This window comes from Bos indicus, chromosome 20, assembly GCF_029378745.1.
Source record: "Bos indicus isolate NIAB-ARS_2022 breed Sahiwal x Tharparkar chromosome 20, NIAB-ARS_B.indTharparkar_mat_pri_1.0, whole genome shotgun sequence".
NCBI lineage: Eukaryota > Metazoa > Chordata > Mammalia > Artiodactyla > Bovidae > Bos > Bos indicus.
The window spans coordinates 11,109,772-11,181,860 of record NC_091779.1 but is presented as its reverse complement, the minus strand read 5'-3'; the positions used below and the strand labels follow the sequence as shown (position 1 = coordinate 11,181,860).

At 42.7% G+C, this 72,089-nt stretch overlaps 1 long non-coding RNA gene across 2 annotated transcripts; it reads right to left on the bottom strand.

Annotated features, from left to right (window-relative positions):
- Positions 1-16,062: 16,062 nt before the first annotated feature.
- Positions 16,063-48,669, bottom strand: LOC139177992 (uncharacterized). Of its 2 annotated transcripts, XR_011562411.1 has the most exons (4): positions 48,404-48,669; positions 47,037-47,153; positions 42,818-42,903; positions 16,063-29,877 (listed from the first exon to the last, which is right to left on the bottom strand). It is a non-coding gene; the product is annotated as an uncharacterized lncRNA (long non-coding RNA). The 2 variants fall into 2 exon arrangements; XR_011562412.1 differs by lacking the exon at positions 42,818-42,903.
- Positions 48,670-72,089: the final 23,420 nt, after the last annotated feature.

Here is a 72,089-nt window from a genome sequence, read left to right as displayed (position 1 = left end):
ACCCTTGCCCCAGCACAACTTGAAAGTCCTAGAGGGCAAGAATCACTGCACCTCTTCTATTTCCTACATCTCTACCTGGCTCATGGGAAACAGTGAATTCTCAACCCTACAAATGTCAATGACTTTGTTACCAGTTTCCATAAACTAGAGGAGGAGACTGCAGAAAGAGTTACAGTTGCATCTCTAAACCCACAAAAGATTATTACTGTTAAGCCTATGGCAAACAGTTCTCCAACTCTGCAGAAGCCAGGAAACAAAACAAAACAAAGTAGCAGAGGAAGTGAAGGTTGCTGGTTTGCCAGACAGGTCGATAAAGACATCAACAGAACTTTTTTCCCCTGCTGCTGCTAAGTTGCTTCAGTCGTGTCCAACTCTGTGCGACCCCATAGACGGCAGCCCACCAGGCTCCGCCGTCCCTGGGATTCTCCAGGCAAGAACACTGGAGTGGGTTGGCATTTCCTTCTCCAATGCATGAAAGTGAAAAGTGAAAGTCAAGTCGCTCAGTCGTGCCTGACTCTTAGCGACCCCATGGACTGCAGCCTACCAGGCTCCTCCATCCATGGGATTTTCCAGAACAGGTTGATAAAGACATCAACAGAACTTTTTTCCAGAGACACTTAAAACAGAAAAGATTCTCAAGGGCCTAACAAAGTTTGGTGATGGAGGTTTCTAAAAAACAGACAGTGGTAATAATTGCTTATGTCAATTCTAATTTGTGATAACAATCTAAAAAGCATGAGGCTAGCACTGGAGAGTTGAGTTCACAGTTGGAGATTTAAGGATTGAGTCCCTGCTCCCAAAAGGATCTTTGCCAATGGGGAAGGCACAAGGTCTCTCTGGGAGATAGAGCCATGGCATATTATAAACTCAACACTTGAGCCAGATGATTCAGTGGATTGAGTGGGCTGTGATCAAGTATGGAGCCTCTGAAGCTTTAACTGGCCACTGTAGGATGGCAACCATAACAGGAGACTAAAGTGCTCAAGATCAGTCCTGGAAGAAATCTTCACCTTTGAAGAAGAATGTTCAAAAGAATGTGGTCGTGATCCATCATTGCTCTAGCAAAGTAGGCAACAGCCACAGTGTGTCAACTTAAACAAGGAGATGAGTGCTCCCTAGACAGGGAGGATTTCCACCCACTGTTTTTGTGGGTTGTGATGGCATAAGACTTGATCACACAAGGCTTCAAATGATGCCAAGAGCCAAGGTAGAACTCCTTGGTCAAAGGCATGGTAGTCAAGAATTGGTCTTCCCCCTCTCCTCTCACACCTGCTGTCCTCCGTGTCCTACTAAACACATACGCACGCTCAGATGAACAGTAGAGTCCTTGAGACTCTGATGTTTCTTTGTTCAGTACATTTAGGCAGGTTTTCTGACCACTATGACTTCCTGATATCCATTTGTATCACACTTCAAAACAGCAAGTCTGTCCAAAACGATCTCATCTTTAAAACTGTCAGATTTATCTTTGACCTTACAATTTTTTTTTGTGGCAGAAAGTCTTCTTTTCTGAAGACTGCAAACTTCCTACAGCAGGGTGTATAATCCAAAAGAAATCTGCTATAAGAAGCACATCACAGTTTTGACTGATGACTTTGCTTGGATTCCAAGTATAGAGAGTACTTCTAAAAGTCTCTCTTCTGAGTGTCTGATGTGTCATGTCTTTCGCGTCATCAGAAGAGGGAATTGGAGCACAAGACTTTCAGAATTCAATAGGCAGTGTTCTTCCTTCCATATCATAGTGTTTTGAAAATTAGCAACATTCTCCTGACATATCTTGCTAAACCAAAGTGCATTTCTTAATCACTTCTTTATGACTCTAACTTTCTCCTTCACCTACAATTTTTTTTTTTCAATCTTATATTCTCAAGCCACCTCTGCCTTCAACCTCCAAGTCCTAGCATCCCATGGATTTGGCTTCCAAAGGACCTTCCTTGTGCTATTCTTCCAGACCAGGAACAACTATTTCTCTGGACCTTTCTGTTTGTAAAGTCATGAACCATATGGACTGGCAAGGCCCTGAGACATCACCTTCTCAAATGCCCACATTTTACAGGAGGTAGAAATTGAGTGTAAGGGAGCCCTCAGTCATACTGGGTTCATGACTCACAACCTACATCCTTTCTACTTTATTAGGCCATCCTTAACAAGCTCAGCATCAACTCAGAACTGTCCAGAGCACTTTCTCCAGGCCCCTTATTCTCTGCAGGTTATGACAGAACTAAAGTACTCAGAGAAAAATTCTAATTGGTGTGCTTTCTCAGCAATAGATTGCCATTCTGAGGTATTAGTGTCTTAACTCCGTAAACTGTGCTATTTGACAGATGACCATGTTGTGATCTGAAACAAATGGTAGGGATTTGAGGCTTTGAGGCAGAAGGGAGAGAGACTATAGATTGACTAGTTTTGTCAGACTCATGGAGCACCCCTTTAGAACTTGTAGGATGTTGAAAGAGGGCCCCTAAACCAGAGGTCCCCATGCTATTTCTTTCTAAATGTAGATAAAGCCTGATACCCTGAGAAATGGCAATTAGTCAAGGAACCAAGGAGCCAGCTTCTCCTTCACTGCACATTTTCTGTGAATTTTAGATATATTTAAATCTATCTATTTGGGACTAGTTTCCTGGACTAGTTAATCCTAGGGACACCCCCAATTTAAGAATTCCATGGACCCTGAGGAGCCTGGTGGGCTACAGTCCATAGTGTCGCAAAGAATCAGACACAACTAAAGTGACTGAGCGTGCATGCATGTCCCCAGTTTAAAATGTTATGCTTTATGGTAACAGTGAAGTAACCTCTAGTTTAGGATTTGCAAACTCAGATATCTAGTGGGGCAGGAAGTTCACATAAGGAAGTAGGATGTTTGTATATTAAGCATTTTATTTGCTACTAATTGTGAACGTCATGCTGGGCATCTCTCTTGGAGATTTAGAATGTATAACATTATATTCAAGGATTTGAGATGTACTATAGTACTACCAGGGGCTTCCCTGGTGGCTCAGACAGTAAAGCGTCTGCCTGCAGTGACGGAGACCCTGGGTTCGATCCCTGGGTTGGGAAGATCCCTTGGAGAAGGAAATGGCAACCCCCTCCAGTACTCTTGCCTGGAAAATTCCATGGACTGAGGAGTCTGGTAGGCTACAGTCCATGGGATCGCAAAGAATCAGACACGACTGAGAGACTTCAGTTTCAGTTTCAGTATAGTACCTGATGCTGCTGCTAAGTCGCTTCAGTCGTGTCCGACTCTGTGCGACCCCATAGACGGCAGCCCACCAGGCTCCCCTGTCCCTGGGATTCTCCAGGCAAGAACACTGGAGTGGGTTGCCATTTCCTTCTCCAATGCATGAAAGTGAAAAGTGAAAGTGAAGTCGCTCAGTCGTGTCCGACTCTTCGAGACCCCATGGACTGCAGCCCACCAGGCTCCTCCATCCATGGGATTTTCCAGGCAAGAGTACTGGAGTGGGGTGCCATGGCCTTCTCCAAGTATAGTACCTAAAGTCATTTAATTGTTTAACATAGAACCCTGTTTCCTAGCACTCTTCGAAACCTGCAGGGGAACAGTGTTTCATGAATGTCAGTTTGGTAAAGGGTTTATTTAACAAGTTTTATACATTGTTTGGAAATACTTAATTTAGAATGACAAGTTTACTCTATGAAAAAACAAAAATAAAAAAAACTTGTAAGGGCAACTATTCTGTCTACAATGAACTATGATGGTCCAGTGTTGCTAGAGTCTCTGAGTTTTATCAAGGAAAGCCCCAAATCCAAACTTACATGCGAAGCCTTGATTTTTCAATGCTGGCAATTCAAATTTGAACAATGGAATTTCTAAGAGCACAAAGCAACTCCCATCCTCAGGCTGTAGGAAGCACTGATTGGCCCCCCAGGAGATCACAACGTAACCAGGGCAGCCTGGAGTCCTATGTCCAAGGGATGCTGACTGGTACTTGGAAGTGTTATAAAGAAAGTCTACTGCACCTTGGAAGTGCATTTCTGTGCAGGAACAAAGAATTACTATGCCTCGATTCCTCCTGCAGAGGCTGGGCACTCACAGGAGGGCTCAGAGATGTGGAGTTCCCTACCTGGGTGGTCCAAAGAGCTCAGACCAGTTGGGCTCTGCTGTGTGCCCCCAGGCTCTTAGCCTTCACAGTTCAAGGGGCACTTACTGTTAGATTACAGCTCTGCTTTGAGGAATGTGAAGGTGCCTAGAGGTTACCACTTAACAACCCAGAGAAGGGAAGAGGATGCCATTCCCTCACTGTTTTGTGGGGGAGAAGCTGGCCAGGGTCCAATCATGAAACCAGGGCATAGAGAGAAGGCTATTTCGAGAGGCAGAAAGATATTGATGGGGTGAGACCCACAGATGATTAAGTCACCAAGGACCACGCTCGATAATAACGATACTAATCACAATTACTACGTAGTGACCTCTGGCTCTAAGTGAGAAGCACTTTATAAGCAAGATTGCATTTAATTTCTACAACAACACGACAAAGATTAAGTCAGTTACCCAAGGTCACCCAGGAAGTGGGAGAGTCCGGATGCAAAAATCAAGCTCAGGCAAAATTTCTGAGTTGGGTTTTAACTCACAGAACAAAACTTCTGCTTAGAAGGTTCGAGAGAAATTTAATGCGGTTTATTGTTCCTTAACACATTTGCCCTGACCTTCTTGGAACTACTGGGCTTCCCAGGTGGCGCTAATGGTAAAGAACCCACCTGCCAATGCAAGAGACATAGAGACGTGGGTTCAGTCCCTGGGTTGGGAAGATCACCTGGAGGAGGACATGGTAACCCACTCCAGTATTCTTGCCGGGAGGATCCCATGGACAGAAGAGCCTGGCGAGCTATAGTCCACAGGGTCACAAAGAGTCAGGCATGACTGAAGCTACTTTGCATGCATGCTTGGAACTGTTTTTGATTTTCTTTCTGGGTGTCATCAACTTCTCCATGGTTTTACCAGAAGTTGTCTTTGCAATTTGTCATATTTAATTCAAATTCTGTTCTCTGTATTTTAAAGGAATAGGATGTTTGTAAATAAAGGCATGGTTTTTATCTTGTCCAAAGCCAAAAAAGCTCAGGTAAAAAGCTGGTGGCCAGTGTGATCTTAAGCGACAGTGATGGGTCATGGTCAATGACTGGTCTCTCAATGAGGGGAGCAGGCCATGTATGTTCCCATGAGAAAATTAATTTTCCATTTTTTCCACAGAGGAGACCCCTATAGCTTCAACTTCCTGCCTGGCCAAGCTAAAGCTGCTCTCTTCCTAAAGCTCCCCCATTTCTGTTGTCTCAAGAAAGTATACTTTAATGAAAAATTTTAAAACCCAACTTACTTGTCACCTCCCCAGATCTACAAGGTGGTCTCTTCTTATGGATGTAGCTTGTCACATGATTCCACTCATAATAAAAGAACCATGGACCATAGAATGACCTGGTTTTTCTGAAAAGTTTTTGCTGATACAGTAACTAATTTTATTTTCCTATTAACAATTAAACTAGAAGGCTCTTTTTAGCAGCTTGCTGCATTGACAACCACCACCTCAGTCCCACTCAACAGCCGTATCATTCAGAGGAAACAGCACCAATAAGGACTACAAATGAACCCCGTGGACAGGTCTGGCATATTACATTATTTGACATTCTTGAGGTCACTGCTGTCTGCCAAGTAACCAATCTTACTTTTAATCAGAAAAGGCATAAAGGGTCACAAGTTCATTTGAGACAATGGTTAAGAGGGCAAAGGAAGAGATGGGTCGGATGATTTATCGTAATGTGCATCTATTTGATGGACATTTCCATTTATCTTATTATCCATCTGCAGAGTAGACAGAGGGAGGGGAGACTTTGAAGGGGGGAAAAGGGAATGAAGTGAGCAGGGACTCATCTGGGAGTGATGGCTTTGCCATGGAGGGCAATGAAATAACACAGTGAACTCAGGAACATCAATCATCAATCTCCCAGTTAATCTCCAGGGTTTGGGCTTTGGTTACTTATATATGGACCCTGGGATTCTAGTAGAACTTATCCACAATCAGGGCACCTTAATCTTGAGTTTGGATGGGCCTGTGCTGAGAGTCTTTGACTTGGCTGATTCATTGGAAGGAACATCCTCACCATAGTCAATGCTGCGAAAACTAAGTCAGCACTAAGTCAGTGCTTAGTGATCACTTAGGATGAGTCTAGGCTCTGCTTGGCACAAGAGTTAGAGGCAGAGAAATTACCAAAGCATTATATCTGATCCCTGCCCTCAAGGGGTTTATACTCGGAGAAGAAATAGTGATACACAGAGCATCTGGAGAGACCTGAGGATATGGACCAAAGAAGAGTATTTAAACAGAAAATGCTGCCAGGAGAGGAAGAAGAATGAGATGGGTGTGGGCCTGATTAGCCTTACAGTACTATCAGTTCAAGAACTTAACGTTTAATAAAAGGTTCCTAATTCCAATGTTCTTGTTTATTTCCTCCAGCCTACAATTAGCCATTATAGTATGTGCAGTGGTAGCTCAGCTAGTAAAGAATCTGCCTGCAATGCGGGAGAGCTGAGTTCGATCCTTGGGTTGGGAAGATCCCCTGGAGGAGGGCATGGCAGCCCAGTCCAGGATTCTTGCCTGGGGAATCCCCATGGACAGAGGAGCCTGGCAGGCTACAGTCCCTGGGCTCACAAAGAGTCGGTCATGACTGAGCAACTAAGCACAGCACAGGAGAAGCTTAAAACAGAAAAGGCCATTGTGAATTAAGAAGCCAGGAGTTAGTTATCTGTTGCTGCTTGTACTCTCACTTACTACTTGCAGAAAAGAACAAAAATGTGGGATCCAGACAATACATGATTATTTGGGTCGTCTACCTACCATCACTCTAAAAAGACTTTATTAAATTGACACAGCCACTATGGAGAACAGTATGGAGGTTTCTTAAAAACTTAAAGTTACCATATGATCCTGCAATCCTACTCCTGGGTATATACCAAAAAAAAAAAACCAAAAAAAACATAATTCAAAAAGATGCATGCACCCTACTGTTCATTGTAACACTATTTATGATACCCAAGACATGGATGCAACCTAAATGTCTATCTACAGGTGAATGGATAAAGAAAATGTGGTGTATAAATATACATATATGTACATACGCACACATAATGGAACTCAGTCACAAAAAATAATAAAATAATGCCGTTTGCAGCAACGTGGATAGACCTAGAGAGTGTCATACTAGGTGAAGTAAATCAAAGACAAATAGCACATGATACCACTTATATGTGGAATTTTTACAAAATGATAGAAAGTAAGTTATACACAAAACAGAAATAGACCCACAGACACAGAAAACAAGCTATGGTTACCAAAGGGGAAGGAGGGCAAGGGATAAATTAAGAACGTGGGATTAACATAAACATACTGCTATATAAAAGATAACCAACAAGGACCTACTCTATAGCACAGGGAACCATACTCCATATTGATAACCCATAAGGGGAAAAGAATTTGAGGGAAAAAAATATATATATATATACACATATGAAAAAAGTGGAAGTGTTAGTCACTCACCCACCCAACTTTTTGCAACCCCATGGACTATAGTCCACTAGTCTCCTCTGTCCAAGAAATTGTCCAGGTAAGAACACTGGAGTGGGTAGACTTTCCCTTCTCCAGGGGATCTTCCTGACCCAGGGATCAAACCATGGCCTCCTGCATTGCAGGCAGATTCTTTACTGTCTGAGCCACCAGGGAAGCAAAATAATTCAGATATACTTTGCTGTACACCTGAAACTAACACAACATTATAAATCACCTATATTCAGTTTAAAAAATTAAAAAGTCTTCAAATGTAAGTTCTGCTTCATCAGACAAGAGTTTGACATCACTCTTTATATAGAACATATAACTCAGGAGTTGTGCATCTAGGAGTCAGTTAATGTGAGTGAGTCACGGGGTAGAGGCAAGTAGAACAGGTGGGAATTCGGGGGCCCTGGAGGGGAAGGCAGACTCTATCAAAGCAGTATTACCCGGCAATACCTCTGCTGCCGTGTGCAGACATGGTCCTGTATAGCCCACGTATGCAGTTTTCCAGGAGAAGATAAAGTGGTAGTTTGCGGCCCAGTCCAGTATTCCTGTCTGGAGAATCTCATGGACAGTGGAGCCTGGTGGGCTGCAGTTCATGGGGTAGCAGAGTCAGATACGACTGAGCGACTAAGCACACATGTGAAATTTAGTCACGTCTAAGTCACTATTTAACCCACAGCAAAACAAAACTCACATGTGGATCTGCTCCATGGATTTCTGATTTATAATGCCTGATTTAGAGCAATCTGTTCATTTTACAGATGAAGAAATAAGATCCATAAAAAAGCAAGATGAGTTTCTCAAGGTCATACAACTAACTCAAGAGCCAAAGCTCAAGATTCAGTTTTCCTGAATCTTAAATCTCAGTTGCTTTCATTATATCATATTGTCTTATAAGAAATCAGCCTCAGAGATTATAGAAAGATTCAAACTATAGAACACCTGAGAAGGACTTTCATTCTTCCTTACCCCTCCATCCTCAGTTTTCAGGATTAACCACAGTCATTGTGAAAGGTCTGAGACTTCCAAGTAGCTCCATCTCAAGCCCTTCTCAGCTGAGTGTTCCTTTAAGATTTGTCTCAACAACGGGAAAATGGGAGTGATGGAGCCATCTACAAAGGCAAAAAGCACTGGACCTTGACTGCTCACTGGGGAGTCTCAAAGGAGAATTCTCCAGAGCTTAGGTTTGCAGAATGCGATAGGCTGTGTTTCAGCACCCGTAGCCCAGGACCAGCGAACTCTTCTCGGTTTATAATTTGGAGTGAGAATCAGCAATGGACAACAACTCCTAGTTTCATTTCCTACCAGGAATACACAAAGCCTCCCCAAGAAAATCATCCCTCCATGGCTGATAAAAATAGAACTGCAATGTATGCTTCCATCTACTCCCTCTGTCTTCAGGCTCTTAAGGCGTACTTCCCTTTGTAATGGCTGATTTAGATGGATTCCCGGGGTACTGCATCACTGCTGATGACATTAATGGTCTTGGGCTCCCTGAATTTTGATTGATTGGTGTAATCTGCAAAACTATTTCAGGACATAGATTTATTATTATTAAGCCTATAAAATGGTGTCAGGGTCAAAGCAAGCGGATGATGTGTGTTGTGATGAAAACACGGCCAAGGGGCAGAAGCTACCATTTAATAGACGTGAGTGGCAGGAGCAGACCACGCTTCATCCTCTGCTCGTGACCTGCCTCTAGGCCTTCTCCCAAAGGCACAGTGGATTTAGGCCTCGGTTGTACTGGGTGAAGGGTTGGGGGTGGGGAAGAAGGAAGATAAAGTGTATACCACTAATTACCCTGCTAAATTGCTTAATTCCTTACAGAGGCTTTGGAGATTTTTCTTTTCAGCTCATTTGGAAGGGATTAAAGATTTCCTCCAATTTTTTGTCTTGCAAATATTTTCTAGCTCAAACCTGTTGTTTTTGGAATCAAAGAAATACTGATGCTATCTCATTTAACCTCTATGAAGGCAAGAAGATAAGACTAAGACTAAACAAGGAATTATACAACTAGCCCTTTTATCCTTCCTTCCCTCCTTCAGAAAGCTTAGCTCCAGTACCAAGAGCAAAGAAATGGACCTCATGTTCATTATGGAACCTTATGGGTTCCAGAAAGATATTCTCAAGAATGCCTTTGCAAATTCCTTTTTGGAAAGGATGGGATAGTCCATAAAATAATAACCTATACTTTCCATTTATATATGGGATGCAGAAAGGTGAAAAGAGCTTCACTCTCACTCTTACAACAGCAAAACCTGGACTTGTGTATTCACAACTTTCCATAAATTTATCAAAGAGCTGAGGTTACTAGGCAACCAACTAGCTAACCAACCAAAACTAATTCGAAAGAAGACAAGATGATTGAAAGCAGAGATGGGATGTGAGTACTTTTTTTCCTTGGACTGATGCAGCTGGACATCCAGAATGAGAGGGATTCAGTTAAAATTATGAATGAATTGATTGGCAGTGGTCGAGTGTGGGCTAATGAGACAGTATAGAATCCTGGGAGCCATGGATATAATGGAATTCATGCTGATTCTTCTCCACTGGCTTCAGAGGGCTCTCACAGAAAAGACTGGTGAGAGTCCTGGGAAAAAATCCCTGCAGGTACACACTGGCAGAGAAGAAGAGCAGCCACCACAAGAAAGGTGTGACACTTTTCCTAGATTCTCCCCTGTGCTCCTCTCTACAGAACAAAAGTGTTAACCTACTGTGGAGAAAGGGCAACGGCCCACTGCAACTGGGCTGAGAAGAAAATCCTCTGACCCCTGGATAAAGAAGAATACTGCATGCTGATAAAGGGGTTAGTTATCCAAAAGACAAAAGATGGAATTTCAGTTGAGCTATTTCAAATCCCGAAAGATGATGCTGTTAAAATGCTGCACTCAATATGACAGCAAATTGGGAAAACTCAGCAGTGGCCACAGGACTGGAAAAGGTCAGCTTTCATTCCAATCCCAAAGAAAGGCAATGCCAAAGAATGTTCAAACTACCCCACAATTGCACTCATCTCACACGCTAGCAAAGTAATGCTCAAAATTCTCCAAGCCAGGCTTCAACAGTACATGAACTGTGAACTTCCAGATTTTGAAGCTGGATTGAGAAAAGGGAGAGGAAGCAAAGATCAAATTGCCAACATCCACTGGATCATCAAAACAGCAAGAGAGTTCCAGAAAAGCATCTAATTCTGTTTTATTGACTATGCCAAAGCCTTTGACTGTGTGGATCACAATAAACTGTGGGAAATTCTGAAAGAGATGGGAATATCAGACCACCTGACCTGTCTCTTGAGAAATCTGTATACAGGTCAAGAAGCAACAGTTAGAACTGGACATGGAACAATGGACTGGTTCCAAATCAGGAAAGGAGTATGTCAAGGCTGTATATTGTCACCCTGCTTATTTAACTTAAATGCAGAGCCCATCATGTGAAGTGCCAGGCTGGATGAAGCACAAGCTGGAATCAAGATTGCCTGGAGAAATATCAAGAACCTCAGATATGCAGATGACACCATCCTAATGGCAGAAAGCAAAGAGAAACTAAAGAGCCTCTTGATGGAGGTGAAAGAGGAGAGTGAAAAGGCTGGCCTAAAACTCAACATTCAGATAACTAAGATCAAAGCATCTGGTCCCATCAATTCATGGCAAATAGACGGGGAAACAATGGAAACAGTGTCAGACTTTACTTTTCTGGGCTCCAAAATCATTGCAGATGGTGATTGCAGCCAAGAAATTAAAAGACGGTTGCTTCTTGGAAGAAAAGCTATGGCCAACCTAGACAGTATATTAAAAAGCAGAGATGTTATTTTGCCAACAAAGGTCCATCTAGTCAAAACTATGGTTTTTCCAGTAGTCATATATGGATGTGAGAGTTGGACTGTGAAGAAAGCTGAGCGCTGAAGAATTGATGCTTTTGAACTGTGGTGTTGGAGAAGACTCTTGAGAGTCCCTTGGACTGCAAGGAGATCCAACCAGTCCATCCTAAAGGAAATCAGTCCTGAGTATTCATTGGAAGGACTGAAGCTGAAGCTAAAACTCTAATACTTGGGCCACCTGATGAGAAGAAGTGACTCATTGGAAAAGACCCTGATGCTGGAAAAGATTGAAGGCAAGACAAGAAAGGGACGACAGAGGATGAGATGGTTGGATGGCATCATCAACTCGATGGACATGAGTTAGAGCAAACTCCAGGAGTTGGTGATGGACAGGGAAGCCTGGCATGCTGCAGCCCATGGGGTTGCAAAGAGTCGGACATGACTGAGTAACTGAACTGAACTATCCAAAAGACAACATCCCAAATGCACCTAACACCACAGCATTAAGATACTTGAATCAGAAATTGGCAGAAATGAAAGGAGAAATTGCTCATCAAACCTAAAGGCTTCAACATTCTTCTCTCTGTTACTAATACAAAAATAGGCAGAAAATCAGTAAGAGCAAAGAGTATGTTAAATGACCTAATTGAAATCTATAGAATATTGTATTTAACAATGGCAGAATATACATTTTTTACAAGCACAGAAGGACGTTTCATGAAGAAAGGCCATATTCTGGGCATAAACTAAATCTTAATAAATTAAAAACACTGGAAAATCATACCAGAAAAACAGTCTCTGACTGTAAGAGAATTAAACTAGGAATAACAGAGAGATATCTTTAAATATTTAGAATTTAAGCTATGGATTTCTAAATTGCCCAGGGCTCCAAGAGACATTCTCAAGGGAAGCTAAAATGACTTTAATAAAATAGAAATAAAAGTAAGCCATATCAAAATGTATGGGATACAGTTAAGGCAGTAGTTAAAGGAAAATGTATAGCACCAATTGCTTATATTATAAAAGGGGAACGTTTTCAAATTGGTTATCAAAGTTCCTTCTTTAAGAAACTAACAAAGACAGAGCAAGTTAAACCCAAACCAAGACAATGTCAAGAAATAATAAAGAGTAGAAATCAGTGAAATTTGAACCTGAGAAAACAACAGAAGAGGGCTACCCTTCTTTATTTTTTTGGTACTTATTGGACTCTATTATCCTAACATACTTTGAAGAATTCAAAGCTATCATTTCCTTAAGAGTGACTAGTAGGTTCCTATAAGCCTGATCTTCCCCAGAAATCAGCCAGGAAAGAAGCGTGTGGAGGTCACTGGGTTTGACACCGTCCTCTGATAGCCGGCAGTGCAGGACAGCTGCAGAGGACTGCTGTGATGCTGATGGACACTTGCATAAAAACATACACTCACCGGTAAACAAAGACTTTATACATCACCACTAAAATTCAGTACAAAAGATACCCCCAAACCCTGAAAAATATGTTTCTAGGCACTATAAATGTAACAAACAGCTCCTAAGACACTGAGTTCAGGTGTCTGTATGGGGCATAGTTATATTTAGACTGAAGTCTTGTTAAAAGCATTCTGCAGAAATCAAATAGTCAGGTTTTTAATAACCCCATGAAAGTAGAAATTCTGTAAGTGTGTGTGTGTGTGTGTGTGTGTGTGTCTGGAAAGTCTTCCATGGAAAAGCTTCTCCAAGCAGATGGTATGCGTGCGTGCGTGCGTGTGCTCAGCAGTGTCCCATTCTTTGCCCAACCCTGCAAGCTCCTCTGTTCATAGAATTTTCCCAGCAAGAATACTGGAATGGGTCGGCATTTCCTACTCCAGGATATCTTCTCCACCCAGGGATTGAAGCTGCATCTCCTGGGTCTCCTGCATCGGCATGTAGATTCCTTACTGCTGAACCAACGGGGAATCCCCCAGGCAAATGGTTTCCTACCAGTTAAAATGAGGGGCAGTGATGGGAGGTGACACTCAGAGAGACCACAAACCCATCTGGGGCTGGAACAGGCATTTGTTGTGTCTCAGGAAAAGCCAAGAACCGAAACTGTGAAAGGCAAGGAGTTCATGGAAGGGAGAGAAGAGTTAGAGCTGAATGAAGGTTGGAGCCCAGGCTCTCCTTCCCAAAAGGAATTTAAATGCCTTCTGGAATGTCACCTACTCCATATCCATTAAACCAACATATTTTAGAAGCTTAGATTTTTGTCTTAAATAAGCTTAGTTTTGCCTCTGGTGAGAACCTAGCCCTTTTCCTGAGGCCTCTCAGGGGCCCAGCCAAGCCCCAGACTTGCTTGCCTAGAGAGACCAAGTAGAGAACTCAAACAAGGAGTCTAACCTGATGGGTGACCATGGGGGTGTGGTTTCCCGAGGAGTCTAGGGCACTGTTTCAATTCTCAGCTCTGTCTATAAAGCACCATCTCCCAATCTGGTTATATTCTTTCCAATGGTAGGGACCAGACACCTTATTTTTTTGTTGTTTTAAACTTCCATGATTTTGTTCTGCAGTTCCATGAGAACCATTGTATTAGATGGGAATTTCTCCAAGGGCAAAGGCTGTATTTTTCTCTATTTATTCAAACAATATTTGTTGAACATCTACAATGGGCCAGGAACTGTAGGGGCTGGCCACAGGATAATGGAGAGGAGGGGCCGTGTCCCTGATCTCATGGGACTTTCACTGGGGGAGTTAGACACTAAACAAATAATTATAGTTAATTAAATATTTACAACTGATTTAAGAACTACAAAAGAATGACAAATTTCTATATCCCAGGCACTTGGCCTACCTAGCGCAGTACATATGCATAACAAATATTTGTCGAATGTCTGCCTCTGTGGTTATCTGCATGGACATTAAATGCCCAAGTATATTCTGGTAAGAGCTACTAGGCAAGAAAAACTCTCAGAAAATTTTGGGAAGCCTGCTATAGACAAACCTCAAACAGGTTTCCTTCGTGCAGGATTTTCCCTAGACTTTAACCTGCTGATGTGTACTGGAACGCTAAAGGAGCCCCCGGTGTGCATGGGGCATCACAGGGGCTTGTACTCTGCAGTGACCCAAAAAGCCTAATCATCAGGGGAATCTCTCTTGGAAACACTGTATGTTTTCAGGAGGAACATCAGTGCTCCCTGCCATGGTCAGCAGTTGAGCCTTGGAGAGTCTGGTGAAGATCTGGATTTTTTTCTGGTAAAACAATCCTGCCCCTTGTTCAGGGAACACACTCTATGGCACACAGATACCAGGGGAATATTGCTCCTACTTAGGGTTGCTTGAGACACACTTATACTAAAAAATTTTATTTGTGTTTATCTAAAATTCAGGGCTTCCCAAGTGGTGCAGTGGTGAAGAATCCACCTGCCAATGCAGGAGATACAAGAGACACGGGTTTGACCCCTGGCTCAGGAAGATCCCCTGGAGTAGGAACTGGCATCCATTCCAGTATTCTTGCCTGGAAAGATCCCACGGACAGAGGAGTCTGGGGGACTACAGTCCACGGGGTCACAAAGAGTCAGACAAAACTGAGAGACCGAGCATATCTGAAATTCAAATTTAGGTGGGCATCCTATATTTTTTAAAAAATAGGTGGGCCCTACTTTTGCACCTGATCTGCTGGCTACCACAAAGTCTGCCCATGGAGAGCTAGGCTTTGAATCCAAGGGGCTGAGGAGGCCACCCTGCAGGTGCCATCCCGGCCAAGCCCGCAGAAGCCAAGTCAGCTGTTGTGCAGATGTGCAGGACAGACCTTGCTGGGAGGCGCTCCCGCGCTGCCCTACTTGGCCCGGGTCCATTGCTGGGGAGCGGGTTAATTTCACACTTCTCATTTCAAAACCAGGAAAAAGATGACTTCTGTCATCAAATTTCTGTGGTGCGGAATAGACTGAAGTGGTAATTCTTAACCAGGGGCAATTTGGCAAAGTCTGAAAATAGTTTGGTTATCACAACTGGGAGTAGGGGGGCAGTGTTACCGGCATCTAGTGGACCCAGGCCAGGATAAACACCCTACAATGCACAGAGAAGCCCTTGCATCCAAGCATGACCCCATCCAAGACACAAACAATGCTGAGGCTCAGAAACCCTGGGCAAGAGAAAGCATGACCGTATTTCAGAAGCAAGACCAACCCTAAGCAAATGTGCGAAGAGGAGAAAGTTTTAGTTCTCTATTCCCTGACCTTTGTCCAACAATCCCCACTCTGCAAAGAGTCCCTAGGTTGCTTTTGCTTCCTTTGAGAAAAACAATATCTGTGTACTGCACCCCAATTTTTATGATGGTATCAATGACACAACGTGCTAATTTTAAAAAAACATGTTCCTGTTCAAAAGATGGTGTGGCAGATCTTGCTCATTCCTTACTTTGGAGCCAATCTTCTCTTTTTTCTTACTAGGAGGACATTCAGCTTTGTCCAAGGAAGCAAGGTACTCTGTTGAAAATATGGACCTCCTCAAACTTCGACTCAGCTAGAGGTGGATATGAGATAGGACAGGAAGTCTGCTGGGTGGAGGTTTCAGGAGGAGACTGTCACTAAATGTGGTCAGACTTAACTGGCACCTGGACTGAGGATGTGATTTGAGACAGAAAAGTAGCTTCCATCTTGTAAGTGTGAAGAAAAGAGCCACACCCAGAAGGTGCTTCAGCAAGAGGCTGGAAGAGAGCTCAAGTCCTGTGGGGGAGTGGGGGGGGGGGGGGGAGCCCTGTGGTTTCCTTCAGCTGGGGTTCCATCCTGCACCAGGTAGCTCAAGTCTCCTCTTTACGAAAGAAAGATAAACAATTTGGTTCCAACGCTCAAGATGGGTTTCTGGTCCATGCAACTCAACTCAGTTTTAATGGAGACACAGGCCTGGAGAGGAAAATGCTTAACGTGAGCCTAGAACCCAGTAGTAAGATCCTGGGAGCTGTGGAGCTCCTCAGAAATAATGAAGTTCTTAGGGACGGGGACCCTCCCATCTCTTCATCATTCACACAACGTGAGCTCCTCTGCACATAGGTAGCTGCCCCAGGTCTGACCCAAGGAGCAGATTAGATAAGCACTTGACTATTAATGGTGCTGGTCATTGCTACAAAGGGTGGTGACAACTGCAAGGAGATAAATGATTATAGGAAAGGCACACGGGAGTTCCCCAGGGGGCCCAGTACAAATAATAATTGACTGGCCTTCATTAGGACCCTATCCTGTGAGGACTCACAGGACCAGGAAGATGCTTTGGATGGCACTGACTTTTGAGAGAACAAGATCAGCATGGATCCAAAAAGAGAGGGTCTGGGAATCCTCCTTAAAATTGACACACAGTATCCGCTCTCTTTTCATATCCACTTTAGGTGTATAGGAGGGTGGGGTGGAATATGATAAAGAAAAGGCCATCCTTGGAAATTCCCTGGTGGTCCACTGATTAAGACTCTGTGCTTCCACTGCAGGGGGCACAGGTTCAGTTCCTGGTTGGGGAACTAAGATCCTGCATGCTACTCGGCCTGGCCAAAAAAAAAAAAAAAAAAGCCATTCTCAATATTAAAGGCCTGTTTGCAGAGATCAGCAGCCACCCTTCCCTTAGCGGAATTCACCCAGGTGTCTAGCCTCATGGGAACAGAGCCTGTGATGAGGTATCACATCGTTCTGATATTATGGACCTAATCAGAGGAAGGGCTCCCTACCCCCAGTTCACACCCCTTTTTGTCCTCCGCCCTGTCCAGACCCTCATCTGTGTGTCCCAAACAGGGCTAGGCTGGGCCAAGAAGAATGGCTAGGTCAGAAGCTGCTTCTTATCAGGATGTGGCCTTGGGCTCCTGTCCCCATCTCTCTGTTACTTGACGCTTCCTCATCTGCATGAATGGTGTCAATCACACCTCCTAGGGTCCTTGTGAGGAGTAACAGGAATAATTCTCAAAAGGGTCAGACAGACACACGACCGTGAACGCTGGGTTGCCTTATTTAAGGATCCGATTGCTTTACTCGGTGATCTGAGAGAACACAGAGTAGTCCAGCCGAGTTCTCAGAGAGGAAGAAAGTCACCCAGCGGGCACTGAAGCGGGTACTTCTTTGGGGGGTGGAAGGGGTGCTGCTCTGCCCTGTCAGGCCCGAGGTGCCCACTGCCCCACCTCTCAGGCCTCGTGATGCTGGCTGGACCCAAGCCCCGGGGCCCTGAGGGCGTGGAGTCACATGGGAAGCCAGCAGCGGTCCAGGGGGAGGGGGCAGACACTGGGTGACTGAGGAAAGCCGCGGGGAGGGGCGGGAGGCGAGGCACCCCCAAGTATTAGGAGTGCAGAGCCTCCCTTAGTGAGGTGAGTCTGCATAGATGGTCACAGAGTCCTCAGGTTGCTCCTGCCAAACACGAAGTATATGTTTAAACTGGAGGACAGAGTGTGTAAACCATTAACAGGCCTCCCGACAAAGCGACAATGATACAATATGCCCTTGTTGGGAGGCCTACCTGAATTCTGCCTTTGTGTAATAAAATCTGTGCAAACGGCCTCTGGGCTGGGAGCCACTGTAAGCAGGCTTTTTATCTAAAAGCCTTACCTAAGAAACACAATAGCCCAAGTTCACCTGACATGATTTCTTTTCAAGGGGTGTGTGTCTGTGTGTGTGTGTGTGTTTTCTGAGGGGGAAGGGAAGCAGGTAAGTGAACCACACTGGAATTCGCATGTCAACTTCTCACTTGTGAAATCTGTAGGAGAAGAAAGAGAGGGCGTAAAATTCGATGGTTGAAATCCCACATGGAGGGGGATTCGACCAGAGGCAGCCACCCAGTGGTAGGCTCTGTGTCCCACTGGCGCACCCTCGGTTAAACAGTACATAGGTTCTGGGATTTTTATTCTTCCCAGAGGAGAAGAGGCTGCTCCTGACCTGGGCAGACCTGGCCACCACACACCTTTCTCTAGGGATCCTCAAGCAGTCTGTCAACATGGCCTCATTGTTAAAGCAAGCTCCCCACCCCCTGATGTGGTCAAGAGAGCCTGGAAAGAGCCAACAAGGGCTCTGTCCTATTTCCTCATCGGGGAGTGACCTTGAGTCCCCTCACAAGTCTGAACAGGATCTTGCTGAAATATTTCAGCAGGATTTCAGTGCCTCTGTCACTAAGATTCTCCAGGTCCACAGTAACGAGTGTCCCTGACATCCCTCCTTAGGTTCCTTCATTTATTTCTACCCCCAGCAGACTCCCACGTGCACACACAGTTGCTTCAGATGTGTCTGATTCTTGGCGACCCCATGGACTGTAGCCTGCCAGGCTCCTCTGTTCCTGGACTTTTCCAGGCAAGAGTACTGGAGTGGGTAGCCATTTCCTTCTCCAGGAAGTCTTCCTGACCCAGGGATCAAACCCGGGTCTCCTGCATTGGCAGGCAGATTCTTTACCAACTGAGACACCAGGGAAGCCCTAAATCCAGTGCTAAGTATCCTTAATAATAGACAGAAAGGGAGAAGGACAAGCAAAGATGGAGGCACACACCGGAGTGATGCAGCCACAGCCAAGGACCATCTGGAGTTACCAAGAGCTGGGAGACGCAAGGAACGGATTCTCCCCTAGAGCCTCTGGCAGGTGCACATCCCTGTGGCCACCTTGATCTTGGATATCAGCCCTCCAGAACCATGGAGAGTATATTCTGTTGTTTCTCGTCACCCAGTTTGTGGGAATTTGTTATAATAGTCCTAGGAAACTAATATAATCTCTAAGATTTAAGACTAGAAAACCAGAAACAGGAAACAAGGTGAAAGAATATATACAGTAGATAGTGTATAGAATGTGCCACTCTTGGTATTTTTAAGAACTTTGTTTTTAAGAACACATTTGCATATGCATAGCATATGACTTGAGGATATAAAAGATACTGGCAACAGGGCTACCTCTGGAGAGAAAGGCACTTGTGTTCTAAACAGCATGCCCTGGAGAGGGCAGCACTCTGATCAGCAGAATAATGGCCCCCTACAATGACATCCACATCCTAACCTCCAGAACTATGACCGGCTTATTATGTTCAAATGCAAGAGGGAATTAAGATTGCAGATGGGCCTAAGGTTGCTAAAGATCTGACCATAAGATAGGATGATTATCCTAGACTGTCCAGGTGGGCCTAGGAGTCACAGGAGTCTTTACAAGTAGAGAAGGGAGACGTTGGAATATTGGTGGTGGTTTAGTTGTTAAGTTGTGTCCGACTCTTCCGATCTCATGGACTGTAGCCCACGAGGCTCTTCTGTCCATGGGATTCTCCAGGCAAGAATCCTGAAGTGAGTTGCCATTTCCTTCTCCAGGGGATCTTCCCGATCCAGGAATCAAACCTGGGTCTCCTGCATTGCAGGCGGATTCTTTACCAGCTAAGCTACAAGGGAAACCCGATTGGAATGTTACTTGATTAATAAAAAGAAAGGAAGTTCTCATACACACAACAACACAGGTGAATTGCAAAAGCATCATGCGAAGTGAAAGAAGCCAGTCACCAGGGATGACATACGGCTCCACTCACAGGAAAAATCCAGAAGAGGAAAATCCATACAAGTCAGAAAACAGATTAGTGGTTGCCAGGGACTGGGGAGGAAGGAGCATTACAGAGGAGGTGATGAGCACACGGTTTCTTTCAGGTGTGCTGAACGTGTTCTAAAATTGACACTGGTCATGGACACACAACTTTGTGATTATCCACAAAGCCATGTAAGGGAGTCAGTTATATGATATGTAAATTATGTCTCAATCAAGTTGACTTAAAAAAAGTAGAAAAGGAAGACAGAAAGGGATCAGAGTAGGAGGAGTAACCTATCATTGATGGCCTTGAGGATGGCTGGGGCCCACAAACCAAGGAATGCAAGCAACCTCTAGAAGTTGGAAAAGGCAAGCAAGCCTCCGGAAGGGATGAGACACCTTAGGCTTAGCCCAGTGTGACCCGTTTCAGACTCCTGACTTCCAGAACTCTAAAAGAGTAAATCTGTGTTGGCAAGCCACTCATTTTCTGATAATTTGTTACAGCAGCAATAGAATACTATTATAAGTACTTCTTACACCCTTTTGAATTTTGTGCTGTGTTCGTATATTACCTCTTCAAAACTCAAATCAAAACAAGGCAAAACACCTATTCAGAACAGTGATTTGATGCCATTTGGGAAATTTTCAAATATTTGTAACACTCTTCTTCAATAGAAATACAATGCAGCCACAGATGTGAGCCATATGTGTGATTTTAAATTTTCTCGTAGCCACATTTAAAAAAAAGAAAAAGAACCAGGTGTAATAAATTTTAGTAATACAATCTGTTTAACCTATTATATCTAACATATACCATTTCTATATATAATATAAAATTATTAGAGATATTTACATTTTCTTCCACACACTAAGGCCTTGAAATCTGGCGTGCATTAGTCAGAGCACATTTTCATTTGGACACGCCACCCTGCAGGCACTTAGCAGTACCATGTGTCTAAGGAGCAACACGAATATATCAATACGACAGCAATTTGGGGTGCAGGGTAGGCTTTTCACCTTTTGAGCATGCTACATCATGCCTAAGAATGTGGCTATGAAGATATTTATTGCAGCATTGATCAAAGGATAAAAATCTGAAAATAAAAACAGTCTCCAATGCAGTACAGACACACTTTGGATATAATGTAGACATTAAAAAGAATTAGCTAAGGCTACATGAATTGACCATAAAATATTGACCATGACCCTGGGTATTACTAAATGAGAACATCCAGGTACGCAGTGTTTTTGGATAATTAAGAAAACCAACCAACATATAAATATGATATTATTCACACAAAGCTGGTTACTCTGCCCAACAGTGCAAATACTGTATTGTTATTATACTATCATTACAAACGATATTACAAAGGTATTATGAATACTATCATTAATATTCCCCTTGTACACATTTTGTTGTGTATTGCTTTGTAATTTAATAATTGATGGATAGAGAGAAATATTGATAAATAGATAGACTCAAGAGTAAGTTGCTAATCAAATCCTTAGGAGCATCCCCAGTGATCACACCATTGCCAAAGCATAAGCAACCCCATCAAAGACTCTCTCCTTACCATAACCCTATATAGAACTGACTCCTTCTTTTACCAGGTACTTTTTCCTAATGAGAGAGAGGATCTCAAAATATGCTCTATGTAACAATACTTCTAAATACACACACAAAGTTACTATGCCTGTAGAATCTACCAGTCTGCAATAGAATAAAGGTCTATTCTGCTATTCTGAGAAACAGTTTGTATCTTTTCCAAACTCACACTTCACCAAACCCATCCACCCAATACCCAGATAATAATGAGATTTTTAAAAACGTGTATGTGGGGGGGGTGACATGAGGGAGGGAGCCACGATGGGGTGCCTACCAAATAGAAAGCAAGAGGTTCCATGAATGGATTAAAAGAAACTCCCAGAAGGTTTCTAACACTGCAGACCTTGGAGTCTCTTCCAGTGTGCAGCACTGATCAGTATTATTGGGTACACAGTGCCTTCAGTCTGGTGCGAGGTCTGCCGTCCTGTGCTAGCAGTATGCAACAGGGAACTCAGGCCCTACAGTATGGCTGTCCAGCCTGCAACGTCCAGGGAATGAGACTCTAATCTGGGTAATTCGGACACGAGTTAATCCTACAGCACAGTGCCCCTGTAAAGTGAGTCACCACCTGCTAGCCTGATAGTCTGTCACTCAAACAGCCCAATTCAGGAAGCAGCATACCTGTGTTCCTTGGACTGACCTGTGTGACTGTGTACCTGAGTATTCCTTCCAGGCAAAGAATGACCTGTCGAAGAGTTTGGCCAAGATCCCAAGGTTGTCATAATATTTTTGCTTTACGTCTTTTTTTCCCCATGGCAAGTAACATTCAAAGCGTTACTGAGACTTTGTTTTGTATTCTTCCCCTTCCTGCATTTTAAATATTTGGGAAGGAAGGGCTGGGGGTGGGGAACCCTCTGATGCACTCAGAAGTGGGTGCTGGCACTTACTGACCTTCTCTTTGCTCTACACACTAATTACAAAGCAGCAGAGAGAATCCAGGAGACCACAAGTCAAACTTCGACAAATATTTCTTGGGGCTTAGTATGTCTCCTGGACATGAGACCCATTCTTTTGATCAGTCCAGTCGCACAAGGCCCTAGGCCGAGAAGGGCCCGGTACTTGGTTTAGAGCTCTGCTGTCATTGTAGAATTCTTAAGAATTCTTTGGTATATCTTCTATGCTCACACAAATAGACACGCACAACTGTGATTCGGCAGCAGCCCTGCAGCACAGTGGGCAGTGTGCCCAACAGCTGTCCAAGTCATCCACATGCAGGAGCAGCCTCGGGCACTGGGGTACCATGGACCCACAGGGGTTGGCCGGGCCATGACCTCGACCCAGATGTATGGCAGTGGCCACAGCAGCAGAAATAGCTGGGTCCCAGGCCCAGGGAAAAGGAGACCCATGGTGGGAGGCCAGCTTGCCCATCAGTCCCTAGAGCCCGACCTTGCCGTGCCCGCACAAATATTAGCTCTCCCACCTGAGCACTAGAACAGGAACTACAGGCACTTGGGCAGTAAACTTCGAAAGTAAATTATTATAAAACAGAAGCATAAACGAGGACATCAAAATAGAGCTTCTTATGGAGTTAATTAGAATGCAAAGAGTTTAGAATCACCAGTTTGGAAACTGCTGCCAAACACTGCAGAGAGAATGTCTACAAACTTAGAAAGGGGAATTAATAAAAATATGAGAGCACTGAGTAGAAAAACCCTACACTATTTTCATTCGAAGCTTTAGATGAACCGATGATTAACAAAGAAAACAATTTTAAAATTAAAATTTTCTGCCTAATTGAAGGTAAGGCAAAGCATGCATGAATATGTTTTAATCTATATAAAAAGTATGAAGTCACTTGTTTCTTGTACAGCCTCTACAAGCTGACAGAAACTATCAGAGGAAACACTAAAAGGCCTTTGCATAAATTTACATGTGAAATTAAATTCAGGCTAACATTAACTGCTTTGTAGAGAGTTAAATCTTTTTAGAAAAACTGTTCTACAAGAATTAGTTCTAGATGTGTGAAAATCTTATATACTTTGAAATTATCAGAAATGTAGCCTAATGTGACAGTCTATAACATGTTCCTAACTCTAGTAACTCTAGATGCATCAGATTTCTCAAAATTAAAAATTATCAGAAATTACTTTCTATCTTGAATTTGTTAAGAATGACTGACATCACTTTCAAAATTAAAGTATAAATATATCAATATCATTAAAGGTATAAATTTGATGACCTGAATTTGCAGAAAACTGAGCCAGTGATCTTGTGATCAATCAAAATACTGAATTAATGCATTGCATTTATGTATTCTATGAAATTATGTCATGAAAAATATCTTTTTGTAAACTTTAAGTACGTGTTATTTCTCATGAATTGACATTACTCTTACTATGTTTCATAATAAAATATTTTTAAGGAAAAATCTTTATGTTTTTGTACCTTTAATGGCACTTTTTCCTGCTTTTTGAACACAGGCTTGACATTTTCATTTTGCACTGAGCTCTGCAAACTTTATATAGCTGACCCTGGATACAACATTGCATTCAAGTCAACAAATGTATATTGATTGAATTGTACGTTGTATGATTAATCAAGATGAAAATGTGGGAGATGTATCTTCAAGGAACTTATATTCTATTGTTTCAGGTCAAATAATTTTAATATATGGTAGAATTTAAGTCAGAGAAGGCAATAGCCCCCACTCCAGTACTCTTGCCTGGAAAATCCCATGGACCAAGGAGCCTGGTAGGCTGCAGTCCATGGGGTCGTTGTGGGTTGGACACGACTGAGTGACTTCACTTCCACTTTTCACTTTCATGCATTGGAGAAGGAAATGGCAACCCACTCCAGTGTTCCTGCCTGGAGAATCCCAGGGACGGGGGAGCCTGGTGGGCTGCCGTCTATGGGGTCGCACAGAGTTGGACACGACTGAAGCGACTTAGCAGCAGCAGCAGAATTTAAGTATCATGTAATGAACAATGAAAGTATTATGAGAATATAGAGGGAGATTAGTCATTTAATTTATGACCTCTTAGGATCCTCAAGTAGCTTTACGGGACAACTCAAATGTTTCTAAATTCCTTCCTGACTTCCTCAGGAGGCTTAGGCCTGTGTCCCAAGTTTCAGGTTACCAGTATTCCTAGTCAGTTGGCAATTACATGGTTGGTAGTATCAGAAGGAATAATGCCTTTCTTCATTAAAGCCCTTCTTCATTACCAGCAGCATGAAGATGAATTGTGGACTGAGTCCACATATGGCCTAGTCCATGCTGCTATGCCTAAGTGTAGTATATATTATTTATTCTTCCATTCCATGTCCTCAAAAGTTTGGAAGGTAAATGACCTCATCTAATTCATGCATCATTCCAGATCTGTCCACTTGCCTTGATTTTGACCTTGAGAGGAGTAATACCTTGTGCTTAAGGAGCCAGATCCCTGCTGCCTTGGCCAGCATCACAAGCCACTTCAGTGACTGCTTGCTTAGACCCTGGAATCGCTCCTAGGCGCAACCTAACAGCAGCTGGCCAAAGCACATACCTCTAGATTCCTGCCTTTTGACTTAGGAGTTTTCTGTTGCTATTGAGACATGAGTTATCTTAGGGCCCACTTGGCATCCATATATGCACAATGCAGAAAATACATGTGAGTTAATATCCCTTGGGACAGACTTTGACTAATGGGTGTGAACACTAGCAGATAAATTCTTCTCCTTTTGTTCTGTTGAATGGACTGTTCCAGAGATGTAGTTTCATGTGACTTCTCTGGAGACATCCTCTGAGGCCAAGCAATAGTTCCTGAAAGCTATGGGCAGCTCAGAGGCACATTTCTTTGCTTTTGCTTTTTCCTTCTGTGTTAACTTCCTCTCTTTTCACATCATTGCCTCTTCCTTAGGATTTCACATCTAAGTAAATTATTACCATGTAAGAATTTGACTTGGGTTTAATTTTCTAGGACATATGGGCTGAGATATTAATATGCTGTAGGTGTATTTCTGACATGAACACTTAGGCAGCAGTATAATCTGGTTAAAAGCATAGACTCAAGCTGGGCCACCTGGGTTCCAATCCCAGCTCCTGCATTTAGCACTGGTATGACACTGAGTAAGTCACTCAGTCTGCATTTTCATCACCATTAGCAAAAATGCATGTTAGTAGCTACCTCAAAATTTTTATGTGAGATTTATAAGGCACATAGTAAGAGTTATGTGTGTTAAATAATTAAAGGAGAAAAAGAGACGAACATTGAATTTCTTTGCTAAGGAAAACTCCCAATCAAAACACAGATCCTATCAGCAGACTTCACCTTTTGACCAAATTGAATTCAAGGAACTAAAGATAGAGGAGCCTTGGGGGATAAAACTTGGAATGACAAGAACTGAAGCTGAGTCTCACCTACTATGCATGGTGGTGTGGGAGAGAGCTGACTGTTAAATATTCAGGCATGTTGTGATTTCAACTGTCATTAGCTTGAAATTGGCCATGATAGCATTTACACTGTGGAAACCGGCAAATGCCACAAATCAGGGCTTCACATTTCTTCTGAGTCTCAAAAATGCCACGAAGACTAAGTGGAAATATTTGTTAAGCTATGAAGTGTTACTACAAAAATTAGCATTAATATTTGCCTGTCACACCACTAGATAAGGGCTTGGATCTCTGTATTATTTGGCTCCATTCAAATCAAGAGCCCTTGAGGCTTCTGGTGACTCCTCGTTTCTGCCTCAAGAAAAGAAAGACGCCTAAAAGACAACACGGGGCTTAGTAAGAAGTGTTCTCCGTGATCTCAGTTTCAATCACGTCACATAAATTTCCTCAATTTGTGTCACAGATTTTTCAAAGCATTTAAAGTATTAATTTTATCTCACATTTGTGTATACTGGAGAGACTTGAACTACAATCAGTTCCTTGCTCTCCATTCCTAACTTCACTCTCTTTCACTCACATTGCCCATGTCTCTTCCTTCTTCAGTAGCATTCTCTCCTCCAACATTCTTGTTTTACCCTTCCCCAGCCTCCCACATTGCCAAATTCATTTTTATTTAATGGATTTCTGTTCCCTTATCACTTGGGAACTCTTTTCTAATTTCCAGAATTAAGGGAAGTACCTTTCTACCTATTTTCATTGCAGCCGCCACACACTTCATCTTATCTATTATTTCTGTGAAAGAAAATTCAGCTCATTTCCTGGTCTCCTTTACAAGGCTGTGCATTTCTTTTTTATTATGTATCCCCATATTTAGTGCAGTTCTTGGCTCATAGTAGATTTCAAACACTGATAAATTTCTATATGGCCTTAAAAAAATTTTTCCCCTAATTCCTACATGAATATTTATATATCCATAAAAGACCAATTTTGCTATAGGACAGCTTACTTGAGTAGAAAATTTGTAAGTGTATCAAGTATAGCTCAGGAATCTATAAGCTAATGTCTAACATGTCAGATACATGGATATATTCTAGCATAAATCACTCATTCTGGATTTTCAAACCAAAAAGTGTACATTTCCTCATAGAAACCGAAGGGAAAAGGAGTCTGAGAGCAAAGGAATCATTTCTGAAGTCTCTGATAATAAGGAAGGACACAAGGATCCTCAGATGTCACCATAACCCTGGATTTATTCCTGGGTAGACTTGCTTTTATTAGATAGGTAACTGTGATCCTCTGTCCTAGTATATTTCAAGGAATATTTTAATTAAAATGTGTTCAGCATGCATGAGTTAGCATACTGGAAATGTCATTTTAACAGAAAAACTTTCATGTGCTTTGTGGCTGTGAACCAAGGAGCCAGTAAACAAATGGAAACTACAACCAAAAAGCCATTTTTAGATTGGAAACTTAGAGGTACTCTATTTCGCACTAAGAATTTCTCTTCCTCATTGGGCTTTTATCTTTGCATTTCTTTAAGAACTTCTCATTTATCTCAAAATAATCTCCCTTTCTTAGTATCTCCCCTTAACAAGGCAGCACCCTTCTGCCCTTGGAATCTTGTTAATTACATTTTGGATAGAATTTGGATATGTTCTTCTTTATTACCCATTTTCCACCAAAACAGAGAAAATCACTTTATCCCCCCTGGATAAAGTAGAAAATCATTAAAATTGGTCCAAGACCATACTACAAAGCTACAGTAATCAAACAAGCATGGTATTGGCACCAAAAACAGACATGCATCAATGGAATAGAATAGAGAGCTTAGAAACAAGCCCACACACCTACAGCCAATTAATCTTCAATAAAGGAGGCAAGAAGACACAATGGGAAGATGACAGTCTCTTCAGCAAGTGGTGCGGGGGAAGTTGGACAGCCACATGCAAATCAATGAAGTTAGAACACTCCCTCACACCACAGACAGAAATAAACCTAAAATGGCTTAAAGACTGAAATATGAGAAGTGACACCATGAAATTCTTAGAAGAGAACATAGGCAAAACATTCTCTGACATAAATTGTACCAATGTTTCCTAGGTCAGTCTCATAAAGCAATAGAAATAAAAGTAAAAACAAATGGGAACTAATTAAACTTAAAAGCTTTTGCACAGCAGAGAAAAACACGAAATAAAAAGATAACCTGCAGATTGGGAGAAAATATTTGCAAGCAATGCCAACTGACAAGAGCTTAATTTCCAAAATATACGAACAGCTCATATAACTCAACAGCAACAACAACAAAAAATTGAAAAATGGGCAAAACACCTTTTAGTTCTTTTAGTCATTTCTCAATGATAAGAACCGTGCATAAAAGAAAAATCTTCATCTCTCTTATTCACATCCCTAGAGGCAAAAAAACAGATAGCAGCACAGTAAATATAAATGGATGGCTCAGTCAAGGCACTGTAGCCAAATGATCATCTGTCTTTACACAGAGGCAGAAGCAAACTCTGCAGCTTCACCAGGCTAGACTCATTCCAGCAAAGGGCACCCCTGCATACTTGCAGGAAGCTACTATCTTATAAAATGCCCTCCATGCATCCAGGGCTTAAGAACAACTGTAGAAGTGAGCAGATCAGAGGCTCAAAGGCACAGAAAACTCCCAACAATATACCAGGTAGAGCTCTTGCTTTGGGTTTGCAAACTATTCTTGGAAACCTTACATGGAGTCAAGATTCAGAATATTCACAAATTCCATTCAATTTCACAAATGTGCTATACTTTTGGACATACCCTTGATTGAGATGGAGAAGTTTATCCAAGAAGCAAACCTTCTTTAAAAAGTGAGTAATTCACATTTCTTGGGAGATATGGTAACTAAAACAATCAGAAGGAGGAAGGTTCGACAGTGACATCTAAAATACCTTTTTCATGTTACCTAACACATTCCATCTGATTAGCATCATTACTCCCAATTTCAGAAAACTGAGATGAAGAGCCATGTAGAACTAGATTTAAAACTCAGTTTCTCAGCTGGGATGGGATGGGATGGTCTTCAACTCTGTCTCCAAAGCCCTTTCTTCTGCATCATGAAACCCCTCATGAGGCTCTTTAATCGCAGCAATAAAGGGACCAAGAGTAGGATACGACCAACTGTATCACTGGTCCCTTGGCTTTTGACTCAGTCGCAATATCCACTATGCAGTAAGTGGTCCAAGGGTCCCATCACTATTAATTTATGCCACTATTAAATGGGCTTTTGGCCAAAACTTGTCACCTCAACGTTTCAAAAGTACTATGAAGACAAATTCAATGTTTATACTGGTGTATTCTTTACCATAAGAATCCTAAATTTGGCCTCCTATTCTAATTTATATTACTTCAATTTTTTTTTTAGTTTTTGTGTTTGTTACCATATCACTGTGTTCATTTTTGCTGTAAGCCACCTCAAAGCCATTGTGAAATAAAGGTAAGTATAAAGAAATAAATTATACTTACTGTGGTAGATGACAAAAAGAGTCATAAATTTTTATGCTTCCTTATATCCATGGCTTTTGCTGTAGAACATAACTCCTCCCAGAAAGAGAATCTATTTCCCTACTCCTTAAATCTAGACCGGCTTTGTGATTTGCTTTAGACAATAGAATATGACAGAAATGAGAGCGTGCCAGTTCTGAGCCGAGGCCTCCACACCTTGCATGCTTTTCTCCCTCGGGTCCTTGAGGCAACCATGGTGAACAAACCCGTATTTAGACGAGACACCACTTGGGACCACCGATTCCATCTTCCTAGTGAAAAACCAGCCAACTCCAGAAGCAGAGACTCCTGGGCACTCTGTCATGAACTCCAGATTCATAAAGGAGCCCAGCTAAACTCATAGCACCAGACAGCTAATTCCAGCCTAAGTAAGCAAAATAAATAGCTGTTTTCTTAACAAAGAAAGCAATAGCTACCTGATACACCTATATTTATAATTGCCATGCATATGCACTCATACTGTAAGAAGTGACTGACTTACATAATCTCAGCCATTTTGAGCTGGGCACCGTCCTTGTTTTATAGCCGATCCTTATACAGGTTTAGCGACTGGCCTTTCCTCTTCCATAGTGTAAAGTAGATCAACCTATTGGATTGTCATAATAGGAAATATTAGTTAGAACTCCTTAGCCATGCACTATTTCACTTGTATACTTTCCCATTTGGCCTCCAATTAAACAGACTGAAAAATGAAGCTTGAAGTCATTTGCAAATTTTTCATATTTTTGCTTAAACGTTAAACCTTAGATCATTGAAAAGGATGAAGTCAAATTATATGGAAGAACCGTCTTATCAGAAAGGTTTTTCCCAAGTCTGAGAGGCTTTAAGAAAGTTCTGAGAAAGCCAGGTACTCTCTGAAGGATCCAAGTTGCCTGACATCCCTGAAGGTTACTCTGTAGAGCACTCCTCAGGGGGCCTTTGAGACTACAAATTACTCATTTGGAAGTTTATGGGCTGACACATCTTGAGAATGTCTTTGAAGGAACACAAATGAACGTTCTATTTTCCTGACTACAAAACTCAGTACTAAGTCACGAGCCAAATTCTGTTCATTCTATTGGTCTTTGTCCACCAAGTATCCCTTCCCAATGCATGGGCATAAATCAGCTCCCAGTGTCAGAATGTAACAATTTCAGGAGATTGAAAAAAAAAAAAAAACAACCAACGTCCTTTCAGGCTGGCTCTGCAATCTGTAACCTGTGAGAGTCAAGATCTCTTCCAGTAAAAGAGATAGCACAGGCATTCCAGTGGTTAGTTGAACCTTGTATTATGTAAGGATGAAAGAACAGAAGGCTGCTCAGTTATCCCAGCTGTGCTCAGATGGGCAAATACAAATTTATAAACTAAAATTAGAGCACTTAAAAATTTTTCTACTTGATACCTTAAAAAAACAAGATGCACTGAATTTTTCTCACTTTCATCTTGCTTCTAGTTTGTATTTCACTTTGTTGTTCTTGAGTATTTTCTACACTCTATCAATCCCTTCCTTGCCCAAGGACTGTGTGTGTGAGTGGACACACGTGGGGCAATGAGCTCTGGGGACAATGGAGGCAAGGGTGGATGTACCCAGATAATGAGAAGGGGACAAATCCAAAGTCAAGGAGAACTAAAGACTGTTCAATAATAAAAACTATATACATATGCAATTGAGCAAAAATCTGAAGTATAATGGGTCACATTAAATTTGACAGTCACAAATTTTCCAAAGAGCCCTCCTTAGACCTCAGTTCCTACAATGACAGTTCTAACTCAAGTCATTAACTCAAAGCCCTACAGGATTGGCCCTCTGCCAACCAACACCCCTTATCATATTTGCTTTCTGGTGTTGAATATGAATTCTTGCACCTTGTCTATGAGACTAACCTTTAGACATTTCACTAGTAGTTATTAGGCTAAAAGTCAATCAATCTCCTCTGCAGAAACTTTAACTTTGAAATGAGGTTCACACTGGTTGGATGCAACTGTGGGGCTTTTGAATGACTGGGTCAGGAAGGCAGATGGGTCTGAAAGTTCAGGTGGGAGATGGTATTCAAATGTTGACAAAGGGTGACATGAAAAATTAGCCTCCTGGTTCTGCATCTTGCAGACTTATTGTGTGATCTCTTTTAAAAGATAACCATTCTCAGGATTTTTAATGTTGAGAAATATTCTATCATTTTACTGAAATAGTTATGAAAAAAGACAAGTACTGAACATATGTAGATAGCTTAAAAACTACACTGAAATCCAAAGAAATGTTAAGTTACAAAACTTGATCAATTTAAAATCAGTGAAAATAATTTAAAGAAAAGGGTGATTTTGTTTTTGCTAAAATGAAATAATCCAGATTGTATTTAAGGATAGAAAGATGCATTTGTGTGCTTAGAGCCTCTTTCTTTTTTCACTTGATTCTTTTGTTTTTGATAAGCTATTGCTTGACTCATTATTCTTACTTTGTTAAAAAATATTTAGTCATCAGTATATTAGATTGACCAGCCATTTAAAACTGTGTACCACAGGTAATACTCTGTAATGACCTATATGGAAATAATCCAAAGAAGAGTGAATATATGTGCATGCATGAATGATTTATTTTGCTGTACAGCAAAAGGTAACAGCATTATAAATGAACTATATTCAAATAAAACTCAAAAAAAAAAAAAAAAACTGTGCCAAAATGAAATACAGTGGGAAAAAATTAAATTCCATGTAATAAGTTTTCCAAGTGTTTTTATAACTTCCCGTACGTCTACTTATGACCCACTCCATGTCCATGAATGAAAAGATGGGTACCACCATCACGCTGGCCAGCAGCACAATCATGGTGTTCACTGTTAGACTGAGGTCTTTTTGAGCTGGGCTTTCCTAGGTTGCTATTTCTTGAGTGTTTACTTTTTGGAAACAAAGGCAAGTTCACGTATGGAAACTGAGTAACAACACTCAGGTACAAGGTAAAAAAATCAATGTCCAGAATTGCTTACAGTAACTTGTATGACAACACAAAACTAAAATTATCACAGAAAACCTATGCCTTGGAGAACACGTTCAATATTTGTAAAACATCTTCCTAGTATACTGTTTTGCCTGGGACAACCTGGCCTTGCTAATAGATTACTTATCAAAGCATCATGAATAACTTTGGGAACTTAGAAAGGTGGTGCTGCAGACTTACTCACATAGTGGGACTTGAGAAGGACTAGATATATAAAGACATCTGATAACTGAAAGTAAGAAGTTTTAAGAACAGCTCCTAATTTTTATTTTTCTGCCTTAGAAAACACAAACGAAAAAGTTTAAAATGTTATTACTTTTTAAGAACACTAGCATTTTTATTTAATACATCTGAAAACTAACCTTCAAAGGCTATTTTTGAGTTTGTTTCTGGTTTCTTTGTCTGATCAAGTCTGAGGCTGTTCCCTCATGTCATTTTAGTATCTCTTGTTGGCGGGGAGGTGCGGCGGGGAAAGTCAAATCCTTTCTTTTACACAGAAATGAGCAAAGAACAAAATTAAGGAAGAACACTGTATGTCCCCTTTTAAAAGTTAACCTAAAACCCAAAGATTATTTTGAGTTATATTAGATAGAGATCATCATCCAAGGGATAGACTTGTCCACAAGGGTGTTAATTATTCTTTATGAAGTACATTATTTCACCTGTGGCTTCATGAATCCCCCCCCCTCCCCACATAAAGATGTCCCACCTGTGCAATTACCCCACGCACATATACATCTTACCCACACCTTGCAGTAATTTAAATACCAGTCTCCTCCAATGTCCTGTTTCTTCCATAACAGAATATGCAGACTTGGTAGCCCTGGGATTTTGTTTTCTACCACTAGGTTGAAATAAATCTGGCAACTGGGACCCCAGAGATTTCACCATCTGATGCCTTAAGATCACCAGCCAACTTAATGGGTTCAGAGGATTATTGCAATCTTGGGTAAAACATTTTAGAACAAGTCATTATTACTTACAGAAATAGCTTTAAAACTTTCCCAATATATAACTCTATTTAAAATATTACGTAGTGACCTACATAATTTGTTTGTATGCTTATTTAAATGCCTTACAATTTATATTCAAGTAGTAAATCATTTGGATTGCTTTTTAGAAACATATATTCTTCATTCTACAAGGAGCCGCCCCCGACCCCAGTCTATTTTTCGACATTTTTGAGGCAAAGGCAGCTCCTTTTCCTCGACTATCCTTTCTCCTTAATAATACGATGGGTAGCAGGCACATGACTGTCCTGATAAAGATGTTACCCAGCCTCCCTTGCAGCCAAGCGTGGTCCATAATTAAGCTCCAGTTAATGTGGCACCTGACTCTAGTACTCTTGCCTGGAAAATCCCATGGATGGAAGAGCCTGGTAGGCTGCAGTCCATGGGGTCGCTAAGAGTCAGACACTACTGAGCGACTTCACTTTCACTTTCATGCATTGGAGAAGGAAATGGCAACCCACTCCAGTGTTCTTGCCTGGAGAATCCCAGGGACAGAGGAGCCGGGTGGGCTGCTGTCTATGGGGTCGCACAGAGTTGGACACGACTGAAGCGACTTAGCAGCAGCAGCAGCAATGGGAGATAAGCAAAAATGTCAGAGAGCAGCTTCTAGGAAAGTTACATGAGATTTGGGTGACATATGGCCTCTGCCTGTCTTTCATTACTTCACCCCTCCTGATGCCGAGAAGTAGATACCACTTTGACCGTGAACATGAGGTCATACCATACAGCAAACAGCCCAGAGAACTGTTTAAGGACTTCCAGGAGCCCAGTCACCCTACCAGCTCTGCAATGCTTTTGTCTACACTCACCTGAGAGATATCTCCTATTTCTTGGCCTCTTTTGTTAAGTTTTTATAATTTTGGATTTCACTGTAACAGGCACATAAACCCAAAGTTACAGAATGCAATTTGGCATGAATCAAATTGCTAAGTCGCCAACTTACAGCACTAATATGGCACAAAGATATGTAAAAATACAAGAGACATGAGATCTACCCATGAGTAATATAGAATCCCTAAGGCATGCACGTTACGTCTAGGTTGATCATTTCTATCACTAACAGGGAGAAGAATCATATTCTGAATCCACACAGGATGGAGTGAGGAAAGGTCATCAGCTTGCATAAATGCCTGAAGGTCAAATGTCAAGAGTTGTTTGAATAGCTTGGTGGGCTAAAATGAGGTAATCCAGACCCACAGACTCTTGGGAATAAGCTGAGTGGTTGAAAGAGAAGCCCAGACAGAAGGGACTTTGAGAAGGTCCATGTGCCAGGCCGACACCAGCCCAGCTCCCCTTCTCTGGGGCTGACGCAACCTGCCCTACTCCGCCCTAACCTCTGACCTTCTGTTCAGCCCCACACAGAGGAGAGCCCTGGGCAACTGCACTCTTGTTTCCTTACCAGCCTGGCTGCAAAAATAACCCCCAGCTGCTCCAAGAGTGCCAGAGGGCACGGGGCCGGGCCCGACCCCACACTTGGAGTTTGGAGAGGGAAGGGCAGCCCACTCAGGCAGGCATCAGATGCCTGAAGCTCCCTCTTCCTTCCCCGAGTGTGGCAGCTGCCACAAGAAAGGAAGGGACCCTGAGAATGCTCTGTCACATGTGCTCGGTAAGCACGCAGGAATGGCAGCCGAGGTGGCAGCCATTCCTGGGCGCCCGGGCTCCATTGACAGGCAGTGAAAAGGCCAGGGGCACGGAGCTAAAAAAGCCCATGGAAAGCCCCCACCCCTGGTGAGTCCAGGTGACACTGAACAGCTCCGGTCTCTCCCAGCGTCAACACCAGGAAGGGACAGCTGGTGTGACCTGGGCATGATAACAAGAAACCAGGCTGAAACCAAAGCAGCAGGAAGTGGAGCCCAGCTGTGTCAAGTAGGCGAGGAAGCCACGTGGTCCCTGGGGAGAATAGGGTGGGGCAGGAAGGACTAAGCCGGGGTCCAGATAAACTGGGAAAGATAGAGGTTTTTAAAGCTCTGTGCTATTTCAAGGTAAAGGGAGTTTATTTAGAGTGGTTGAGCCCAGCCTCTGCTTCATCACATTCTTAATGGGCCTCAGACATCGTCTCTGAAGGGATGACACACTTGGATGCTCTGGGGCCCCTTGTTAACGTGGCAGACTTCCTCCGTTTCATTCCCCTAGATTCTCGTGCTAAGGCAAAGACTTCTGATGCAGACAACCCTTTTCAGTTAGCCTGACAGTCCTCCACTCATTCATCTGTACACGGGCTCTATGAAAGTGACCAGAGGGTCTCTGCCCACTAGGCAGAATAGTATCCTAGAGCACCAGATGGAATTGCAAGACCTCCAGCAAAGGACTGGCAGACTGCCCAACCCGGGTGGCATGCGTCAGCTTGATAAGTCCTCCAAAGCACCATGCTATCATGGTACAGCTAGGACTCGGGTGGTGATGCTGATGATGCAAAATGCTGTTAAGCTTGACTCACCCAGTTTTTGGATGAATTGAGGATCTAGAGACTTGCCTTCTTTCTCTCTCCCCTCTCCATTCCTTTTAGTCAGCTCATAGCTTTTAAGCACCATACCACCTAAAAGCATTCTCTTAGGTTCTCTCCAACAAATATATTCAAGGAATCCTTTATTCAACGCTATTGAGTATTAGTTCCTATCCTATCATTGGACTTGTCTCTGCCTACTCCTTACCCCAAACTAACCTCTCAGATTTTCTGAAATTAAATCAGCAAGTATGTGTTGAATTCATATCAAAAGTGTCATGAGTATAATGGGATGAACATATGTAAGGAGCTCAAATTCTATATGGGGAAGGTACATAGACACACAGGGGCTTCCCAGATGGCTCAGTGGTAAAGAATCCTCCTGCCAATACAGGAGATGGAGGTTTGATCCCAGCGTTGGGAAGATCCCCTGGAGACAGACATGCAGAAAGAGAAGACAATGTGAAGAGACACAGGGAGAAAATGGCCATCTACCAGCCAGGAAGAGCAGTCTGGAACAGACCCTTATCTCTCAGTCATCAGATGGAAACAACCCTACTGACAACGTTGACTTTAGGCTTCTAGGCTTCCGAACTCTGAGACAAGTCTCTAGGTGGTTTTTTAAGCCACCTAATCTGAGGAACTTTTCTGAGGAAAAAAAAATGCAGCTTGGCACATGGGTAAAACCTGAGTAAGCACAGGACAATGAGGAAAGCCTTACATGTTAGTGAAACAGCACAAACAAAATAACCAATCAGAATGCCACAGTGTGAGAAAATCAGTTTACCTGAAGCAAAACGCTCATGGGGAGAGTGGTAAAACCTATCTTGTAAGGTAAAGGGTCTTTGTGTCAGCTCGTAAGAGGCTGTGGTCTCCATTAAGGCATTTGAAATGTGTTCTACAGGCAGAGGTAAACTTCGATGGCATTTCCTCAGGAGCCATGTGAAACAGAGATGGGCATGTGTTAGGAAGATGGTGAGCAAGATGGATTGGACAAAGGAGCCTGGAAGAAGTTTGCTCAGTTATGAGTGGTTCACAAACTCGACTGCAAATTAGAATCACCTGGTGTGATGGGCCGGCTGATGACTTCCAAGGATCGTCATTGCTTATCCGGAAAACCTGATATAGCCAAAGAGACTTTACCACCGTGCTTTAGGATCTTGAGATGAAGAGATGACCCTGGATTATGCAGATGGACCCTAAATGTAATCACCAGTATCCTTGTTGTAGAGGAAGCAGAGGGAAACTTGGCTTACAGCAGAGAAGGTGATGTGGTAACAGAAAGAGGGAGAGACAGGAACAGGGAGAAAGAAGGCCTCGTGATGGGCCAAGGCTCTCAGCAGATTGAATCATGCCCACCTGCGTTAGAGGACCACCTTCTTCATCAGTCTAGATTAGACTAATTTCTTCCAATGCTAATTTCTTCCAGAAACGTCTTCACAGACACCCCTTAGAAATAATGTTTTCCTAGCTCTCTGGGGATCGCTTAGACACATAAACTAGCCATCCTGGGGAGAAATCATCAGAGCGGCAGCAGGAGACTCCATATTACAGCATAAAAACCTAGTGTGTTGGGGGTGGGGAAGGCAAGCCCCCATGGGGAGAGTACGGAGTCACATGACACACAAAGGGTGAAGAGAAGGGCGACTAAGAAACGACGGCAGATTAGAGGCCGGCCCCGACCTCTGAGAAGTTTCCAGAGCGGGGAAGAGGTGGGGGTGGGTCATAAATCAGGTTACAGGAGGACGTGGGTGGAGAGGATGTGGAAGCAGCAGTAGGGGCTAGCTTTGGGAGCTCCAGCAATGAGATCAAGTAGAGGAAAGGAGCTCGAGCCTAGCCAACTAGACAGAGCTAACTTAGCAAGATGGACGTTGGCGTCAGACTGACCTGACCCACCCCTACCCCCACCACCTCCTAAAGTTTGCATTAAACCAATTGTTTAATTTTGCACAAACTCAGTTGCCTTGTTTGGAAAATAGCTGTAAACAATACCAACACAAATAACACCAACACCAAAGAGCTGTGAGGATCAAATGAAAGAGAAGAGTTAAGTTGCCTACGTTAACTGGCTGGTACATAGTAAGTGCCTAGAATTCAAGGCAGAAATGTACAAGAGTTTTGGAATCCCACTTTCCGATCAACAGGGTTGACAGGCAAAATACAGGTTTCACAGTTAAATTTTAACTTCAAAACAGAAATAGTATTAGATATGTGTGTCCTAAATATCGCATGGCCATACTTATACTAAAAAAATCTTATCTTTTTAAAATTAATTTTCCATTGCTGCTGTTAGCAAATTATCACAAACTAAGTGACACCAATTTATTATCTTACTGATATGGCTCTCACTGAGCTAAAATCAGGGTGTCAGGGGGGCTATGTTCCTGCTGAAGGCTTTAGGGGACAACTTATTCTTTTACCTGTTCCAGCTCCTGAGGCCACCCGCACACCCAGCCTTCTTCCACCATCTTGAAAGGCAGAGATGTTGCAGACTTTGACTCACCTTCCTTAATCATATCTCCCTGATGGCAGCTGGTGAAGGTTCTCTCCTTTGAAGGACACACTTGATTAGATTGAATCCAGCTGCAAAAGCCAGGAGACTCTCCCCATTTCCAGGACCATTAGCTTAATCACATCTGAAAGTGCTTTCATCATATAAGGTAACACAGTCACAGGTTCCAGGGACTGGGAGAGGAACATCTTTGGTGGGACATTATTCTGCCTACTCCACTGTTAATCTGGGGTTTCCCTGGTGGCTCAGCAGTCAAGAACCGCCCACTAGTACAGGAGAAGCAGGTTTGATCCCTGGGTTGGGAAGGTCCCCTAGAGTAGGAAATGGCAACCAGCCCCAGTATTCTTGGATGGAAAATTTCATGGACAGAGGAGCCTGGCAGGCTACAGTCCTTGGGGTCTCAAAGAGTCAGACACTACTGAGCATACACACTCACACTCACACACACACACACACTCACACTCAAACACTCATACCCCACTGTTAATCTAAAGTTCTAATTCAACTAGGTGACCTCTTGTTGCTTGCGAAATCTGGTGACTGTGAACCCACCTACCAAACATGCTTTGATTAATTGGCAGGAAAAATGCTAGTTTCCCCTGCCCCAGAACCCCAGCTACACATTGTGTTACTTCCTCTTTCCATTCTACAATTCCCCCATATGTATCTCCCTCCAGGCTGTATGACGCGAATGTGTTTGCGTTCAAAGTTTTATGAAAGAGATCTGTAGCTGAAGAGAAGAAAACTGTGCGGAAAGAAATTCTACTTTCTTTAAAAAAAAAAAAAAGAAATTCTACTTTCTTGACTTCCATTATAAAATAAAATTTAGGCTTATGTCATAAGAATTAGTAGGAAAAACAGAAACAATTTTAGGTATTTTGGGCAATAGAAGGAATTTAACACAAGGAACACAAGACCGTGACGCTGGGAGGGATTGGGGGCAGGAGGAGACAGGGACGACAGAGGATGAGATGGCTGGATGGCATCACCGACTCGATGGACGTGAGTTTGAGTGAACTCCAGGAGTTGGTGATGGACAGGGAGGCCTGGCGCGCTGCGATTCATGGGATCGCAAACAGTCGGACACGACTGAGCGACTGAACTGAACTGAACACAAGGAACTGGATGCACACAAAGCTCCTGGAAGGTCTGGAGGAGGGCAGGTCAGGGACAGCAACAGCTTTTAAGTTTGCTGGTAGCTTTAGAGACAGGAAGCTTCAGGGACTACAGGAAACGGCTGGCGATGATGTCATCTGCTTCCAGCACTCACTGAGGTGGATGATTCAAAGGGAGATGTCTGGGATCTAATACAAACTCTGATATCTGTTGAACCCCACACATCTGCTCACTTCTGACAGAGGAGCAACAGCATAACTTCTACCTCTCCTCCCTCTTCCAAGTCCCGTGCAATTGCCTCTGGTTGTCAGCATCAGACTAAAATCTCTTTTGGCAAGGGATGCTGGGAAATGTAGTTCCCAGACTTCCAACCTTAACACTTAGAAGGAATTGCATAACAGACAAGCTGGCCTATACAGCTAAAGAAACACTCCCAGAGAATCAAAGAGGGAAAACTTTTGCCAAAGGAAAAGGGAAAATAATCACCGGTGCTCAGGTTCCTGGTTATTGCAAAATAGCAAAATCCCAGTGTTTTGTATCTATCTGTAACTTTCATTTTAAAATGATACTTTGGAAATTTGCTGTGGGCTTACCCTGGCCCTATGATTTGGTCTTAGGATTCAGCCCTAGGATTTCACTGTCTACAAACTCTTGACCACCAGAATTTTGCTTTCTTGTCTAAGATGGCAATATGTGAAAAGAAGAGTCTTAGTAAATATGTTTGCTTCCAGGGCTAATTCGTGAACCATACGATATTACAATTTTATTATCTATTGCTGTGGCACAAAGTACCCTCTAAAACTTAGTGCTTTAGAACAAAAATTCTCCTTTTTTCAGAATTATCTGCTGGGCTCTTCTGCCCTGTGGTGTCAGTTGGGTCACTCATTCAGCTACATTCAGTTGGCTAGGCTGGAAGATCTAAGAGAGCTTCTTGGTGCCCCTCAAGGGGCCTAACTCAGGCTTCCCCATAACTCAGTCGCATATGGTCAGACTCTGACTGCCCAGAGGGAGGAAGTGGAAGCTTCTAGACTTCTAACAGCCTGGGCATGAAAGACCTAGAATGTTGCCTCCATTATATCCTATGGCTCAAGGAGAGGCACAGTGTTCTGATTCAAGTAGAGGAGAAATGGGCTCTGCGCTCTCAAAGGATAGAAAGCTTGTGCATACAGAGAGGGAAGGAATTAATCAGAGCCAATCCCCATGGATACCTAGGGAAGATTGAATGTGTACAATTAACTGCCTTTGAACAATACACAGGTTAGGGACAGTGACCTCTAACTGGGTTGCTGCTGCTGCTGCTAAGTCGCTTCAGTCGTGTCCGACTCTGTGCAACCCCACAGACGGCAGCCCACCAGGCTCCCCTATCCCTGGGACTCTCCAGGCAAGAACACTGGAGTGGGTTGCCGTTTCCTAGTACAAGATATATGTATAACTTTATCCTGACCCAGATCATGTAGTACTGCAGTATTTAGTGAAGGAAATCCTTATATAAGTGCACCCACACAGTTTAAACCCATGTTGTTCAAGGGTCAACTGTAAGTACACATTATGTGTATATTACACATTATAGAGTAGTATATATATAGTATACAGGCTTCCCAGGTGGCTCAGTGGTAAAGAATCCACCTGCCAATGCAGGAGACTCGGGTTTGATCCCTGGGTCAGGAAGATCCCCTGGAGATGGCAACCCACTCCAGTATTTTTGCCTGGGAAATACCACGGACAGAGGACCCAGGTGGGCTGTAGTCCATGGGATCAAAGAGTCTCACATGACTTAGCGACTAAACAACAAAAACATATATAGTATACACATATACTACTGCCAATCTATTTGTTAAATATTAATAAAGTTTAATGTATTTTTAAAATTTTAGTAAGTGTAACTTATGAACAGAAGATTGTGTATTATTTTTTTACACTCTGCTGTGAAGATCACGGATCTATCCTTCTGTCTTGGATTTTCTCATTAAGTCCCTACCCTTGCAAGCCCCTTCTACTACCCTTGAGGTGACACTGAGATTTTGTTCCCTCCTTTTATCCTCTTCTTCTTGCCTAGATATATCAAATATATCAGATAGAACTCAGCATTGTTCCACACTCCACAGCAGACAGCTAAGAATATACGAACTCAAGCATTGTGAAATCTTAAGGCTTATAGTTGGGTAAAGCAGATTTGCTCTTCTTTTATAAATGTTGTTACCCTTTTAGGCCCCCAATGTTTGTATAAATATATATGGGTACTCGGGCACCCTCATCCCTCTGAAAAAAAAAACCAAAACATTTGGGGATTAAGCGTTGATTAGAATTATGTTCTCTCAATACAGTATACCCTCAGCTTATAGGAGGCAGGTGGGTGTCTTATCATCTCTGTCTCCAGAGTTCTAGCACAGGGGCTAGCAAACAGTAGGTGCTTAATAGATGTTTGTTATACTAATGACTGACCCCTTACCTCTAGCCATCTTGTACATACTGCCTTTTTTCGTGTGTGAATGAAAATGTACACTTTGGTTTGTAAGTAGTTACTAAGAAACTCTGAAACACACAGATGCATTTCATAATACAAAAATCAAACTCTAATCATCACAGAAAATGTCAGATAGAAGGAAAAGAAGGAAAAAAAATTGTATATTGTAGTTGTGAGTGCTCTATCCTTTTAGTTTTGAGTACAAATTAATTTCTTTCTAATCTTTAGGGGGAAAAAATGTGTGGAAACAGAAGAGGAGACTTGAGGCAGAAGCAAGGGTGGAGGATTTTAAATGATCCCTTGTGATCTGCAGCTCCTATCTCAGCCAGGATCGTCTCCAAACAGGCCTCAGTGGAAGAGAAGATGGAGTTGGAGGCCAGCTTCCTTGTTAATCAAACACGAAGCTGCCGTGTGCGCAACCCTGATGTCCAGGCTGCTGAAGGCGCTGATAGCTGAGGCCGAAGCACGGGAGAGCCTGATAACGGGGCCTCTGGCGGCCATTCTCGTGCTCCTGGCTGCCAGAGGTCATGCCTGGCTCAGGGACCTAATTCACAGCCTGGAGGTGGAGGGAGCGGGGTGGGGCTTTCCCCTTCTCAGCTTGTCTATAATTTACCCTGGTTTTCTGTCTGGCTCCCCTCTGCTTTAGAAGGGAGACTGGAGGGCTTGCCTACACTACACAACAGAGTCCTAGGGAACTTTCTTAGTTGGTATTTCGAAATAAGCACTGGAGGCAGCCTGTCAGGCAAGTGCCGAGAAGCAAGAAATATGTGCAGAGGTGTGTGTGGGTGGGGGGTTGGAAGGGAACCTGGGCTCTGACTAGATGCCTTTTGTTCCTTTCATTCCAGGCTGCCGTTCCCATTGTTTTGACCAAGACATTTTTTCTCCCCCAAATGCAAAAGCTGGAGCTATAGGAACAACCCACCCCTGGCCCTTTATACAAACAAACCCTGGGCTTTGAGCTACAGCCGGAAGCAAGAGTCCTGCTCCCGCTGAAGGTGCTGACAGCTCACCTCAGGGCTCCCTTCCAGCAGGCAGACGGGAGCGAGGCTTCTGGGACTCCCGCCACTGGATACAGGGTAGTTACTCTTAGTGAGACCTGAAAAGAAAATCAGGATACTGCTAGGCAGGCTTCAGACCTGCTGATCAGTGGGTTACAGAGAAGACCTTTCTTTTAGGTGTTTCAAAGCCTGTGCTCCTTAAGCTGGGTCCTCCCCAGCCTCTGGGCCATCCCCCTGAGATGAAAAGGTTGGGCCAGAGGGTGTTCAAACCCCTCTGTTGCTCCCACTGCCTCTGATCCCATGACCTTTAGCTGTCAGGACTATGGAGACCAGCAAAGGCCTGGAAAAGCCAGAAGACTGGAAAATCCCCAGATAGTTCTTCACCTTGGAATATCAGTACTTGATTTGGAATGCGCATGCGACCTCATGAAGTCACACAATAAAGATCTGACATAGAAGGTTTCCCTGGTTTCTCTACTCTGCCCCTTTAAATCCTGAAGAAGTCTGTTCACCTTTCCAAAGAGATTTAAATACCTGCTTAAGCCTTCCTTAGCTGCTTCCCTGCCCCCATCCTGACTAGTCTTTCCAGTTTCTCTATCTAGTTAGCACTTCCTCAGACTGGGAGAGGGGGTGGTGTTTGGTTTAAAAGCCCTCACTACAGGAAAGGGCTGCAGTTCCTCTCTGCACCCTTCTTTAAAAAAAAAAAAAATGATTGCACACATATATTTAACAGTAGAGTTTTACACAGAATGCTAAAAGCACTTTCTTCATATTTTGCAGAAGGCCTTGAAACATATGGACTTTCTATTAATATTCATACCATAGCACAGACAAATCTAACTCCTAAATAGATCCATTGCAAGTCATTTAGAGTTTGAAGGCTTAATGGCAAAAATGAAGGGAGAGAAAAGAGTAAGTGTATTTTTATAAAACTGAAGGAAAAATATATTTACGAAATAGTAAATAAAATTAAACATGGTCTTATGCTCCCCGAAGGAGATGACGCCCAATTTGGAGCGGTGACTGCTATGTCCAAATAATCTCCATTTGGAATCTCTGTGGTTGCAGAGATGAACTGCAGTTTAAGTTGCATCTTAAGCAGTTCACAGGGAGAGAAAGAGTTATTAACCAGGTTTTGAAACAACCAACGTGATACATAAGAGATCACGCCATCTCTGACTTTGTTCCTCTTACAGTGCTACATGTATAGCCCCATTTTACAGATGGGTATACTGACTCTGAGATAACTAAGTTATTCAAAACTGTCAAGGCTCTTTAAAAGGTCAAATGAAGAGTAGAAACCAAGCCTTCTGATTCATAACACTCCCCCCACTCCACAGCACTGTTTAAAATATTGATCATCTTTCCAGAGGAAATGACTTGGGCTTCCGTGTTCACCTGTCCTTGGATTGAAAGAGCGGAAAAATGGAATAAGTGGGGAGAGGTCAGTTCAGAGTTAAAACTCTTCTTAAAGGGATATGACTCCTTTCTTGCTATGCTCAAAAAGCTGCTTCTGCTTCCAGGATTTTCCAGAAACCCATAATCACAAAACCTGTAGCTCTTTTTGTCATGTGTAACTACTTAAAACTGTGCAGGCAGAGTCCAACTCAAGGGTCACCTTTCTGTTATGTGAGATGATAAAGCCACAGCATTCACCGGGTATTACAGAGTGTAGGACACCCTCTACAGTAGTAGCACTTTAGTTGTCATGTTCCTTGCTTTGACAGCGTCCTTTAGTAGACAGAGAAGTGTGCTACTGACCAGCGGGACTTTTTCCTGTTTAATGTGAAAGGGCAAGAAACTTAATTGGAATATGAATTTGGAAAAGATATTGATATGTTCATTTTTTTTCTAACGCAATACTTATGAAAAGATATAATTTCAGTTCTGACTCTGCACAATTCACTGGTGGTTTTATAAGGCAAAGCTCATTTTGATTTGTTTTAAAATTCAGTTAAAAACATTGCTGATGAGTGTTACTGGGGGTTCACGTCAAGGATTTTATATTTTCACGGTTCTGTTTTGTTGAGGTCCTGAAAAGGTCTATGAATATTCAGAGTATGAGTTTGATCCAAGAAAAAAAGAAAGAAAGAAAAAAGAAAAAGATGAAAAACCAACACACACACAAAAAAACAAAAAGCCTCAAGAATGCAAACATTTTTTGAAAATCACTAAACAATAGGCTTCTGATGGCCATGATTTAAACAAGATGAACTGCAAAGCCTGTCAGTCCATTTTGGATTGAAAAATAGCAGATCCTTCTTTTTCTAAATTTCCTTAATCATCTCCTTTACAATGGTTTTCTATGCCCAAAGCGTACCATTTCATTCTCTAAAGACCTCTGTCCTGACTTGAACTTTGAACTGACTTGACAGAAGCAGTTTCTGGTTCTGTATTTTAGAGGGTTTGTTGGAGGAGGTTTTCAGGGAGGTCACGTTGAAAAGTCTGAAATGCCCAAGGATATGTGAGGAACTTTTTTCTGCAACACAGATGCACAGAACCCAAACAGCAGAACCAAGAGGGGGATGTGCAAGCAGGCAGCTCTGTGCCAGGGACGTCCCTACCTTTGGCTAACTCGCTCATTTTGATAGTACATTTATCTGGTGATGTTGCTTTGGCAGAAACAGTATGGTGGTTTTGAGTTCTTTCGGTGTTGCTGGTGGTTTTAAATGCCTTTTCCCCAGTGAAGTAGTTCACACACATTTCTTAGCCACAAAAGAGTTCAGCGAAATGCCTTAGAAAATGAACACTTCCTCTGGACTCTTGCCTTTCTTCATCACCACACACATACAAGTTTCCCTTGTGGGAAACTTCCCATTTCTTCTATTCTTCATCCCAATGGAGCTGGTTGTTTGGATTTTTATCACCAACTTAATTGCTTCATTTTGGCTAAAGATCATTTACTGTAATCACTGAAGATGTCTACTCATCAGAGTCCTATTAAACTTGCAGCTTTTGTTTAACTTTTGTATTTATTTTTAAATTGAATATTTATGGTACAATATTATGTTAGTTTCAGGTCTACTAAAAGTAACAACTTTTAAATCAGATTTCAAAGGCCTCAGTTTTCTCATCTGAAAAAATGAAGATGGCAACAGGACCTCACTCAAGGGGACTGAGAAAATTATACTGAGAAGATTCCAGCAGACCACTTCCTAGGTGTTCTATAAGTGTCTGATGCAATTATCCTAACTTCAGACAGGCCTCTTGTACTCTCTGGACTCGAGTCGGGCTGAGATGGGCATCTTCAGACATCCTTGAGAGGACGTGGGGAGAGATCTCAGTGACATAGTTTATGGTTAGCCATCCTTAGGGGGAAGCTTCCAGTCTCCCTCAACTTGCCTTAACTGCAGAAGTGTAAGTTTTCCCTTTCAGATCAAGGGATAAAAAGGCATCCCAGATCTCTACTTCTCTGCCAATCCCAAGCCTCACACTGAACTGATCTGTGAGGGGAAAACATAAGCCTCCTCCTCCACATTAATTTCAATAGTTGCATTTCAAGTAGCAGACAATAAGCAGGCTTTTCTCTTTCCTTTATAAGGTGGCCAATCTGGGGGAAGGAGAAAGACTCAGGATAAGACTGGCACCAAGCAACAGGGTAAGACCAACTGGTCTCTCTTCATGGAAGTACCTGTGCCATCACCATCTCACCAGGTGCAGTGAGTCGTAGGCTCCCTTCCTGCCCCTTGTCACTGCGGGAAGGAAAGTGACAGTGGCAGCTCCGGGGATGCTGCACGTGTTTGCAACTTGGGGAGGAATTTCTCATCCCTCCCTTGTTCTTGTCTGCATGCCTACTCCTGCTAGGGCACCTCTGACACAGTCCACCTGCAACTTCTTCCAAGATCCTCTTCCATGTTGTCCCAGGAGCTGTTTGGTTTTATCTCTTAGGATCTGAAGATGTTCTAGCCAAAGGGTTTTTTTGGTCATATTCATGTTCTCACGTTTTTGTCAAGTAGGGAATATAAGGAGGTTAACTTCTCTCACTCTTTCTGTCTCAGAAACTCAGCCAGCGCCACATCAACACAGAATTAGGAGTCCTGAGCTCAGAACTCATGCTTTTCTCCAAGATTATCCAACCTGTAAGAAATACCAGAACTTTCCTCAGATCCCTATCAGCTGGACATTAATCAGTATCTCACCTGAAAGAGGTGGTTTCTACATTAGATTTCACAGACTAATAGATGAACTAAACATATCTCCCCTGCCTTGGACAAAATATATTAATTCTTACCCTGAGTCACAAAGGTTAATGCTTAAGAGGCAGCCTGCTTGCATGTGCACTTCACCACCTGTTGGCTACATGACCTGGAGCTCAGGTCTTTACTTCCCAGCACTTCAGTTTCCTCATCTGTAAAACAGAGACAGGAATCATATAACTGGCAGGGTTCATGGCAGGCAGACTGCTCAGCAATAGTAAAGACTCTGATGATACAGGCTATCAGTGACCCTGGCATGGAGAAGAAGGAGCTTCCAAATTCCAATTCAGCTCAATATTTAGGTTGGTATAAATAAGCCCAGCTTCCCGGGTGGCTCAGTGGTAAAGAAGCCACCTGCTAATGCAGGAGACACAAGAGACACTTTGATCCCTGGGTCAGGAATATCCCCTGGAGTAGGAAATGACAACCCACTCCAATATCCTTGCCTGGGAAATCCCATGGACAGGGGAGCCAGGTGGGCCACAGTCCTTGGAGTTTCAAAGAGTCAAACACGGATGAGTGAGCATGCATGCACAAATAAGCACAACACATTCTTCACTGCACATCTTTGTCCAAGTTTCTCACATCCCTGGTTCTTTTCCCACTGACTTGATACTGGTTTTCTGCCTCTTTCCCTGTCCCCTCCCAGCTCCATCTCCCCAGGTACTTCTGCCCAAAGAGATCTCTCCTGTTTCCTTGCTTGTGGGCTTCCCTTGTGGCTCAGCTGGTAAACAATCTGCCTGCAATGCAGGAGACCTGGGTTCCATCGCTGGGTTGGGAAGATCCCCTGGAGAAGGGAAAGGCTACCCACTCCAGTATTCTGGCCTGGAGAATTCTGGCCTTGGGTGGCAGAGAGTTGGTCAGGACTGAGTGACTTTCACTTCACTTTCACCCCTCCTTCTTTTCATTTTCTACCGATTCAATGGACATGAATTTGAGCAGACTCCAGGAGATAATGGAGGACAGAGGAACCTGGGGTGCTGCAGTCCAAGGAGTAACAAAGAGTCGGACAGGATTTACAGGCTGAACAACCACCACCTTTACATTCAAAGCAGAACTGTAAAAGGATTCCTTTTAAGCCACCCATGAAGGCAGGCCCACTGCTGGGCGCATGCAGTTGGGAAAAGTGGAATGCCTGGGCTATGGAGACCTTTCTCAGAAACTTGCGACCTAAGCGCAAACCACTTTGTAATCTCCTCGGGGTGCTGCGGGGCTGCGCAGAGATTTGCAAATCCTGGGCACAGGACAGTGAAGTCCGGGAAGGGAGCGTGCGCTGCGTGCCGAGGCGACTATTCCAATAATAGCTGCAGCCTGGGAGGATGGTGCGGTGACTCATGCCCCTGGCGCACTTCCCCAGGCAGCGGTGTGGGCGGGGACGCGCACCAGGACAAGGGGGATTTACCTGGGGAGGCCGCCTGCAGACACTGACTCGGGAGGGAGCCGAGGGCACTAGGGCAGCGACGCTGACTCACACGGGAAAGCCAGAGGGCAATGACCAAATTTGAAAGAGCAAATCGCCGCTGTCTGGGAAGCTCTTAGAGAAACAGGAAGTGATCAGCTGGTACCAAGCTCAGGAAGGGAAAATCACCTGTCGTCCTGCCTTTGTGCTTGCTGAAATTTATCAAGATGAGAGTCTGCTGAACGCAGCACTGTCTTCTGAGAAGTGAGACGCATCATTCCCACTCCTATGCTCCCCCTCCTCCTACCCCCTCCACCCCACCCCCACCCTGTCATTTTCAAAGCCTGCTGAGGGAGAATCCTGGTTCAAGCTCATTCCCACCCTCACGTGGAATTATTACTAATATAGCTAACATCTAGTCACAGATATCTGTTATCACAGATGACTAGATAACATCCAGTCATCTAGCAAACTCTGGGAGTTGGCAATGGACGGGGAAGCCTGGTGTGCTGCAGTCCATGGGGTTGCAAAGAGTTGGACACTACTGAGTGAGGGAACTGAACTGAACATCTAGTCACAGCCTTCGTGTTCAGTTTTTCAGGCTGTGATTAACTGAAGTGGTGGCCAGCTGAGATCAGCTGAGATCCCACCAAGATAACAGCCAGGACACCAGCCTAAGCCAGTCCAGAGGAAAGGAAATCTTTTCTGATATGTCTACCCAAAGGAGAACAGCATTTTTTTCTAAATAGCACACCATTCTGCATGCTAGCAGTGCTCCTGTTTACTGAGAACTTACTCTATGCCTGTCTGTGTGAAGAATTTCATGCACATCGGAACATTTAATTCTTATAGCAATCCTAAGAAGCTAATTCTTGAAAGTGAAGTCGCTCACTCGTGTCCGACTTTTTGTGACCCCACGGACTGTAGCCTGCCAGGATCCTCCGTCCATGGGATTTTCCAGGCAAGGATACTGGAGTGGGTTGTCATTTTCTTCTCCAGGGGATCTTCCTGACCCAGGGATTGAACCCGGGTCTCCCGCGCTGCAGGCGGACGCTTTACCGTCTGAGCCACTTTCAGTACCCTTTTTGAAGGATGAGGGAATGGAAGCACAGAGAGGTAGAGTGACCTGCCTCACACCACACAGCTGTTTCTGTCAGGTTTGGACTTTGACACAGGCCATGCTCCCTCCTGATATGATTTAGTCCTAGTCGATGAGGAGGAGGAGGGTGGTGATTTAAGTCTTTGGATGCCTTTTTTGTAGCCTGTGTTCTCAGGGGTGTTTCAGTCAGCCTACTGAACCTCTAGGGAGAACTGGGAAGGTGGAGGATTGGGGAATTCTGAGAGAGATGGGCTCCATCCTTCCAGGGCCAGGCTGCCCCAGGGCCTCCCTATAGGCAGGATGGGGCTGAAGTGCCCCCTGGCTGAGTAGCGGGTCTGGGAGGGAGGTCCCAGGCAGCACAGGGCAGCGGGCCCTCTTGAACAGCATAGACTTGCCACTGCCCTGTTCCCTTGATGCCCTGAACGGGGTGGATCTTCCCGTTATGTAGGGGATTCACATGGCACTCTCCAGAGATGACAGGACAACGTGCCGCTTAAACAGAGCTAAACAACCTTCAGTTCAGAAGCTCGCAAACATCAGCGCCTTTACAACTACACTCCCAGCCTAAGAATTGGCATGTTAACAAGCTTCCCAGGTGATTCTGATATACGTAGTCATTAAGACTATTCTTCATGAAACACGGCTTTGGGCCTTTTATATTATGGGATGTAGGCCATCTTCCCAGTTAAATGAAAAGAGGAAAACTAATACTGAAAGTCCCCTTGTCAAACAAAAGCCAACAACCCTGGGTGTCTCTGCTGGCCACCATAACTGTTCAGGATACTTTTATTTTTGAAAAGGACCTGGAAACACTTTGCTCACAACCACAGGTAAAGGATCTTGGTGGGGGAGGGGGGGCTGGTGGAGAGCAACCTGTAACACCATGAATTGCCCTGCAGAAAATCTTAGGAAAAGAATATATAAGTAGGCGTCGCCTGGAGCCATATTTTTTGAGCGTGTTTTCCAATGGCTCTGCAAAACTAAAGATGTTCAGGTGTAAAAAAACAAAAGATTTGGAAAATGAGGGCAGATGAGGATCTGTGTTTCAGAGGGTGGCTTACACCTCCAGACTCAGGTGTAGATGGTTCCTGAGACCAGAGGGTGAGGGGCCTCCTCTAATTTCCCACCAGGCCACCCTCCTGCTTACAGGAGTAGCAGGCTTGACCTGGGTCATGATAGGAAAAGCAACATGAAGGCATGGGGCCCAGAAATTTCTCTCCAGGCTCTGTGACACTTTTCCTTACGTGGTTTCCCTTGGTCTCCAGTGGGATCTATAAGACTACCCACATGAAAGTGCCTGAGAGGGAACATCTTCCTCCCTTTGACATCTGCCATCTGGGTAGGGATTTAGATATCTTGACAGCTGGCTGAGAGGATTAAGGCAGGTAAGGAGGCATGGAAGAAAAGCTATGACCAACCTAGACAGCATATTTCAAAACAGAGACATTACTTTGCCAACAAAGGTCCATCTAGTCAAAGCTATGGTTTTTCCAGTAGTCATGAATGGATGTGAGAGTTGGACCATAATGTGATGTAGAAGACTCTTGAGAGTCCCTTGGACTGCAAGGAGATTCAACCAGTCCATCCTAAAGGAAATCAGTCCTGAACATTCAGTGAAAGGACTGATGCTAAAGCTGAAACTCCAATATTTTGGCCACCTGATGTGAAGAATTGACTCATTGGAAAAGACCCTGATGCTGGGAAAGATTGAAGGCAGGAGGAGAAGGGGACAACAGAGGATGAAATGGTTGGATGGCATCACTGACTCGATGCACATGAATTTGAGCAAGCTCCGGGAGTTGATGATGGACTGGGAAGCCGGGCGTACTGCAGTCCACGGGGTCGCAAAGAGTCAGATGCGACTGAGCAACTGAACTGAACTGAAAGGAGGTATCAGATGGCTAGTGGGATGGGAGACAACTAATGAGATCAGTCAAGACACCTAATAAGGGGAGTGGAGTCTCCCATGTTAAAGACCAATTCTGCTAACTCCCTTCTTCCTTATGATTAGAGATGGAATTGTCCCTTATTCCCTCCCTGGCTTGCCCCATCCCTTAGAGTCAATACACTAGAAGTCTAAACAGCTGACCACATCATATATTTTGCCTTCTTCCTTTCACAAAGGAATAAGGCAGGTGGTGTGTGTGTGTGTTGGGAGCTATGTCGGGCTCTAGAGCTACAAATTTTATCCCCTTTATGTGCCCCCTCGGGCCTTTTCGTGGGGACGTCAGTTCGGACAATCCTAGGGACTGCACAGACAGGCAGCTGGGAACCTGTCTCCTGGGGGCAGACCACTCTTTGATGGAGCCAAAGCTGCAGTCAATCCCTCTCGAAAGGAGCAGATTCCCTGTAAGATGCAAAGGCCAGACCTTGGCTACCACACTTCCCTGTGTTTGGTTCATGAGGTTTGAAGGCCCTTAATGGGATGAAATAAGGAGAGGCAGGTTCTGAGTACTTTCCTTAGGAGCAAACCTTTGGGATCACAAAGCATCAGTGAAGTTGGGCAAAGAACAGCCTCTTGGGGCTCACCTCTGTTTCCACAAACGTAAAACAAATCAGTTGATCACAGAAGGTCCTTTCGGCTCTAAAGTTGTGTCATTCCTTAACATGTAACACCGTTTATCTGACACACATTTAGATGTGTGCCTATCTAGAGAGACACCATATAGGTGTTTAACTTAAGTGAATTCAATTATATCAGTTCTGTTTTTTTACATACTTAAAAGCAAAAGTGCAGTAGGATTACATTTTGCACACATATGTGTGGGGCAGGGGTATCCTATGACTGTGCACCCACCCTCATGGCCCCCTGCTTCCCCTCACTGTCTACACTGCCTGCTGTGGCCCGGTACTAGGAAAAAATGTAGCATGTGTAACACGTTCAGAAAAGCTGTTGGTGATTTACAGGAGTCTGATTCCCCTCCGGGGAATATCTGCTTTGTCAAATGCAGGAGGAAAGGGACAGTGGTGGAAGCTGGGCCCTCAGACCATTCCCCTGTCATTCACCTCTGGCCTCTTCCAAGGCGTGTTGAGCAAAATTTCTGGTCAAATCAGATTGTGTGGGTTGAGAAAAAGGAGGTTGATAAGTGAGGGAAAGAGCTCAATGATTTTTAAATGGCATCATTCCAATCTGACCAAATACACCAAGGAACCTTCCCTTCCAAGAGCAGTGACTGATGAAAATTCCCCGTTCTTCCTCTGCTTCCCCCTACACCACACATACGAGGTATTGCTCTTCTCCATTTGTCAAGACATAGGTGGATGGCCAATTTCCCATATAAATGACATCTTTCCCCCTTTTAGCTAGCATTTCTCTTGAGGGAGCAGAAAGATACAGGCATCAGTGTTGCTTGTCTCCATGACTCCTCCGAGTTCCCATAATTGGCATGTTTCCTGTCTAGCAGAGAACACACGCACCTACCCAGCAGAACCCAGATGACATGTTGTGAGCCCCACTGTGTGCCAGCTGCCCCCACCTGGAGAGCTCTGGCCTGAGTTCCTCTCTGTTCCTAGACTATCTTTGATATGGTGACCCATTTTACCTCTTTTTGTCCATAAGTGGCTGTTCCTCAGAGAAGGCTGAATCACTTTGTATCCATAACAATGCAAGCTATTCCCAAACATCAGATGCCTTCCTATGTTTTAGAGTTTTGAACAGGCTTCCAAGGGAACTTCGCAAAGCAGTTACCCGTGGGTGAACACCTGGTAAGGAGGTGGTACAATTTGAAATAGAACGTCACAACCCACCTCAAATTCACTAGAGATAAAGATTTGAAGCAGAAAGACCATTCTCCTCTAAGCAGTCCAGCATATTTCCTTCCAACCAAGCAGTAAGCCCAGTGTAACAGCAGAATCCCAGCACTGTCCTGAGTTAGCACAAAGCCGCCATGTTGCCATGGCTCCATTCGAGCCCTGCCGCTAGTCAGCCTCCTGTTACCATATCTAAGAAATCAGATAGAGGCTGGTTGCCTCCTAAAAGATGGAATTTGCCTTGTTCTCTGTACCACACGCAAGCAAGCAGTCATTTATAATTGCCTGGAAACCAGCAGCACAAACGCTGATAAGTAAATGTTCAACTGAAGCCAAATTCCTCTTCTTATTCATGAAAGGAACTTGGATGCCCACCCTCAAGTGTCAATCATCTTGAATCACGCTGGTGCGGATTTGAACTAATGTTTTTTTTTCCCAAAGTAGCATCTCCCATTAAGCCAAATGATGCCTTCAGGCATATTATTCCTTTAAAATGTTATACTGTATTTGAATAGAAAAGAACTTTAAATGTGAAAAAAAAATAAGTCTGTTTGGGTGGTTGGTTACATCGCCAGGGTTAAGTGTCTGCACTGCAAGTTACTATTTTGAATCAAGAGTTTTCATATAATTGGACCCTAAAGGAAAGCATAGAAAAATTTGAACCAGAAATTTACTTACTGTAATGGATTATAACCAAAGAATAAATAAATCACATTCAGGAACAGGAAAGAAAGGAAAGTGACATTTTTAAAAAGCTGTCAACTTTTCAGAGCAAAATCCCATCCCCACAGTTCTGCTCCCCCACCCCCTCAACTCCCCTTCCCACCTCAACCAGGAGCTCAATGACCTTATGCACTTTTCCATCATTTCTCTTTTTTCAAACTTGCCTAATGGAAAAGATCTGAAACTCATTTTCATTGTGGTACAAATAACTGATAACTTAAGTGTTACATGTTTTCAGATTATTCATTTCTTTTAACATACTTGCTAATGCTTTAGGCTAAAGGCAGGACCTCTAATGGGAATTTGAGCAGCCGGACCACAGGGGAAGGATTTTTGTCTGTGAAGCTGGTGATATTGGGGGAATGCCTTTCCAGCCCAAGGGAGATCTTGATAGATATACCAATGAACATGGGCTAAAACAAAATATTAGATAAGCATATTTTTTAAAAAAATAATTGTGTGCCAGGAATTTAAGTAGCCTCAGCACAAAAGATTTGGGCATTTGGTAGAAATAGCAAGATAGGAACATTGAGAAGATAAACACACAAGCAGTTCCGTTCGGTCTCTCAGCAGTGTCCGACTCTTTGTGATACCATGGACAGAAGAACACCAGGCTTCCCTGTCCATCACCTACTCCTGGAGTTTACTCAAACTCATTTCCATTGACTCGGTGATGCCATCCAATCATCTCATCCTCTGTCGTCCCCTTCTTCTCCCACCTTCAGTCTTTCCCAGCATCAGGGTCTTTCCAACGAGTCAGCTCTTCATATCACCTGGCAAACGTACTGGAGTTTCAGTCTCAGCACAGGTCCTTCCAAAGAACACCCAGGACTGATCTCCTTTGGGATGGACTGGTTGGATCTCCTTGCAGTCCAAGGGACTCTCAAGAGTCTTCTCCAACACCACAGTTCAAAAGCATCAATTCTTCGGCTCTCAGCTTTCTTTATAGTCTAATTCTCACATCCATACATGACTACTGGAAAAACCATAGCTTTGACTAGATGGACCTTTGTTGGCAAAGTATTGTCTCTGCTTTTTAATATGCTGTCTAGGTTGGTCATAACTTTTCTTCCAAGGAGCAAGCATCTTTTAATTTTATGGCCGTAGTCACCATCTGCAGTAATTTTGGAGCCCCCGGAAATAAAGTCTGTCACTGTTTCCACTGTTTTCCCATCTATTTGCCATGAAGTGATGGGACTGGATGCCATAATCTTAGTTTTCTGAATGTTGAGCTTTAAGCCAACTGTTTTACTCTCCTCTTTCACTTTCATCAAGAAGCTCTTTAGTTCTTCTTTGCTTTCTGCCATAAGGGTGGTGTCATCTGCATATCTGAGGTTATTGATATTTCTCCCAGCAATCTTGATTCCAGCTTGTGCTTCATCCAGCCCAGCATTTCTCATGATGTACTCTGCATATAAGTTAAATAACCTGGGTGACAATATACAGCCTTGATGTACTCCCTTCCTGATTTGGAACCAGTCTGTTGTTCCATGTAAAGTTCTAACTGTTGCTTCTTGATCTGCATACGGATTTCTCAGGAGGCAGGGTTTGGTATTCCCATCTTTTGAAGAATTTTCCATGGTTTTCTATCATCCACACAGTCAAAGGCTTTGGTATAGTCAGTAAAGCAGAAGTAGAATTTTTTATGGAACTCTCTTGCTTTTTCGATAATCCAACGGATGTTTACAATTTGATCTCTGGTTCCTCTACCTTTTCTAAAACCAGTTTGAACATCTGGAATTTCATGGTTCACATACTGTTGAAGCCTGGCTTGGAGAATTTTGAGCATTACTTTGCTAGCTTGTAAGATGAGTGCAATTGTGCGGTAGTTTGAGCATTCTTTGGCATTGCTTTTCTTGGGATTGGAATGAAAACTGACCTTTTCCAGTCCTGTGGCCACTGCTGAGTTTTCCAAATTTGCTGGCATATTGAGTGAAGCACTTTCACAGCATCATCTTTCAGGATTTGAAATAGCTCAACTGGAATTCCGTCACCTCCACTAGCTTTGTTCGTAGTGATGCTTCCTAAGGCCCACTTGATTTCTCATTCCAAGATGTCTGGCTCTAGGAGAGTGATCACACCATCATGATTATCTGGGTCCTGAAGATCATTTTTATATAGTTCTTCTGTGTATTCTTGCCACCTCTTCTTAATATCTTCTGCTTCTGTTAGGTCCATACCATTTCTGTCCTTTACTATGCCCATCTTTGCATGAAATGTTCCCTTGGTATCTCTAATTTTCTTGAAGAGATCTCTAGTCTTTCCCAGTCTGTTGTTGTCCTCTATTTCTTTGCATTGATCACTGAGGAAGGCTTTCTTATCTCTCTTTGCTATTCTTTGGAACTCTGCATTCAAATAGGTATATCTTTCCTTTTCTCCTTTGCTTTTCCCTTCTCTTCTTTTTACAGCTATTTGTAAGCCCTCCTCAAACAACCACTTTGCCTTTTTGCATTTCTTTTTCTTGGGGATGGTCTTGATCCCTGTCTCCTGTACAATGTCACGAACCTCCATCCATAGTTCATCAGGCACTCTATCAGATCTAATCCCTTGAGTCTAGTTGCCACTTCCACTGTATAATCATAAGGGATTTGATTTAGGTCATACCTGAATGGTCTAGTGGTTTTCCCTACTGTCTTCAATTTAAGTCTGAATTTGGCAATAATGAGTTCATGACCTGAGCCACAATCAACTCCCGGTCCTGTTTTTGCTGATTGTATACAGCATCTCCATCTTTGGCTGCAAAGAATATAGTCAATCTGATTTTGGTATTGACCATCTGGTGATGTCCATGTGTAGAGTCTTCTCTTGTGTTGTTGGAAGAGGGTGTTTGCTATGACCAGTGTGTTTTCTTGGCAAAACTCGATTAGCCTTTATCCTGATTCATTCTGTATGCCAAGACCAAATTTGCCTGTTACTCCAGTTATTTCTTGACTTCCTACTTTTGCATTTCAGTCTCCTATAATGAAAAGGACACCTTTTTTGGGTGTTAGTTCTAGAAGGTCTTGTAGGTCTTCATAGAACCATCCCACTTCAGTTTCTTCAGTGTTACTGGTTGGGGCATAGGTTTGGATTACTGTGCTATTGAATGTGCCTTGGAAATGAACAGAGATCATTCTGTCATTTCTGAGATTGCATCCAAGTACTGCATTTTGGACTCTTTTGTTGACTATGATGGCTACTCCATTTCTTCTAACACACACACACCATACTTTATAGAGTTTACAAAGAATGTACATATTTGTATAACTGAATCCCTTTGCTGTACAGCAAAAGTTCACAGAACATTGTTAGTCAACTACTTCAATAATATAAATACATAACAGAGTTTGCTGTATCCTCTCTTACATTAAGGAGGTACAAGGGGAATGGGGTAGAGCCCTGAGGCTCTTGCAGGACCTCGAAAATACAGGATTATGGGAGCCAGTGTCTCAGGGGAAGCGTGTGTACGCTCAGTTGTGTCCAACTCTTTTTCACGCCATGGACTGCAACCTGCCAGCCTCCTCTGTCCATGGAATTTTCCAGGCAAGAATACTGAATACAATGTGTGTGTGTGTGTGTGTGTGTGTGTGTGTGTGTGTGTGTGTGATAAGTTGCTTCAGTTGTGGGTTGCCATATCCTGTTCCAGGGATCTTCCTGACCCAGGGATCGAACCTGCATCTCTTGAGTCTCCTGCATTGGCAGGCAGAATTTTTTACCGTTGAACCATCTGGGAAACCTCAATGTCTCAGGGACCCTGACATTTGGGGAAGAAGGAAATTGGGAAAATGCTGCAAAACCAGCTAACTAGTAGGTCACTGGTAACCTTTACTGAGGATAATTCTGGAAGCCATTGTTCTCTGACAAAGACCGAATATCTCAAGACCCTAGATAATCTGGTCCCTGCCTACCTATCATCTCTTTCTACTTCCTCCCACCCCTCCCCCAGCTCCAGCCAAAGGTCTTTGGACCTGGCATTTCCCAAATCTGAAACACTCTTATAATCCTCTAACTGCTCCAGTTAACCCTTAGTAACCTTTCAGATCTCAGCTCAGTGGCCATATCCTCTGAGAACTCTGACTCCTCAGACTAGACAAGTTCTCCTGCTCTCATAACTACGAAACTCTGCTTTGAAAACTATCAATACTTTTCTTAGTTTATCGTGTGTGTAACAATTGATTAATGTCTGTCTCCTCTACAGCTCTGTGAACACCATGAGGATGGGACCACATCTCTTTGGTTACCTTTGGGTCCCTGGTGCCAAGAATAGTGTTTGGTACAAAATATGTGCTCAATAAATGTTAATTGATTATGTAAATGAATCAATGTGTGTGTGTTAAGTTGCTTCAGTTGTGTCTGACTCCTTGCGATCCTGTGGACTGTAGCCCACCAGGCTCCTCTGTCCATGGGGTTCTCCAGGCAAGAATACTGGAGTGGATGGCCTTATCCTCCTCTGGGGGATCTTCCTGACCCAGGGATCGAACCCACTTCTCTTACATCTCCTGCATTGGCAGGCATGTTCCTTACCATTGGCACCACTTGGGAAGCCCAAATGAATCAGTAATTGTAAAAGAATCAATAATTCTTCTCATCAGTTGCTTTATACTGAATGTTTATGTCCCACTAAGATTCCTATGTGAATGCTGAAGCCTAATCCCCATTGTGATGATATTTGGAGGTGAGGCCTTTGGGACATAATTAGGTCATGAAGACAGAATCTCTGTAAGTGGGATTAGTGCCCTTATAAGAAGAGATCTCTCTGGAATTCCTTGGCAATCCAGTGGTGAGGACTCAGCACTTTCATTGTAAGGGCCTGGGTTCAATCCCTGGTGGGAGAACTAAGATCCCACATCCTGGCCATCATGGAGAAAAAAAAGAGATCTCTGCCCACCATGTAAGGACATAGCAAGAATGTGTCCATGTGTAAACCAGGAAGAAGGCTCTCACCAGACACCAAATTGGCTGGCATCTTGCTCTCAGACTTACCATTTTCCAGAGCTGGAAGCAAAGTTCTGTTGTTTAAGGCTCCAGTCTGTGGTATTCTGATTCTAAGACATCAAGACAGCTCAGGAGAATTAACAATCTAGAAACCTTAAGTAAGTAGCTTATTTAAACATCAGTTTCCTTTACCTCTATTATAGCATTAGCAACAGTACCTATTTCTGAGGGTTGTTTTGAGAATTAAGTGAATACATGAAATAATGTAGTGCATCTGGCATATAAAACACACTCAGTAAAGTTTTCTTATTATTACTGTTGCAACTTACTTCCTTGTACCAGCTTTCTCATCTATAAATTGATGGTTTTAAAGGTTCCTTCTACTTTAAGCATGCTATAAATCCTTTCTAATCCTAAAAGAAAAAGTCTTTGTTTTCTAGATTTGTCAACCTGGTAATTTTAACAATCAATATGTTAACTTTTCTTTCCAGTAAAAAAAGTTCTACCAGAACCAGCAAAGATTCATCAGCCTGTAATAATATGCATGAATTTAGGACATGGCCATAACTATTTTTTGAACTTATGTTTAATGTACAAAAGTTTTCATTCACCTCACAAGATTTCAGGAGATACAGTAAGAGTACTGGAGTGGGGTGCCATTGCCTTCTCCGATACATAGAGGCAGGTGATTTGAAATTATAAAGCTCCCTTTTCGTCTCTAGTCCTGAAGAAGGGCATGTTTTTTCTTTTCTTTTTTTTTGTCTAAAGATACACATGCCCTTACTTGAAAGAGAATAAAACCAGAAAACCAAAAGTTAAGATATTCATATTACACAAGCCAAAATATTAAACAGAAGCCTGTGTGCCACTCTGATTTTCTAACTCTATGGAATATCTTCCTGGATTTAAAACCATGTTCATGACCTCATAGTGATGAACTGTATATTCAGTGTATATTCTTACTTTCAGTGAAAAATATGATGTTCTCTACTCTTATAAGATGTAATGGGAGTTTTATGTCCATCTCATGCATGAGAAAGTTGAGGATCCATGAAGGCAGATAATTACCTAAAAATTACTTAGCTAACCAGGAATGAAACCAATGCCAAATAAGCCCAAAGGTTTAGGCCTCGTGATCAGACACCCCACTTCCCTTTGCTTACCTGCCAAGTCCCTTAAGTGTGAGCTATATTTCATGTTTGTTTCCCATAAATACATCCTTATTGATAATGTCAATAAAGTAAATTTCATCACCCACTTGGAATGGCTCCATCTTCATTCCGGCAGTGTTCTGCCTTCCAGAAGAGCAGAACAATGCTCCATAGTGTCCAGGTGCCTTTCATTTGTCACTGGGACCTTTGCATTTAGATCAAACTTCCTCCTTCCCAGACCTTAGCAAATATAATATCTTGGTCCAAATAATTGTCTCTGTAATGGAGGTAATTGCAATGGTAAGCACCTTTTACCCAAATTCCCATGTTTCTCCAGTGTTTTATTTTTTTTAGGTTGACCCATGCTATTGAAAAATGTTTCAGTGACAGCTAAAGCTAGGAAGTGACAAGGTACTAAGAAAAAAAATATTAAAACCAGCAACCAATATTTATATAGAGTTTTAAAGTTCATGTGCCAGGTCACTTTAGCTGTGTCTAATTCTTTGCAACCTTATGGACTGTAGCCTGCCAGGCTCCTCTGTCCATGGGATTCTCCGGGCAAGAATAGTGGAGTGGGTTGCTATGCCCTTCTCCAGGGGATCTTCCTGACCCAGGGGTTGAACCCGGGTCTCTTATATCTCCTGCACTGCCAGACAGGCTCTTTACCAGTAGAGCCACTCGTTTCAATCCAGGGCGGTCACTAGGGTGGAGCTCATTGTCCCCATTTTATAGATGAGCAAACTGAGGTTCATTCAGACCTTTTTATTTCAAATTCCATGCTACAGCTATACTACCCCAATGCCACAATAATACAATTCCTGAGTGCTTCACTAGTATTCGTGTTATTACTCCTACCATGCAAAACCAGAAGGGCATTTTCCTGACCTTCCACCCACATGAGCAGTCAAAGAAATCAGAATTGGAATCATCAACCAAATTTTACTTAAAATAACTTACTTATTGTTTCCCAGACATGCTTTGGACAAGTTCTTTTAAACACGATTGCACATCAGTAAAAGTCCATGGGAACAATGAACCCTCCACAGGCGTCTACTGGAAAAAGTGAATTCAGAATGGACCTTGTTACAGTGTCGAAATGGAACAATGCCTGGGCAAGTTCCATTACCTTTCCACAAACCAAATGAAGGAAATGGGAGAAGAAAGGAGAAAAGTAAAGTGAATTTGTGTCCTGCAGGGCTGGAACTCTGGCAGGAAATTCTGAGTGAGAGCTCTTGTCCTTGCCCAACCACCTGACCTGGGGTTGTGGAGGCTTTGTGTGGCCATCTCCCACCAAGCACGTGTTGGCTCCTTCCACAGGCTCCAGAGGCAAAGAAGTCTGAGCCTCACTCAGCTTTTCCACATCTCCTCAAACCCAGTCACTGCCTCTATAGGAGAGCTTCCCTTCTGCTCTTATAAGCCTTGTAGATTTCCAGTTTATGGCAGGAAGAGCTGTTTCTCTCCCCTCACCTTTTACACCACTGCCACATACACCATTCACTGATCCCTGTCTTAGTAAGTCTTTATTAGTTATTTATGTTTTTAAAGGCTTTATTGAACTTATTACAATATTACCTCTGTTTTATATTTTGATTTTTTGGCCCTAAGCCTGTGGGATGTTAGCTCCCCAACCAGGGAATGAAACCCACACCCCGTGCATTGGAAGGCAAAGTTTCAACCACTGGACTGCCAGGGAAGTCCCAGCAAGTCTTAAAGTAAGTGCTTTCAAGGCTGTGGTTTCTCCAGTGGTCATGTATGGATGTGAGAGTTGGACTATAAAGAAAGCTGAGTGCTGAAGAATTGATGCTTTTGAACTGTGGTGTTGGAGAAGACTCTTGAGAGTCCCCTGGACTGCAAGGAGATCCAACCAGTCCATTCTAAAGGAGATCAGTCCTGGGTGTTCATTGGAAGGACTGATGTTGAAGCTGAAACTCCAATACTTTGGCCACCTGATGCCAAGAGCTGACTCATTTGAAAAGACCCTGATGCTGGGAAAGACTGAAGGCAGAAGGGGATGACAGAGGATGAGATGGTTGGATGGCATCACCAACTCGATGAACATGAGTTTGAGTAAACTCTGGGAGTTGATGGACAGGAAGGCCTGGCATGCTGCAGTCCATGGGGTCGCAAATAGTCAGACATGACTGAGCAACGGAACTGACTGACCTATTGACTGGGCACAGACACCCTGAAGAGACATGCTATGTGCCAGGCACATAACAATATTCTCAAACTTGGTTATATAAGAATCACTTGGAAAGCCCATTGAAAATACAGACTTCAGGATTCTACCTCTGGAGAGTCTATATATATGTGTGTGTGTGTGTGTGTGTGTGTGTGTGTGTGTGTATATATATATATATATATATAAATATATAAATATATATATATATATAGTTTATACACATTATATTATATATATGTTTATATATATATTACATATATATATATATTATATGGTAGGCATGGGATGCAACTCAAGGTCTGGGTTATAATCAAGCACTCCAGATGATTTTGATGTAGGGGATCTAGGATCACTTTGAGAAATACCTTAGGGAGGGCTGAAGAACTCAATGAAAGAATGGTAGTATCATAAATGAGAATCAGTGGTTGAACAATTTTTCCCTCATTTGCCTTGCCAGGAGGATCATTGGTACAATTAATAAAAATACTGATTCCTAAGCCTAGGAAAGTGGAAAAGTTGGCTTAAAGCTCAACATTCAGAAAACTAAGATCATGGCATCCAGTCCCATCAATTCACTGCAAATAGATGGGGAAACAGTGGAAACAGTAGCTGACTTTATTTTTCTGGGCTCCGAAATCACTGCAGATGGTGACTGCAGCCATGAAATTAAAAGGCGCTTACTCCTTGGAAGGAAAGTTATGACCAACCTAGAGAGCATATTAAAAAGCAGAGATATTACTTTGTCAACAAAGGTCCGTCTAGTCAAGGCTATGGTTTTTCCAGTGGTCATGTATGGATGTGAGAGTTGGACTATAAAGAAAGCTGAGTGCTGAAGAATTGATGCTTTTGAACTGTGGTGTTGGAGAAGACTCTTTAGAGTCCCTTGGACTGCAAGGAGATGCAACCAGTCCATCCTGAAGGAGATCAGTCCTGGGTATGCATTGGAAGGACTGATGTTGAAGCTGAAACTCCAATACTTTGGCCGCCTGATGTGAAGAGCTGACTCATTTGAAAAGACCCTGATGCTGGGAAAGATTGAGGGCAAGAGGAGAAGGGGATGACAGAGGATGAGATAGTTGGATGGCATCACCAACTTGATGGACATGGGTTTGGATGGACTCTGGGAGTAGGTGATGGACAGGGAGGCCTGGCGTGCTGCAGTTCATGGGGTCACAAAGAGTCGGACACGACTGAGTGACTGAACTGAACTGAAGCCTACCCCAGACACAGTCATCACAGTCTGCAGGGAAAGCATCTGAGAATCTAGATTCTTAAATAAGTGCTCCAAATGAGTCTTATGATGAGGTACTTTTGGGGAATACTACTATATAGGTTATGGTCTCTACAGTTCCCGCAACACTCATTTCCTATTCTTTGAAGCAAAAACTGGGGTGACCACGTTCAAGCAGGTGCTTGAAGTTCTTATTGTCTTTGTAAAACTGCTCCTTCACTTTTTAGAAAAAGTCAGACCCTTCAGTCATACCCCATATGATGCTTCCATAGTCAACAGTTACAGATTCAAGTGGGTTTTAACATAATCTGCCAAGATTTCAAAATATCTAATGATCAGTGCCATCTGGGCACCGACTAATCCAAGTAGACAGAGTATATATAATATAAGCAACCAACAGTTACTGTCTAGATATCAGCCCCTAGTATAATAAATAATGACTTTTATTTAAGTATAGTTGATTGACTTTATATATATATTCTTTTTCAAATTCCTTTCCCTTACAGGTTATTACAAAATATTATAGTTCCTGTGCTACACAGTAGGTCCTTATTGGTTATCTATTTTATATATAATAATGTCAATCTGTTACTCCTAAATCCCTAATGTATTCCTCCCCCTTAAATGATAGTTTTTTCAATTGTATTAGCCTAATAGAGCTTGGGAAGAATGCTGTCTTTTCAAGATTCCTTTCTACTTTATTTCTTGCACTCCATTATAGAAGACTTGAGTTTGGTAAATATGGTGAAGGTAATGCCTGGTAATTTCGCTCAGGTTTGGTTAATACATCTTTCTCTGTTTAATTTGTTGCATGCTCCATGCCCTGACATCTTATTCTTTACCAGACCAGAAGTTTTTAAATGTGCAAGCCTATTGTGCCTGGGGAAAAATGTTGAACTTTTGCCTTTATAATAAGATATGCTCCAATGACCAACTTTAGCAATTTAATATAGTTGAATAATAACTGAATGGGGCACTTTGTCACTCAGTCATTATTCAAGCTCCTACTGGGGGTGGAGAGAGAAGTTGCTGGAGGCCAGATTATTCCTGGGGGAGCTCAGCCACACAAATCAACCCTGAGAGAATCTTTCAAGAAATAATGTTACAAAAAATCAAAAATTCCAGGAAATACAAGTCAAACTATAGATTTGCAAAATGCTAATAAGAGTTCAAGTTCAACTTGATAAAAATGGCAGAGTGCTTAGTATTCATTTAAGATATTTTTATACATGAAAAGTATGCTGGAAGGATAAAGCAATCGCCTGGATAATTCAATCTAAAAAATGCTTTGTAGGTGGACATGATCCAGATAGATGAGATCATTGCCATACAGGCCAGAGGTATATGAAAATTCTCCTTCACCCTACATTGCATGTTACCTCAGATTCTGAGGATATTCCAGTATTCACAATGAACTTCAAGCACCTGTATCTTGCTCTGATGTGTACACAGAGATTCTGCTGAAAATTTCAAGGTCTCTTATTTGTATGCAAAACTTTTAGAAGCCAAAGTTTTTGTTTATTCACTTTAGTCTGAGTTGTATTGTTTTGCTTTTTGGGATGCAGTATTTCAAGTGCAAAAGAAAAAAGCCAATTTTTCTTTTTTCTGTATCTAGGATCAGTGCTTCATTTGCCAGTGAAGAAAATACCCCGTGCAGACTTTTAATTTATGTACTTAGCATATATAATGTGTTCCAGAGTTTCCTGAAAGTTTATCAAAGGAAAACCCAGGCAGCCTGGCAGCCTTAGGGAACAAGGTTGTTGTCATTTGGGAAGGCTGCCTCTACTTCTGGAAAGACATCTGGCTGAGACGAGGCTGGGCCAAGGGTATCTGGTCAGTGACGGCTGCCTCAGTATCAGGATGGTTTCCCTGATGGTTCAGTAGTAAAGAATCCACCTGCCAAGCAGGAGATGGGGGTTCTATCCCTGGATTGGGAAGATCCCTTGGAGAGGGAAGTAGCAAACCACTCTAGTATTCTTGCCTGGAAAATCCTGTGGACAGAGAAGCTTGGTGAGCTACAGTCCCTGGGGTCACAAAGAGTTGGATTTGACTTAATGAGTAAATAGCAGCAGCAGTGTCAGGATGGAGGCTTTCAGAGAAGACGGGATTCTCTTCTAAATACCTGAGCCCTGATCCTTACAACCCTACAGTCTTCACTTTTACTCCAGGTGTGGACATCACTACCAAAGAAGTCACTGAAGCTTCTGACCTCATCCCTATTGCAAGGAAGGACCTCACTGGCTGCCTAGACCTTTTCCTTTTGAGGGATTCTTAGAAGACGCAGGAGAGTTGCAGGAGTTCGGGAAAGAGTTTCAAAAGGTGTAGGAAGCCCTGAAAGACATCATCAACAGAGGGCCAGAGATACCATGGAAGTGGCCCCTCATTGTTCACTTCCTCTCATAGCCCTCCCCTACCTACTTGATGCCAATCCCTAGGGTTTTCACAAACCAGGTTGAGGGACCAACCACAAGTCAAGAAAACCCCCAGTTCTGTGACTGATATGTTAATTAAGGGACCTCAAAGGACTTTTACGATTGTTGATAACCTCTTACAGTCACACCTACTTATTGTCAACAAAAATTTTTCTCCTGTCTGAGATGTGGATAGAAAGACTTAGAAGCAGGGTAAGTGTTCAGTTCAGTAGATGTATTTTCTTGATAGTAGATCTACATGGCTACAGATAGAAGTTGAAAAACACATTTCCTAAAGGACTAATTTTCTCATATCAAGACTCTGGTTAGATGTCCCATGGTTAAAGGTCCCCATGTAGGAACCTTTCTCTATAACTTGTGACTGGACAGAGAAAATCCTAGTCTTTGCCTTGGATTTCATTTCAGGAGCTCTGCTTATCTAGAAAGATTCAGTGGCCCTGGCCCAAGGAATATTCAAAAGAATTTTGTTCCAATGGAAACAGAATCTCCTCTTCACTGTCTACCATGAACTTACAAAAAACGGATTGATTGCCCCAAAGTGGAGCTTCCAGAGAAACGCTAAGCCACACTTTGGTAAATGGAACTTCTCGTGAGCACCACACAGCCCTGGGGAAGCATCTGGAATGATCTTTGTTATTGTCTTCATGGCCTTACCTGACTCCTCAAATTCCTTCCATTAAGCCTGATCTGAGGACCACACCTCTAGAATCCACACCAGCTCAACTTCCTCATTCTGATCCCCATTCTTGTCATTTCTAGGGCCACTCTCAGCCTCTGTTCCTGATTTTACCTGTCCAACAAACCTTAGTCTCACCTGCCATTGCTGATTATTCAAGCTGAACACATGTCTGCTAGTCCCACCCAGGCCCAGGCCCATCGGGAAGGCTAACCTCATCCTAGCCCTTGTTCTGGCTCAGTGCCTCTGATGTCTGTTGCACAATTGGGCACCACAAGGAGCACATGACTACCATCGACAAAGACAAAGATGGAAAATATGAGCCATCCACTTGGCAACCATGTTGGCATCTTCTTCCATTCATGCTGCCAAGCTCTGACCAGAAAGATCCTGGACTGCTTATTGCCTAATGCGGTCAGTCCAGACCCAGGGTGGCTCAGGTCATGGCGGGAGGAGTCAGCTATAATGAGACTTATACACACAAGAAAAGGAAAGAAAAGGAGACCCAGACTCCATATCAGCTTATGCCCACCAGATTCAAGCTAAAGGGAGATCTAGAAAATCTTCATGAACTTAAACAGGAGAGTTTTATTATTGCTATTGTTATTATTATTTAGAAAATGGCCAAAAATATAGTCTAATTTTTTAAATGTTTGATTTTTCATAGGAAAAACTGAATGTGTTCTGTCCACAGAAAGCATGCATATGGCCTTTTTCCAGGAAAAAGGGAAGCAGGAAGACAGGTAAAGAAAATTAAGTAAATGGATTAGGACATAAGCTGTAACAGTAGGGAAGAGCTATATCATTGTTGCCTACAGAGTCCTAATCCTGGGTCCCAAATGACTCTGAAAACACTTTAAAGACAACAGGAAGAGAATTAAACACTGGGCTACATATTTATCTCATTTTATCCCCTCCCAAATCTTTCAAGTGAAGAGTTATACTCCCCACCTTGCAAATAAGGAAACTGAGGCAGCCTGAAGAAGTAAAGGATTGTTCAAGGTTATAAAGCTACAAAATGATTGAGCTCACCAGATAGCAAAGCTTGCACTGTCTCTCATTAGGGACTGTCATTAATGTAGACAACTATCCTCTCCCTGAAGCGTACGCCAAAAGAACTTCACCAACATTCCAAGACGATGTCATCAGGGAAAACACAGTCAAGTTACTATTGAAGGAGTCCTTCCAGTCCATTTCCCAAAACTAGTGTTGGAAGTGTTGGGAGGTGAGTTTGGTAATTGGTTCACTTTTAATAGATGATTTATTTTAAGCTGCCTGGTTTGATGATGCAACAAGCAGGGGAATGAGCTTGGTTTGAAGATAGATTTCTGATCTTCTGGGAAGTGTTTCTGCTTTAATAAGCTTTGACTCACCAAGGAAATTCCTAAGGACGTTTAGTCACAACCTGCTGAGCTGCCAACTCTGTAAATACACACATGCCCATATGCACACATATGCGTAGGAATACATAATTTTGTAGTCACAGCAGTGAATGCTGCTTTCATCAGGGAGCAAGCCATTGCAGTCATCAGGGAGAGACTGTTATACGGGAAACTTTCCTTTCAAATTGGGTCCAGTGGTTGGTGGCCTGCAAATTAACTGACAAGAGATAAGTTAGCAGGAAAAGAGACAAGGTTTACTTATGTCCACACACAGAACTATTGATTGAGTTACCTATTACTTAGTAATAGGTAACTCAATCAATAGACTAGGATAAAAAGGTTTATATGCCAAGCTTAACAAAGGTGGTGGTGATGGTGGTGGTTATGCCTTCAAAGGGAAGGTAGAAAAGGTTCTGTGGGAGTTTTTGATGCTAATGGCTATGGGCAGTCTGCCTCTGTGGTGGCTAAATGCATAGGAAGCAACCATGGTGGGGAACAGGGAGCAGGCTAATTGCAGCTGTATATTCTGGAAACTGTGCTTGAGTCAGATAAAGGAATTTGAGATAAGATTTATTTCTGTATCTTTTTTCAACTTTAGGGGTTTGAAATGTGGCTCCCCACAGTTCCCCCACCTGAAGCATCCCTGAAAGTTTCAAAAGAATGGAGGCTTGGTTGATTGTTACAGAGAGAGAGAGATTTGGATTAGAAGTTGAAGGCAAAGAGATACCCAAAGGGAGAGAAAGACAAAATTGAACTGCCTTCTGAGTTCAGAGGGCAGCCAGTCAAGATTTCTAAATGTTGGGAGTTGGAGCACTTTTAGCGAGGATGTTAGTGGCAATATCATAGTCATGGCTATTTCCTAGAGCAGAGCATGGAAGATGCACGTGTTCTGGTGAATTTTCTGAGTGGGCCACACTGTTGTGCTGATAAATCCTTTGAAGTTATAGCGTGTTGTCCAGCTTCATCTCACAGGGCTTCAGGAAAATGGTAGTTTTAGTTCACAGTGATGCCAAGTTGGGAGTGGGAGAAAAACTTAATTACCAACGAAATGTGTAAGAGAACAGGTAGAATTCACAAAGAGATGAAAAATAGCTCTGAGACAGTGAACAGGACACAGATCTGGTAACATACTAAGGTAGGTTATTATTTTCTGATGAAACATACAATTTCTTTCTATAACCACCCCTATTTTGATCAAAGATTATCAAAGGAAGATTATTCTTGTTTACAAAATAAATCTAGTCTCATTAAATTTGGTCCGATCATTTACACAACTGCAGCAAGATTGTTAATTGGACCACAAAGGCCTTTTAAAGTTTGCTTTGCTGGAACTTTTGTAAGGAATCTCAGAATGGACATTTAAATGCCTCTTGATGCTTGTAAACCACACCATGAAGTTATCAGATTTAATCTGTCTGTTTACAGATTTGGTGATTTCCTTTCTTCTTGAGGTTCCCAAAATATTCTAAAGTTTCCAGGCCTGCCTGAAAGTGACTTTCCTTACTCACATATAAATCCGTAAGTCAGGTACCAGACCAGTTTTTCCAAAAGGGTTTTGTAAACACTGACTTCATAAAGCAACCTTGATTCCTGAAAACTGTTTGGTCATATCTGAATCTGTGCACCTGGATCTCAAATATGATATTCCAGTTAAAGCCTTGGTGACATAACCAATTTTCTGAATTATGTTCTGTTACAAAGAGAACAGATTCCTATTGAACTTATACAAGCAAATATTTTACAATGAAAATAAGAATATTCAGTAAGAGTTTCTGAATTCTGGAGGGATCAGGTAGGAAGAAAACAATAAATGTTTCTTTTAGTTTGCAAAGATATAATCTTCTAAATTGTTGTGAGTTATCCATAGCTTAGGATAAAATAGAAAAGGGTTTCCTTATATCCAGAAAAATAAAACATTTAAGAACAATAATATCAATAATATTTAGGTATACAAATATAACGTAGGTACGGCTAAGCACCTCTTCACATTTGATAATGCTTCCCATGCAACTTATCTTATGAAATAAACTTAATTAATTAAATATATCCCTTTTTACAAGGTGAGAGGAGAAACCCTTTGATATGTTACAGGGACCCACCTGGAAAGTCTCAAAGTCAGTTTCAGGTCAGAAAGACTTCATTTAGAATTTAATTTAGGGAAGTTGTCCAAAATGTCAAAAGGTTTGGACATCTGATTAAATAGAATCACCAGTGCTTGGTTTTTTTTTTTTTTTTTTAAGAAAAAAGACTTGGTCTTCTTAAATAATCAAAGACATGATAAAGTTCAGTTCAGTTCAGTTGCTCAGTGGTGTCCAAATCTCTGCGACCCCATGGTCTGCAGCAGGTTAGGCCTCCCTGTCCATCACCAACTCCTGGAGTTTACTCTAACTCATGTCCATTGAGTTGGTGATGCCATCCAACCATCTCATCCTCTGTCATTCCCTTCTCCTCCTGCCTTCAATCTTTCCCAGCATGAGAATCTTTCCTAATGAGTCAGCTCTTCGCATCAGGTGGCCAAAGTACAGGAGTTTCAGGTTCACCATCAGTCCTTCCAATGAATATTCAGGACTGATTTCCTTTAGGATGAACTGGTTGGATCTCCTTGCAGTCCAAGGGACTCTCAAGAGTCTTCTCCAACACCACAGTTCAAAAGCATCAATTCTTCAGCACTCAGCTTTCCTTACAGTCCAACTCTCACATCCATACATGACTACTAGGAAAACCATAGCCTTGAATAGATGGACCTTTGTTGGCAAAGTAATGTCTCTGCTTTTTAATATGCTGTCTATGTTGGTCATAGCTTTTCTTCCAAGGAGTAAGCATCTTTTAATTTCATGGCTGCAATCACCATCTGCAGTGATTTTGGAGCCCAAAAAAGTAAAGTCTATCACTGTTTCCACTGTTTCCCCATCTATTTGCCATGAGGTGATGGGACCAGATGCCATGATCTTAGTTTTCTGAATGTTGAGCTTTAAGCCAGCTTTTCAATCTCCTCTTTCACTTTCATCAAGAGGCTCTTTAGTTCTTCTTTGCTTTCTGCCATAAGGGTGGTGTCATCTCTATATCTGAGGTTTTTGATATTTCTCCTGGCAATCATGGTTCCAGCTAGTACTTCATCCAGCCCAGCGTTTCTCATGATGTACTCTGCATAGAAGTTAAATAAGCAGGCTGACAATATACAGCCTTGACATACTCCTTTCCCTATTTGGAAGCAGTCTGTTGTTCCATGTAAAGTTCTAACTGTTGCTTCCTGACCTGCATACAGATTTCTCAAGAGGCAGGTCAGGTGGTCTGGTATTCCCATCTCTTTCAGAATTTCCCACAGTTTGTGGTGATCCACACAGTTAAAGGCTTTGGCATAGTCAATAAAGCAGAAGTAGAATTTTTTATGAACTCTCTTGCTTTTTCGATAATCCAATGGATGTTGGCAATTTGATCTCTGGTTCCTAAAACCAGATTGAACATCTGGAAGTTCACGGTTCATGTACTGTTGAAGCCTGGCTTGGAGAATTTTGAGCATTACTTTGCTAACTTGTGAGATGAGTACAATTGTGCAGTAGTTTGAGCCTTCTTTGGCATTGCCTTTCTTTGGGATTGGAATGAAAACTGACCTTTTCCAGTCCTGTGGCCACTGCTGAGTTTTCCAAATTTGCTGGCATATTAAGTGAAGCACTTTCACAGCATCATCTTTCAGGATTTGAAATAGCTCAACTGGAATTCCATCACCTCCACTAGCTTTGTTTATAGTGATGCTTTCTAAGGCTTACTTGACTTTCCATTCCAGGATGTCTGACTCTAGGAGAGTGATCATACCATCATGATAATCTGGGTCCTGAAGATCATTTTTATATAGTTCTTCTGTGTATTCTTGCCACCTCTTCTTGATATCTTCTGCTTCTGTTAGGTCCATACCATTTCTGTCCTTTATTGAGTCCATCTTTGCATGAAATGTTTCCTTGGTATCTCTGATTTTCTTGAAGAGATCTCTAGTCTTTCCTATTCTGTTGTTTTCCTCTATTTCTTTGTATTGATCAATGAGGAAGGCTTTCTTATCTCTCTTTGCTATTCTTTGGAACTCTGCATTCAAATAGGTATATCTTTCCTTTTCTCCTTTGCTTTTCCCTTCTCTTCTTTTTACAGCTATTTATA